At 47.2% G+C, this 71,311-nt stretch overlaps 2 protein-coding genes across 2 annotated transcripts in view; both read right to left on the bottom strand.

Annotated features, from left to right (window-relative positions):
* Positions 1-23,199, bottom strand: part of PLXNB3 (plexin B3) — a 56,383-nt gene extending 33,184 nt beyond the window's left edge. Inside the window, exons 1-8 of the mRNA XM_082204411.1 lie at positions 23,120-23,199; positions 17,330-17,399; positions 13,034-14,131; positions 12,739-12,918; positions 2,602-2,727; positions 1,740-1,840; positions 1,508-1,640; positions 650-806 (exon numbers count right to left, since the gene is read on the bottom strand). Of these exons, the coding sequence (XP_082060537.1) occupies positions 650-806; positions 1,508-1,640; positions 1,740-1,840; positions 2,602-2,727; positions 12,739-12,918; positions 13,034-14,131; positions 17,330-17,365 (1,831 nt within the window). The 5' untranslated portion in view covers positions 17,366-17,399; positions 23,120-23,199. The remainder of the gene's footprint in view (positions 1-649; positions 807-1,507; positions 1,641-1,739; positions 1,841-2,601; positions 2,728-12,738; positions 12,919-13,033; positions 14,132-17,329; positions 17,400-23,119) is intronic.
* A 17,919-nt stretch (positions 23,200-41,118) lies between these two features.
* Positions 41,119-68,076, bottom strand: ABCD1 (ATP binding cassette subfamily D member 1). Its single transcript, XM_082205631.1, has 10 exons — positions 66,914-68,076; positions 60,964-61,144; positions 58,188-58,330; positions 55,058-55,226; positions 50,918-51,012; positions 49,066-49,211; positions 48,361-48,506; positions 48,055-48,139; positions 47,144-47,269; positions 41,119-45,582 (listed from the first exon to the last, which is right to left on the bottom strand). The coding sequence occupies exons 1-10, from the start codon at positions 67,850-67,852 to the stop codon at positions 45,360-45,362; spliced, it is 2,253 nt and encodes a 750-aa protein (XP_082061757.1). The 5' UTR covers positions 67,853-68,076; the 3' UTR covers positions 41,119-45,359.
* Positions 68,077-71,311: the final 3,235 nt, after the last annotated feature.

Genomic DNA, 71,311 nt, shown 5'->3' with positions numbered 1-71,311 from the left:
ATTGCCAACTTTTCAAGTGGGGGCTACTGCTGTGTTTTTAAGAGGAACTTGATCAGCAGACATTCAGCAAGTTTATCTACATACTTCAAAAAGCTGCACCTGCTAGTTGCTGAAGATCAAGCTACTGTTTTACAGGCACAGAAGCAGAGATTGCTTGAAATGTTGACAACCCAAGTTCTCTGGAGAAATCAGGGACAAGCTACATATTGGGTCAATTTTATTTTCAAAGGAAGAATAGCCACACTGATCAAGGGCATGCTCCTTATCTGTATCGTGGTATTATGATTATTCATTAAATTTATATACCGCCCTTCATCCGAAGATGCTGTCCCACTGAAAACCATCCCTCTTCTGGGGGAAATAATAGCTGTAAAGGGTACAATACAGTGGTACCTCGGGTTACAAACATCTTGGGTTACAAACATTTTGGGTTACTGACTCCGCTAACCAGGAAGTAGTACCTCGGGTTAAGAACTTTTACCTCAGGATGAGAACAGAAATCGCGCGCTGGCGTGCAGCAGCAGCGGGAGGCCCCATTAGCTAAAGTGGTACCTCAGTTTAAGAACAGACCTCCGGAATGAATTAAGTACGTAACCAGAGGCACCACTGTATTGCAAGGTTAGAAGTCAGGCATACTTTCCTGGCTCACCTTTGCCCTCTTGGGTGGGTGGCACCTGCTGCGGAACAGGTGAGAGGCAGCGAACCCAGGAGTCTTGCAGGTGTGCTTGGCTGTCTTGGCTCCCGAAGGCACAGTGGTATTGCTCTCCCTCTGCCAGTGCAGGGAGACGTGGGACCAACATGGAGACCTGGGCAGAGCAGGAGACACATCGTTTTATAGGTGTTAAGTTGTGGGTAGACATAGCAGACGACACAGCGATTTCTCCAATGCAGCTCTTTATTTGTAAGCTGGAACAGAACTGAACAGCAAACAGCTCAGCCGGCCTGCTTTTATAGGCAGCCAGCTGTCAAGATTGTAGCAACAACAACCCAGGGCTTCCCGCCTAAAGTAACTGACGTGGACCTGAGTGAAAATTACATACACAATACTCCTTTGGGCCAGGGTGAGAACTTCAGTACATAACAATAGGAATGTAGCTTATCTGGCTGTGCCACTTTTTGTGGCTTAATTTTTTATGGTCTTAATATTATTTTTCCATAAGTTACTTTTAGGAGAACTGTATGGGCAGCATTGAAAATAAAAGCAGAGCACTGATCTTAAGTAAATTAATGTTTGGTGAGTCAATGTTTGGTATCCCTCTCAGGCACGGGGCGAGTGCGGTAGCAGCTAGGGATCAGTCTTTGCCAGAACTTGATGAAGACAAGGAAAGGAATCTCTAGGCATCAATGTCGATATACATGCTATGAGCAATGTGCATTTGAGGAAAACCTAGGTGACACTGAGATGCTTCATTCCACACACATGCTAATTAAGAGAGTAACATGTGAATAACCACCTGATCCAAATCACAATCAACCCAGGTTTCAACCTTTGACTCTCCACATTCACCTCTGTTTGTTCTTCTCGGCTCTGATTGGCTGGTGACATCTGTTCCACTCTCAAACATTGGCTCTCAGCTCCATAGCTCCAAAGCCAGTGATTGGCCATCTCATGGCGCTCACACTCCAACTTCCGGGTACACCTGCCAATCAGCCAATTATATATTAGAGACAGAGAAAAAGAAGGCGTGTCTTCTAATTTGAAATAAAGCACACACTGCTAGTTCTCATCTGTGACCCACCTACTCTGCAGAACACACCAACCACAGAAGGGGTCTTGGGCGCGCAGGCAGGAGGCACAGTCCTGGAAGTGAGGGCATTCAGAGACCGGGACCTTGGAGACCTGGGTTGGAAAAAGGCAAGTCATACACTATATACTCAAAAACCACCACCATCAGTAGAATCTAGGCTACTTTGCATCCGTTTTTGCATCGGCCTCTACTAATTTCAGATATATTCAGAAGGGAATAGTTTTAGGCCAAGGGCAAGGGGGTGGTAGAGAAAAGGTATCGATAAGGAAAAGGATGGTTAAAACAGGAGTGGAGTTTGAGGGGGCAGGAAGTTTGGCACTAAAGGTCAACCTTATTGTCTTATCCTACTACTCCAGACAACACCAATGAACTAAGCTAAATATGATACAGGAAAAGAAATATCTTGTAAGTTAAAATTTCTTTCAGAGTAGCACTCAACCTTGTACCATACGATCTGAAGAGAAACCAGAGTATGTCACCATAGGTCCTAAAAGCCATTTTCGCACCTCACAATGTCTGGATAGTTTTATCCTAATGTATCTCCTACTATGTTTCGTTAACTGTGTTGTGCACTTTTTCTATGCCAATAAAGGAGATTGATTGTTATAAACTCTCATAATCTAGTAACAGGGCTTAGATTACCTCTGAGCGCATAACGAGGTTTTTTTGCACAAGGCAGCACAGCAATGCTGCAAGTTTTCAACATGAAAATAACTTGGGGGGGGTGTCCTATGAAAACTCAACAAAAGCAGATACAACGCAGAACTTTCCTGCATCCAAACTGAGGATGACAAACAGCAGTGCTGTAGAAGTAAAGGGAGAAGGGGATTGTGCCCCATGACTACTCACACACCTGGGAGGCCGTCATCACATACAGGTGGGCCCCACTGCCATCCAGGAGCAGGTCTGGATTGACTGGGGAACGCTGGCCAGTGGGAACGGTGCTGTAGACTTCTGCCACGGTGCCATTCAGGTAAACCTAGACAAATGAGTAAGGGCTATCAGTGCCTATTAAAAAGTTGTCTAGGAAGCACATGACAGCGAGGAGGTCTCTGAGGCTAAGCACTTCTGGAAATAGTCTACATAGGTTAACACCCTATGTAGGTCCTTGTACAGTGGTACCTCGGGTTACATACACTTCAGGTTACATACACTTCAGGTTACAGACTCCGCTAACCCAGAAATAGTGCTTCAGGTTAAGAACTTTGCTTCAGGATGAGAACAGAAATCGTGCTCCAGTGGCGTGGCAGCAGCAGGAGGCCCCATTAGCTAAAGTGTTGTTTCAGGTTAAGAACAGTTTCAGGTTAAGAACGGACCTCCCGAACGAATTAAGTGCTTAACCCGAGGTACCACTGTACTTACATATTCTTCCTCTTCAAATTCCACCGCTGACCAGTGTCAGTAAAAAAGGATCCTGTTTTGGATCAACCCTGTTCACACTTTGGGGTGTCCTCCAGGACACCACCCCGACTATTAGGCAATTAGGGAATTGGGAGTCCAGCAACACCTGGAGGGTCAGGGGTTCCCCAAAGCAGCATGTTATAAGCAACATGGGGTTACCACTGAAAACAGAAGCCCCAGATAGAGGCTCTGGGCCTTTTATGGCTGGAGAAGAGGGGAAGGGCAGCACCATGTTGCTTATCCTACGTAGCTCTGCCTTGGGTTCTGTGTGGCTTTGCTTTTTTTCTTCTACAGTGGTACCTTGGGATACAGACACTTCAGGTTACAGACTCGGCTAACCCAGAAATAGTACCTCGGGTTAAGAACTTTGCTTCAGGATGAGAACAGAAATCACATGGTGGCGGCACAGCAGCAGCGGGAGGCCCCATTAGCTAAAGTGGTACCTCAGGTTAAGAACAGTTTCAGGTTAAGAACGGACCTCCAGAACAAATTAAGTTCTTAACCAGAGGTACCACTGTATTGGTCCCGATTCCATATGTCAAGTTAAGGGCATTTTGATAAGTATGGTTAACTAGAAGAAGAGATTTTCTCCTTTTCTCTGGGACTGAGATGCTCTGAGGAAATGGGACAATAAGCCTTTAAAATAAAAGCCATTTAAGGCAAAAATGTCCCAATGCCTATCCAAAAAGTTACCGTACTTATGCAAATCTATTTATGCTCTTTTGCATTCATTGACTTGGTTTTCAAGGCTTGTTTTGCAGCCAGTACCTGCCTCTGTGTTTGTGTGTGTGTACATAACTTAGATGTTGTAGGGAAATGGTAGAAGGGCACCTTAGAAATGAACTGGTAGGCAGATATGAACAAAATAAAAATCCAGCTGCTGCCCCTGCCCTGTCCCATGGTAACAACACCTATAAACTAAATAAAAGTTTGCTTCCCTTTAATGGCACCCCAACATCTAATGCCCGAGGCAGCTGCCTCACCCCAGCTTAGTGGGAAGACCAGCCCTTCTGGTAGCATGAGAAAGACAAAAAGCTCCACCACCACCCAGAAAGAAAGGAAGAAAGAAAGAAAGAAAGAAAACATGTTGTCTCTGCCTGCAAGCTTTTAAAGAGAAAGGTAAAAGTGATACCTAGAATCCAATACTCTTAACAGAAAAAGAGGGAGCACTTGCTGGATAACGTCTAATAACCAACAAAAGGCTGTAATCTTAAATACACTTACCTAGAAATAATGCCCATTGAACACAGTTGACTTACTTCTGTGTAAACTTGCATAGGATTGACCACTAAACAAATACTAGATAGGAACACCATGGAAAAGTCATTTATTTATTTAAAACACTTTTCACTCTTCAGCTGAAAAGGCTCCCAGAGTTGTTTACATAAGACTGCTAACAAAAGAGACCCTGCCCTCTGACTCACAATCTAAGAGACACGACACAAAAGAAAAGGGGAGGAGGAGGGAGGAGGAAAAAGCATATTCAGGCACTAGTTCTTCCTACAAAAACAGCAATTATTATCCATCTTTTGAGTGGAAACTCATTTCCACTGGAAGTGGCTTTCTAAGTCCTTCAGTCCAGGATCCTTTTAACTGGTGACAGCAAGGGCCGAACATAGAAACTTAAGCATACAAGTGATTTCTATGCATAAATCCCTGGGTTCAGCTCTACTATGGAGCTACAGCCCTTCACACATTCTCTGTTTTCATCTGGCTGCAGCCTTGCTATGGTGTAGGAATGGGGAACCTGTGGGCCCTCCAGATGTTGTTGTCCAACCCCATCACTCAGCCAGTGTGACTCTTGATCAGGGATTATGGACCTTGCATTAGTACAGCAACAATGTGAAGGAACACAGGTTCCCCAATTCTGAAGTTAGTCTGACAAATTTAGATTTACCTGCTGCCGAGTTATAGGGCTAATCTTCCAAGATTCTGATCTACAGACACTGCAAGATACAGGGGACAAGCCTATGGTGGCCATAAATACAGGCTGAAGCTGCATTGGTAGGCGAATGTTGGCTATTACCCAGCTCTGGGTGCCCACACACATTCCTGACCATAGATTTCCAGGTTGTTAAGCATGGTAGGTGTTTCCCTTTGATTGCAAAAGAATGCTAAAAAGGTGTGTAGCAAGAGATACAATTGCGGAGTAATGGCTGATTTCACAGAGGTTGCAATAGTTTCTGAAAGCACTGATACTCCCTGTTAATGCAGTTCTTTGAAGGAAGTGTCCTTCTGGGGTGTGAAATGGCGAATGTTGACTACTATCTTCTCCTCCCACTCAGCTTCCAAGTGATAGTAATCTTACCCGAAGAGGGTTTTTTTTGCAGAAGGCAAACAGATTAGCAGAGATGTGGGCCATGGTTATGCAAGACAGCCATTGTGTAGAAAACTACGCAGGCAAGAGCTCAGGAATGCCTACGGAGCCACAAATGTAGGCACCCCAAGTCAAGTCATATCCAGTATTGATATTTTAAAGACTAACATACCAAGAGATCCCAGCAAAAATTATAGTTTTTTAAATAAATACCATGTGGGACATTAATCTTTATGTGATAGCTAACTAAGCACAGTGTGATGGCTACAAAGTTAGACTCTGGGCTCCAGTTCCCAATGAAGATCATGGTGTCCCTTCAGGTCAGCCTTTTACCACCTAACGGACTTCACAGGGTCGTTATGGGATAGCTCCTTGGCGGGCAGGTGGAATAAAAATGCAATAAAATAATTTTAAGACACTTTAGAGTAATTTAGCAAAATGAAGGGCGACTTGGGTTAGATTCCACACAAGCCTGATTCAGGCTACAGCAGAATTATGCATATTCTTGTACTAAAAAGATAAAATAACCTCCAAGCTTGGCACTAAGAAACATTAGTCAGGTACTGGAATAAATCTTTACTGAATTATTATTTCTTTACTTTGCGAAACCTGTCCTACTCCTTTCAGTTATGGGGAATAATGTATTTATTTAAATAAAAGGATTTCTATACTAGTCTCTCACAAAACATCAGCAACATAAAAAATACAATATAATCGTTGCCTGGCTACTCGAGATAGATTTTAAACAATTGCATTGGCCTGCTGGCATAAAATAATAATGCTGTGTTTATGGTGATAATCATAGACAGTAGGCACTGTAGAATAATGAAGGTTAAGAGAACAAAGCCAGGCCCCTGGGCTTACAATCTCAAACCAAACACAGAAACAGAACTATAAAGAAAGGAACACCAAAGAAGATTGAGAAGAGGCAGAGACCAGAGGTTAAAGCTGGGCTGCATTTAAGCAGTAGCTGGTAGCATTGGTGACAAGGAACTGCATGCAGATGAGCACATGGAATGCTATGCAGCTGAGTGAGCAGGCTGGCAGAGGAGGCGATGGAGAGCTCCTTCTCTCCTCTGCACATTGCAGCAATAAGGGGGCTGCCCTTCCCAGCACACCAAGCCTAGAAATGCAGCAAGCTGCTGAAGAGAACAGAGTTCTCCATCCCTCATCTGCCAGCCCCTCGGCAGGCTAGTAATTTTTATGGGCTTATTTGCAAGGCTGGATTAAAGGCTCAGCCGAGGAGATCAGTTTTCAGACACTTGCAAGGAGGGGGGCACAGGGAGTTCCAGAAAAAAGGGGCTGGAAAGAGGGAGAAAAGGACACCAGCATGAAGTAAAAACAAGTAGCCCAGATCTGTAGAGCAAAGACAATTAAGGGACAAATAAGGAGAGGGAAGGTAGATAAGAAAGAGCCAAGCTTTTTTAAAAAAGAAAAAACTGAATGCCACATTCAAACTGATCCACTGAGGAAACAGAAGCCGGTGAAGAGGGGGATGTAAAAAAGGAGAAACAAGGGCAAAACAGATAATGAGAAAGGGTGAGGGGTGGGGAGAAGAAGGGGCGCCAGAACTGAGAATAAGGGGAAGGAAGGGGGGAGAGAGGATGAAACCAGAAAAAGGCAAAACAGAGAGATGAGGATTAGTCATCAAGCCAAGAAAGTGTAAGAGAACAGACAAATGTGGTTGTTGTGGGCAGAGGGAGAGAAAACAAAGGGTAGCACTATTAAGAAGCACAAGTCCAGACTTTGGAGAAACTTGGGTAGCCATCCAAACACTCTGCCTGCCAGAAACCTCTCTCTGCCCCCAAGTGGGAGAGATCTTGTCTGGGAGGGTCTTGGCTGACATCATGCTACCCTGGACAGCCAGTGTGGTGTAGTGAGTGATGGGGAGACCTGGGTTCAAATTCCCTGTCAGCTATGAAGTTCACTGGGTAACCTTGGCTCTGTTACTATGGTCTCTCAGCTAACTGTACCTCATTGGTTCATTGCAACGAAAAAAAGGAGATCCTTTAAGAAAGAAGAAGAAGAAGAAGAAGAAGAAGAAGAAGAAGAAGAAGATTTAGTAAATTTGTACACCACCCTTCATTCAAATATCCCAGGGTGGTTCACAACAGAAAAAGACTCCGGACACATTTTTAGGGTCCCTTCAGATATTTGGTGGGTCTATTCCTCAACATGCAGAACAGTGCATTAGTGACGGATCGTGTGCAGGTAACAAGCACTGTACTCTGCTTTCACTTACATGATTTCAGTTTTTCACAGGTAGAGGAAAAATAAGTAAATAAATGGAGAGCAGGGTAAGCCCACCATTCCCCACCTTCCATTTATTTGTTTTTCCCCAACTCAGGTTTTCCTTGCTTACCAAACTTTGGGAAGGCAGTGTGAGGGCCCCGGCAGCAGCCTAGATTCCCCTCAAGGGAATCAACCGAAAGCCTGATAACCAAGACTTCTGAGAAGGTCACAGGAGGGCGCTGGCAACTGCCCTTCCCAGAGCCCAGGAAGCAGCCCTCCACCCTGCAGGGGGACAATGGCTCCCTGGCATCCTGCAATTTTACATTTACACATGGACCCCAGAACCCGACCCTCACATAAGATAAAGATACCTGTACTGGACCATCCACATACCATCCTGCTTTATTAGTTGTTCAGTCATGCCCCCTCAGTTTTATCACATTATTGCCATCTAGAAAGGCACTCTTACTCCGCAGCACAATTACATTGGGAGAAAACTCTGAAACATTTGTGGGATGAGTTACAGGATTTCAGCAGGAAGCTGAAACTTTTACCAGCGCAAACAGTATTGACAGCAGGATCATGCATAATTGCCCCGATAGCAGCACAAGCACAAACTGACATGAATGCACTACAAAAAGGACGTCTGGAAGAGCCTTTAGTGCAGAGCTTTCCAAACTGTGTGTTGCGACACGTTAGTGTGTCGGCTGCAGTGTGTAAGGGTGTCACACAAACGTTCCCACACTCCACCCGGGGCTGGAAAGGGGTTAGTTTAACCTCCAGTTTTCTAGCAAAACTGTATTACTGTGTCGTGAAATGATGCATGTCTAAAAAGTGTGTCACTGACATGAAAAGTTTGGAAAGCTCTGCTTTAGCACCTGAGAACCATGGAACAACCGTAGCAACAATCCCTTGCCACTACCTTCTCCTGCAGCTCAAGCTTCCGAGAGGGATACTGATGAGAAAGTTTCTCATCAAAGTATTTGCAGTGGCTCCAACAAAAGAAGAAAAAAGTGAAAAGAGTGGGGAGGAGAACCTGTGCCCCCCGCCCAATGTTGCTGGACAGCCTTCCAATGGTCCAAGATGGTGGGAGTTGTAGCGCAGCAATATCTGGAGGGCCCCAGGTTCCCTACTCCCAAGTTAAAGCACAGAAGCACTACCCAGAGTAAATAAAAAAGGAAAAAACTACAGCACAACCCCTGAGCTTCAAGCAATTAATTTTAACAAAATTAGAAAACACACAGTGACAAATAGCAACAAGATAATCAGAGAGGCTGAAACCCAACAAAAGGCAGAGATAGACACCTCTGCTTTTCATCTTCTGAGCTAACAGGCAAAAGAGAAAGAGATAAAGAGAAGAGGGCCCAGCCACGAGCCTTGGGGATCTCTTCTGGAAAGAAGGCAACCTGCGCTGTATCCGTGCTTGGTAGTCAAGCAGAGTGCCTGGGGCAGATGTCCTGGGAGCCTACATAGCAGGTAGCAGAGAGTAGGAGAGGGTCTCTACTCAAAGACAGAGACCACCCTTGCACATATCCCTTTCCCTCCCACACACTTCAACTTCAACCCTAAACTACTCCAGAAAAACTTATATGGGAGAACAAAGGGGTGACAGAGGAGCAAGAACTACATGGGACCATGAAATAGCGTGAATGAAAGCTGGAGGAACAAATGGGACAGCAGGAAATATTGGGGTGGAGGAAGCACCCAGTACCCCTTGGCATCATCCTCACCCCAAACTGGCAGCAGGCTGCTCATGTGTGGGACCCTCATGTTCCTGGAGAATATGCCCAGCAATAGTGAAAGTTGTGTGGGTGCTACGCCCCAGACCAGCTAGGGCAGGGTGGTGGAGAGTAGCCAATGGCTGACTCTTTACTGGGGAAATGGATATGGCGAACACACCCACCCCGGACCCTTGGTACGACAAGAAGGACTGCTCCCTTGCTGCTTAGCACACAGGCCAACTCTCTTCTCCCAGCCATGAGTTTTCACAGGACCCAACCTTTGTACAGAAAAAGAACAGTGTGAAACCACTCCACAGGGCAGGGCAGGGAGGGCAAAGCATGACTGACAGGATTCTGGAAATCCTACTCGGCGCCAGGCTGGCTTTGGAGACCTTCACCAGATAAATTTGTAACGATGTGGATGGCTACTTCCACAGCTGAACACATGCTGCTGCTGTCTTATTTATTGGTCCATCTAGTAGTGGCTATTCTAACGGTCAGGGCCTCAGGTCAGAAGACTTTCCTAGCATTTGCCACCCAAGTGCGACAGAGGATTGAGCCCCCAAAATGCAGGGAGGTCTGCCCCTAAGATACAGGTCTGCTCCACCCTAGAAACCTGCTTTAACAAATGAAAGTTGAGGTTTTCAGGATACTCAATTCTGCCAAAGTCTGTCCCTGGGCAGTGCAAAGTTATGCACGCTAGCCTAAACCTGAATAAACTGCAGTGCAAGGCTGCAGCTCCTGAGGAACTATGTGGGAAAACTAACCCATGTTACTGATGCAGTTTCTCACCTGGATGGAAAACACTAACCCACTGGGCACCACTGATTCTAGGTTGAAGGCACATGTGTGTGCGTGTGTTGAGATACGCAGAGAGGTTCTACTAGAGAGGAAGAGGTTGGGAACCTTGGACTACAAGCCTCAACTGGTATGAAGAATGGATCAATCACTGCCCTAGGCCCTTATAGTGAGCAGAATTAGTAACCACAGTTAATTAATTAGTTAAATCAGCAATATTAGAACAACGGGGCTGAGAGTAAAGCATGCTCATGTTTTTAGGTTATGCTGGTCCTGGACTGTTACTGAAAGGGTTTGTCCTCACTTCTTCTTCAGTGTTCAATCAGAACAAACAGCAATGTGGGTTTCCTCCAGAATCTGGACTGACATTTGTTCTGATTTAGAGCTAACAGTGGGTTTTCCCTGAGAAAAGAGCAGAGCAAGGAGGAATAAATGGCTGCCTTTGTTTACTAAAGTGTAATGTTCTGTCTAACATTCCCTTCATTATGCTGCCCCCCAATACGCTTATACTGGGGGGGAGGGCCTACAAACTTAGGTAATAGTTGAAATCAGAAAATTGGTTAAAAGGCAGATCAGTCAACTAAACATTATTTAGTAAGTGGCCAGTCCAAAGGGGAAACCACATGACAGAATACAGTATGGCAAAGCCATAGACAGCAAAAACTCTAAAAGGCCGACAAGCCTTCTTAAGTCTCCAGATTCTCCTCAACTCAGTTCCAGGAATCAAGAGCAATTTTTCCAGAGCTGAAAGAGTTGCAGTAAGTACTTTATGCTACAAAAGGATCTCCTATCACTTTCCTTCTTAGTGAGAGGAGAATTTTTATGGGGCTTCCTGCTCTGTGACGCATTTGGAAAAACTGCTTATTATACACTTAGTTTAATTTTTAAAAATCCTCCACACTTAGCTCTTCCTTGTCATATGGCAAAAGAGAAGCAGCAATCATCCCGATGCAAGAAAATTTACAATATGCTTCCAGCATAAGCACCACAACAGCCTTCACTCTGTGCAGTGTAGTAGGTCTCAGGTATAGACTAAGAGGGAGGGAGGGACAGCCTGCTTGGCAGCAGGTGCTGGCGATGCACACATGAAACATGCAATTTTAAATGGCTTGAAACATGCAATTAAAAATCAAAATCAAACCCAGTCCTACCCCTAGAGGCAGGATGTGCCAAATCAGCCCTCTCTGTAGAATACTCTTTTGGTCTTTAATTTGTGGGAAAATGGAATCTCAGACTCAGGAGGAGAAGGAAATATGCCAGACACACCTTGCATTTTTTAAAAGCTAAATTTCTGCTCCAGGGTGAACTAATTCTGCACTCCAAACAGATATACTCCATAATCTGAAAGGAATTATAAAACTTAAGCCGATCTGCATGCGCTTCATTTGCCTGTACAGGTTTACAATTTGCTTCTATTACTCATGGGGAAGAGCAGTGACCAATCCTTACACTAGTTTTGTCTCCTCTCTGGTTTCAGAAGCATCACTAGGCATCAACCACCTACTTAAACAATTATTTCTGCACCAATATAGCTAGAGACCTGCTCTGAAGAGAGGGAGAGAGGAGGAGATTCTCAGGATGTTGAATTAGTGACCAATACCAAATTTTACGGCTTGCAAACAGGACGAGAAGTTCCACTTTTTATCTCACACATGTAGCAGGTATCTCCCAAGCCTACGCAAATAAATTATACTGCGGGACTAAGACACATAGATGCTAACTTATTCAGAGTCTCAAACTCGGAGCGCTTTGGAGCAAAAGCGGTTCAGACCTTGTAGAAATTATACCAAGCTCTGCACACACGTGGATCACATGCATAATTAGAGGTCTGAAAACTCCAAACTGCGGAAATGTATCTACTTCTGGTATGGAGTTGCCTTCCCCCTATACCTCCCCCTTATAGGATATTGAAGAAGGTAAAGTAAGATCAAAAGTCACACATGGTTTTGGGTCTAACTCTTGATTCGCTTACAGACTTAGGGACATAAGTCAGTAGTACAGCAACTGCTTTGCATGCAGATTCAATCCTCAGCATCTCCAGCTGGGGCTGGGAGACAACCTTGCCTGAACTCCTCAAGATCAAGGCCAGTCAATGTAGAGAACATGGATCCAGACAGACCAAAGGGCCGATTGCATAAGGCCTACATTGAAGTGAGTGACCAATAAGTCAAACATGAATGAAAACATGTGAACACAAGCACACAAGTTCCCTTTTTAATTTTCCTTGAAAAACAGCTTTGGGAAGCAGTGATCTGGAGCACAGAAGCAGCTGCAGGCACTCTTGCTCCCCACTGCTGCTGCTTCTCCACTCCAAATCATCCTACGGATCCTGCCACACACAGGATGAACCCAAAATAAAAACAAAACCACCTATGCAGAAATATGGGCTAAATAAATTTAAACAAATATATAAGGGGGGGAACAGTAACACAAACACCCATTTAGCAGGTGCACACCTGGGTGGAAGCACAGCAGGAATACAGCACACAGCTCGGATTATTGTCACTGCGTTGCCCATTACCTTATGCAGCTGCCCAACACCATCTCCAAGGAAGGCGATGGTATGACCTGCTTCTATCATGGCCGCCACGGCTGTCAGTCTTGGCATGGTAGTTAGAAGAGCCTCGGCCACCAGTGGCTTCCGGCTAGCAATGGGACTAGGTGTGTGCTCATCCCCACAAGGGTAAGACTCTGGCGACTCCTGGAAATCAACAGAAAGGTTGGAATGCAGCCCCCTCTGGATTAGGGAAGCCTTTCCACTGCCCCTGCCTCTCCCCCTATGGAGAGAAGGCAATCACTTCCATCCTCTCTCTCACCTTAGGCAAATAATTGCAGCGTGAGGTCACCCCATATTCAATGGTGGCCTCCTGCTCATTTGTGGCACCCATTCCAGCCGAAGTGTAACACAGCCGCCGTGTCTGCTCCATGGCTGCGTTCACTTCGCCCAAGCTGTAGGAGCACAAAGCTGTCTGCGCTGTCGGGGAGGAAGTGGAGCCCTGCCCAGCGGCTGAAACGACAAAGAGGGTTGCCTCGTCCCCAGGGAAGCCGGATGCCAAGTGCCCAGCCTGAGCCAGATTGTAAACATGCCCTTTTGCGTCCCGGCACTCGAGGGGCAGCTCGACGTAGGAGTAGAGGTTAGTGTCGTCCACGCAGCTCCGCGATAGGTAGGGGCGATACTCCATTTGTGCCTTTGCTCCACGCCGAGAGAACAGGAAGTAGATGTAGCCCCCAGAGGCAAAGGCTGCCACGTAGCTGTTGTTGTAGTCCGAGAAGTCCCCCACCACCAGCTTGCCCATCCCTTCGTTGGAGAATGCCTGGGGTCCTTCCAGCTGCCGGATCGTGAATGGTGGGATGCCCCCGGAGAGCTTTGCGGTTAGCCCACGACCCACAAAGAGCAGGTCACGGCCATCGTGTTGCCCCACCAAGCCCACGGTCGAAACCCGCGGCTCATTAGCTGCCACAAACTGGTTGTCACCGGGATCCTCAGGACGGTATAGCACTTTGTTGATGTCCGCTAGGGCTCTCTTCTCGCACACTCCCTGGAAGAGCTGCCCACAGACCACCAGCTCCCCGGCCCGCTCATTGGCCAACAGCAGCTTGTTGGAGTTGTCCGTCAGCCGGGCCTGGGGGCAGTCGCGTGCGTCGCGGAAAGGAAGACACTCGGGGCTGTCTTGCGCGGGCCCCGTTCTCACACGCCCTGCCAGCCTCAGCTCGGGGCTCAGCTGGTACAAGGCATTGACAGCACCCACATACAGTGCCCCTGTGTCCCGGGCTCGGGCCAGGTGGTTGAAAGTCGTATTGGGGACCAAGAAGGATGGGTAGGAAGGGGGCCGAGCAGCTGGGTAGGACGGCAGGAGGAGTGTCAGGGCAACCACCGAGGGCAGCAGCAAGTGGCCTAGGAACATGGCCAAATCCTGGACAGAAGGAGAAAGAGAAGGCATGATTAGCACTCAGAGACACAGCAGGCAGCCTCTTTCGTGTGGAAACTCCAGGCTCAAAAGAGACATTTAATTAACTTATTCAAATAAGTCTCGTGACTTATTAGCCGCTCTCATGCAGCACAGAACTGTGGCATAGCATGTCATGTGGGAATCACCATGCTGGAGACATAGTCTGGTTTCTGCACCAGATCTTTTCCCCTGGATAGGATCTGTACCACATTCCAAGAGGAGCTGCTGATCAAGGCTCCGCTGCTGGATTTTGACACTGAGAAGTGAAATGCACCATCAACATTCGGCAAAAAGTCTGGGCAGACACTCTCTCCTCACTGTTCCCCAGGGCTAGTAAAACCAGACTAACTTGTGCAAAACAGAGAGATGCAATGCCAATTTGATGATGTTTTGTCTGGTTTCTCTTGTCAGGGTGGGTTAATGAGGAGGCAAAAGAAGATCTCTTTCCACTCCACCAATTATACACTTACAAGCGAAGTTGGAATCCTGATCACCATTTGTGAATACAAGATAGGGACTGTCTAGACTGGTCTGTAGTAAAGAGGTGCAATCTTGCGTCCTCTGTGCACCACACTTTTAAGGTAGCACCAAGAACCCAGGAGCAGAGGCGTAGGAAGGTCAGGTGGTACCTGGTGCAGAAATTTCTTGTCACTCACTCCCCCCTCCCCACATTGATTCTTCTTCTTCTTCTTTTTTTGCCTGCAAAAATGCTTTTACGTTATTTCATATTTTCTTACAAAGGAATGTGGATTCTGAGCCTCTGATAACAAGTAGGCGACTATGGACAGATGCTTAAATCTACAGGATGGACTGTGTTTTGGCTTGTGTTATTTTATTTATATTTATTGTTTATTTATTTAATAAAATTTATTTTTTAAAACCTGCAAAGTGGTTTACCGAAACAAAAAACACCACAGCAGTAAAATCAAGAAAAATTAACAATCCTACTTTAAAACATACAAAAGCTAAAATATTAAGGTTAAAATTACTTCAACTTCCTAAGCATCTAGTTATGCTTGCCTAAAGAAGAATGCTTTTAGTAGATGCCCAAAAAGAATCTAGCAAAGGCATGTGCTTTGTTGAAATTTCAGCCTTCATGACATAGGAAACGGCCAAGTAAACAGATGTTTTCGTGGTATGCATGAAATTTCATATGTAGCTATATAATCCCTAGTGTAGTAGGATCAGACGTCTGCAGCAGGCATTTTTTAAAAAAAGTTTTTTTATGAACCACCCTGGTAGGGCAGTAATTGTTCCTTGATAAGTTGTCACTCCCCACCCCCATGATGGCACCTGGGGCGGCCCGCCCCCCACCCCACCCCCTTTCCTACGCCCCTGCCCAGGAGTCCTGGCACACGTCTTCTACCTCCCTGACTTAGGATGCTTCTCAACGTCCAGTTTCAGTGCCCCTTTTCCGTATCTGGTGCTCAGTTCCACACATCAGTCCTCTCCCCCGCTCTGCCCACCACAATGGATGCTGCAGAATGGGGACTCCAGTTCCTCCTTCCCACAGTGAGCCCAGGATCCCACACTTTGCCCTTTCAGACCCAAAACATTTTGCTGCCTGAAGCAGCCCGAATTCTCCCTCCCCTCCCGAAGGCCAATACTTTAAAGAGTTGAGCGCATCATTCAGAGACCAAGTCCTGCCTTCATTTGTCTCCCCACGTGGTGCTGCAAGAAGCCGCTCAAATTACCCCCAAGAGGAAGTGGAAGGAGTGGGGGGGGGATCCAGTCCGCTTTCACCTTGGAAATGAGTGTCCTCCTCCTCCTTTCCAACACCAACTAGGATTTAGCAGCCCAGGGAAGGCGATTAAGCCACATCCCATCGGAATTAATCCCCTCCCTCAAGCGAGGTCACAGCTCAGACAGCAACACAGGCGGGAGACAGTGGCCAATGGGGGCATGAACAGCGCAAGGATGCTCTCGGCTTCAACACTGCCCAGCCCTCACTCTGGCCTTTGCTTGTATTTGCCATTCTTTAAATGGCCTGCAAAGGCAATGCCTACAAAAACATTCAAGACACTCAAGGCACAATGCATGCTCACAAGTGCAGGAAGAGGAGAGAGAGAAATGGGACTACTTTTTAATTAATAGGTTGTTGTTGTGGTTTGTTTGTTTGTTTGTTTGTTTGTTTTTTAAAAAGCAATAATGCACTGATGGGGAGACGAGTGGAATATTCTACAGGTTTAGCAATCTCAGTTTGGAGCCAAGGCAGGAAAAAGAGAGCGCCAGTGAAGAAGAGTGTGAACTGGCAAGCCAATCTGCATGTTAGCACAGGAAGCAAACGAGTGTGCAAAGAATGTAATTCAAAACAAGGAAACTGCATAGCCTCCTCTTCACACCCACACCCCCTCGCAGGCCCCAGACAGATGCCATCAGGAAGATGGCACCTAAGGGGGGGTTGGACCTCTCCCCCTTCTGCTCTGCTCCAATTCCCCTGACCCAGCTGTTGCCTAAACACACAGATGTGAAGGTGCTTTGTCCCAATCTCTCCTCTCCAGTGGAATTCCCAACCCAGCAAAGCACACACAAACACCACCCTTCCATATTATCTCATTGCCCAGCACATGGGCCCATCTGCCTGCTGGAGGAGGGGAGGGTGCAGAACCTAGATATTCAACATCCTGGCTGGAAACCAAACCTTCTGTCTCATCCCTCCATCTCCCCCTACGCCCAGTCTCAGGTGGGGGTGGGCAGGCAGGAAGCACAGAGACGAGAGCTTACAGTAACCCCCACCCCTTCCCTCCTGGCAACAGCTGGAAGGGAGCAGAGGCAGCGCATGTAGCAACACCACCACCAACACACACACAAAATCCCTGGGGAAGGTGAGAGAGAGACACACAGGCAGACAATGGCACAGGGGTGGGGCTGCAAAGGAGACAAAAGGAACCACACACACACACACTTTCAGGAATCCTGGTCCACGTTTCTTAGCACGGAATAGCAACCCAAGTCTGTCATCAAAGCATATCACAGGGTAGTATCAGAAATGTGTCACACACCAAACTAAGGTTTTCCAGCACTTGCTTCAGCTCATGACATGCGCACACATGCACATCCACTCTGCCCAGGAACTATGATACTCCAGCACAGTTGTGCCTCCCCTGTTAAATCCCATTTTCCTCCTCTGCAATTTCCCCTTCCTACACTTCCAAGGCTTACCGTTTGGCTGCGCTGGGGGCATTTCAGCTCCCACATGGTGGCGTCGAGCAGGAGGACTCAGCAGGCATCCCTATGGGTAGAAGAATGAGATAAGACAGCGGGTGAGTTGACATGGGTGCTGGGGGACGGAGAGGGGGAGAGGTTAGATGGCAATTCAAGGCTGCATCAATGGCTGCTGTGATAACCTTCCCCAATCAAAGCCCCCACTGTTCCCATCTCGGCTGTGCCATCACAGAGCCACACGGGGGCTAAAGGGGCCCATTATCCCATAGAAACAGAGCTCTCACAACTTATACACATAGCACTGGCACCCCAGAGAGAATGAAACAGGGCGGAGGGGAGAGGGGCTGTGGGTGCAAAATGAAGGGCATTGCCAGAGACAGGAGAAGGCAGCTATTGCAGGCTGGGGGGGGTGGTCCTGAGATTGCAAGAGACGGACAGGTCGGGCTTGTGTCTGGCCCTTGGGTGGGGAACAGAGGAATCCCTTGTGATTTGTTTGCATGGAGTTATTGATTAATTGGAAGGGGAAGGGAGAGGGGGATGGCTGTGCCTGGTTTGCTGGGACCTGAGGGGGCTCTTTTTAATTTTGGGGTGGGGACAGGTCATAAAGCAGCACAAGGCTGACCCAAACCATTTAAACAAAAAGCTTAAGAAAGGCAAAACCAGTCAAGGAATATTGTCTGATAAACTCATTCCCAAACCTTTCTGATCATTTTGCTACAGGGCTTCCTAATACCTGAGGAAGGAGGTGGGAGAAGAAGTCAGTTAACACCCCCTTATTAACATGGGGGGCCTAATCAACTGGGAAGGTCTCCTGCACACAAGACTGACCAAAGTTGTTCATTTCAGCAGAGCTGGTGCAAAACTTCTCAAGGGGGATTGAGTCCCACAGATCAGGACTTTGCCTGTCTCCCATTCTCCTGCCCAAAATCTGCTGCTGGAGGCAGCTGCCACCATGAGGCACCTGGCAGAAGCCTTAATGTGTAGTTTTGGTGCTATGAGCTTAGAATCCAGCTCAGTCAGGTCCAGCCCATTTCAGCCTCAATCTCTCAAAGCAGCACCCCTCCCCTGGCTTTCCCAAGCAATTATTGTGCCCCCACCATGCTATAGCATAATAGCAATTCCATTAGAGCCTCATTGAATCATCGATCGATCCCCCTTTGCCGGCTCCAGCTGGAGCTGCAGAATCGGGGACATTTGGCCTGAGCGGGGAGGGGCAGGACATTCCCCACTAGGGAGTGGATGCAAGATTAAGGTTACGGCCAGCAGGGGGTGGGTGGGGAGAAGCAGCAGAAGGGGAAGGACAGGGAACAAGAGAGAGAGAGAAAAAGTGTACACAAAGTACAAACAGCCAAGGTGTCAGGAGTGTGTTGCTTCCACTAGGCCTTCCCCAGGTACCTAGGCCCTGTCACAATGGGTCCTGGTTATTCCGTTCCCCTGCAGAGTTTGGTTTGGGGCAACACAACACACTCTTGCTCTGGGCTCAGGCCCGCCCCACCCTTGGTGCTTTTGCCACTCCCCACAATGCCACCTCCTGTGGCGCCCTGGAGTCAGCAGAGGCCTCGGCTGAGAAGGTGTCGGGGTCAGCAAGAAGCTGCAGTTCCCTGGCGAGCGCCCAGCGCAGCCGCCCCCACAGCGGGAAGCAGGCGTGGGGAGAGCCATGCCAGTCCAGGGGCTGCTGAATGCCCCCTTTGTCTGGCTCGGGGTAGGGGGGCAGGAACAGAGCCACCCCTGATAACAGTCCAGGGAATAATGAGAGACTCTGGCGCAGGGAGTTCAGAACCAGCGTGTTTAACCCTACAAGTGCCAAAGCCCACCAGAAAAGTGGGGAAAGGAGGGGGAAATTGCAGGTACAATAACCTGACATCTCTCCCTCTGTGCCAACCCCCCCCCCACCGCCTGCATGCACACCGTGCATTTAAAGCACATCCTACCTGAGCAATCCTGGGAGGTGTAACTTGCCCATCTCAGAACTACAATTCCTAGTATCCTTAACAAACTACAGTTCCCAGGATTATCTGGGGGAGGTGTGTGCTTTAAATGCATGGTGTATAACCAGCCACACACTTATGCGCAGGCATGGCGGGCAAGACTCCTATGGACACAGACAGTGGCGTGGGAGGAAATCAATGGGGCTTTTGAGTGCCTCCCAGGGTAACAAGCTCTGGGGCAGCAAAGCGCGCGGAAGGCTGAAAGAGGGCGTCAAAGCAAGTCAGAGCGTGAAGGGGAAAAAGACAAGAGGAGAAAATGTGGGGCAGACGTGAATGGACCACAGCCAAGGGGGGGGGCTGGGACCTCGTCATGAACCTCTCTTCGTTTCCTCAACGCTGAGGCTTCAGATGCACACCCGTCTCACTAGCATTGCCCTACCAAGCACGGCAGCACATCATGTCCCCTCAGACAGACCTCAGCATATCTATGCACTTGTTATTTTCCAGCAACAGGCACCTTCACACACACAAACACACCACTCACAATCGACCACCACCCTGCCCAGGGCCATCGGAGGTACCGTCCCCTGTGGATTTCTTCCTTACGCGGCCTCAGGCTCCCTGCGCACACCTGTTCCAGCGGGAAAGCAGGTTCTTCCTCCTCCTGGGAAGTGCCTGGCACTGCTGCCTTTCGCACAGGTTCCTACGCTGGGCAACACGCATTGCTGGTGCTGGTGCCCACAAGAGCAAACCGTGGGCGGCCTCAGTAATCCCTCACGCAGCAGCAGCAGCAGCAGCAGCAAGTGGGGCTGGGAACCACAGCAGCCCCCCTCCGCTGGAGAAAAGGATCTAAAAACCACCACAGCCAAAGTGCCTGTGCAGCAAGTGTCAGCATGTGTGGCAGGTATATGGGTGAGGACCGAGAAGCGTCTACACACCCACACACCCACACCCCGGCCGGTGGGGTGGGTGGGGAGAGAGGGGCCCGTAGCTGGGGTCTAGGAGGGGATCCCAGACTTGACCACAGCCATCCCAGTTCCCCCCACATTCCCAAGTATTACACATTATAAAGGAGAAGGAAAACAAGGGGAGGATAATCACTATGTTTGTTATATAATCCAGGCAAACATTAAGCACTATTTGCCAGTCTATGGTAAACCGTCCCATTAAAGGAAGACCGGCACTAATCCTTCCCCCACCCCCTGCTGTGCGAGGGGAGGAGGGGGAAGAGACAGACAACGACAGGATTAGAATCATGTGATGCTGAGTTCTTGGCAAATCCATTCCTCTCCCCAACCCAACCCACGGGCCACTGCTTAACTGTGCACTGGCTGAAGTCTCTGGGGAGGAAGGTGGTCTTTCCCCACCTTCTGCCTCACCCCGATAAATACACGCCACTTTAGAAAGATGAGACAAACCAAGAAACACCCATTGTGAGTTTAATAACTGTGTGACTGGCAGCAGTCAGGGCTGCTGGGACTTGCCCTGCAGTCGACAGCAAAGGGGGGAGGCAGGAGAGAGACAGACTCCCACCCTCACCTACACGTGGCAGCTTGCCCTGCAAACCTTCCCCTGAAGACTAACACCTTCACATCTGGTTTCTTTAAGCATTCCTCCCCTCACTCCTTTGTAACCCCAGCGTCAGAAAAAAAGAGAGTTTCACATTTAACATATCCATTTGGCTGTCCTAGCTTCAAATCACAAGGAGGAGACAGAATCCCACCTCTGTGTGAGGGGAGAAAACAAGTCAGCATGGGACTGCTAGCAAGCCTGCTCCATAAATTCAGCAAATGGTGGGGGGCGTGGTCCTTTTTCCCAGTTTGCTGATAGCTAGCCTACCACTTGCCTTTCCTTGTTCTATATCCTTAGGAGTATTCTTTTAGGTTTTTGAGGGGTGAGGTGGAGTTGGTGGCAAACACACTCAGAAATTATAACTTAAAATACTAATAATTATACATAGATACATATCGTTTGTGTGCCTTTCCTTGCTATGGATCATTATTAGTATTTTGAGTTATAATTTCTGTATGCAAATATCTGCTTAATTTAATAAAAAGGAATTTAGTGGGTTCAAAGAGAAATCAGCTTTCAGCACAGGTGGGATCACGTTAAGGTGGAAGGCTGGGGGACCCATTTATTTTGGGGTGAAGGCATCATTCCAACTAGTTTAATTTTACTTTACTGTACTTGCAAACCATGCAACCGTATTGCCTCTTTGTGCAAAATGAGAACACTTGGCCCCCCCACCACCACTGAAGCTCAGCTGCCTTATCCCAAGTCAGACCATTGATCCATCAAGCTCAGTACTGTCTACACCAGGGGTGGGGGTCTTGTGGGACTCCAGGTCTTGTGGGACTCCATTTCCCATCAGCCCCAGTCAGCACAACCAATGGTCTGGTTTCCAGTCTCTGGTCCCCCTGATGGGGAGCAGCTTTGCTCAGTTCCTGAGAGGAGTCTTTTGCAGCCCTACCTGGAGAAGATGAGAATTGAATCTGGGGCCTTTGACAGGCCAGTATGTGCTCTGCCACTGAGCTACTGCCCACCCCCAAGGCACACCAACTCATCTCAGGCTGCATGTTACTTTCCAAGCTGCAATCATTCTTTCTTAATCTATCCTGAAATCATGGTGTTAAGTGACCCAACTCTTGGCCAGCTCAGCTGCAGAACTTTTAAATGGGGGAAACTGAAAGAAAATCCATCATATCTATCTGTGATGTGGACATGTGAAAAAGGAGCAGCGCTTGTTGCCTATTAAAAATACAACATGCAACATGGTGACAAAACGCAAGTCTGCCTGGAAACACCAATCTCTGATCTGCCAGCCCTTCCTCCTAATTCCCAATGTGTGCGGTGTCTCTGCGGTTGCCCAGTGGTACGGAAAACGCGCTCTGCACCTTCTCAGGGCCTGGCAATCTTCTTTTACTTTAAATATTTTGGCACTGAAAAGAGGTCAGAGCTGAGCTCTGGCACAAATCGAGCAGCCTTTTTGCAAATGAATGGGGCGTGCTCGCAGGGACGGGGAAACAGCCCCTGCTAACTCTGGCATTTAGGGAGAGGCGAACGATGCCCTTCCCACCTGTCACCTCTTTGAAGCTACCGGAGAAGGTGTGATGCAAGCAGAAACAAACTATGGAAATCCACCCAGGCACGGAAAACAAGCCGCCTTTCCGATTGCACATCTCCGCCAAAAACGCGCCACGCTGAACCAAAGCTGGTTCTCCGAAAGGCGAGCGGCTCCCCATCTCCGGGCTGCTGCCCCATGCAAGCCCCACATGGCCTCACCCACGCCTCCCACTCCTTGCGCGCGCCCAGACCCTCCGCCGACTCCCAAAGAGTCCCGGCCCAAAGCACCTGTTTCGCCGCCCGGCCTGGGAATCTCCCAGCGCGACAATTCGGGCAGAAGAACCAGGGGCCGGCGGGCGGGCAGGGAGGCGGGCAAGGCAGGCAGGCACACAAAGCAGCCCGCTTGCGCAAGGGGCGCCGCTGGAGAAAGGGCTTTGCAGCCCACCCAGCCGCCCGAAACCCCCGGCAACTCCCAGCCGCCGCTTCCCTCTTCCCAGCTGCGCCTCCGCTCGCAGAAGGGGCGGGGATCGGGACCCCGATGGGACAGGAATGGGAAAGTGCGGGGAGAAAGGGAGGGAGCGACGGAGAGGCAAGTTTCGCCCCGGCGCTGCGGGGAGGAGGAGGGTCCCCGCCCGGAGCGGCATCCCGGAGGGGCGAAGGGGAGCCGGAGAAAGGCGCCCGGAGAGGGGCGCCGGGCCAGGCAACGAGCCGCAACTGGGAGCAGGGAAAGGGGCTGTCGCGCAGCCTCGGAGCCCGGCGGAGAGACTCTGCCGAGCGCGCCGCCCGTGCGCCTTACCTGGCCAGCCCGCGCCGAGAAGAACTTGCAGGCGGTCGCCGCTGCCACCCAGAGCCGCTCCCGGCAGCGGCGGCGGCGGCAGGGCTTGTCCCGGCGGCGGCGGCCACTCCCCACAATGCACCGCTGCCAACTCCGGAGCGGCTCCCTTTCTCCGAGCCGCTCGCGGCGCCCAGCCTGCCCGCCCCTTCCCAAAGCCCCGCGGCGGGCCAGCGCCGAGGCCCGCAGGCGCCCCCTGCTGTCCCGAGGCGGCCCCGCTGGAGAAGCCGGGCGCGCCTCCTGCCTTCCTGCCTCTCTTCCTTCCTTCCCCGCGCGCAGGAGTGGCTCTGGGGAGCAAGGCGAGCCTGCCAGCAAGCGGAGAGAGAGGGGCCAAGCGGGGCCCGGCGCCCACCAGGCGGACAGGGCAGCTGCCTCAGGCGGCAGACGCCAAGGGGCGGCTCCCACTTTGCTCCCCCCAGAGAAGAGGTTTCTGGCTTCCTGCGAGGTCTCTCTTAAGAGTCCTACAAGACATAGGAGCCAACTCCGAGGGGCTGAGGGGTCTTTGGGCCCCCAATAAAACATTTAGGGGGCCGGGCCCTCCACAGTTGATGAGCATTGCCATTCAAAGAGTGTGTGTGCACAACGCGTCATGTGATCAGTTATGGAGACAGGACTTCCCTGGGCCCCTCCAATTTTTAATTTATTAATTTAATTTATGCTTTTGCAGTAAATTGGTACATCCATTTCACAATATTCTTCATTATCCTTCTACGTGGTTTGGCTTCCCCACACCTCCCGCCATGGGTTCCTTTTTACTCTTGGTTGTGCTACATATCTTTCTACATGGCCCCTCCAATATTTTATTCACGTTGGCACCCCTCCTGTAAGAGCCCCACAAAATTGCATGGAGGCCCCTGGGAGATCTTGTGGGGTTTTCTCCAGACTCTGCAACTGCACAACTCTGAGAAGCAAGGCTTTGGTGATGGCGGCCACAAGTGTGGGGTGGCACATGGCACCTCCCTGCTTTGCCTCAGGCAGTGAAATGGGACAGAGTGCCCCAGTGCCAAAGGCAGGATCCTAGGAGACAGGGTTGCCCCCAGCCAGTGATTTGTACTGGATGGAAATGGCAGTGGACGGGGAGGCGAGTGCTTAAATAGTGGCATCTTGACACGGGATGGGGTTGGCACTGTGCAAAGGCAGCCAAATGCTCCCATCATATCGCCAAGAACACCCATCTTCATGTCTGAACCAAATAAATGCATTTGAGGCAGTACTGCAGTTCAGAATTCTGTCCTGACACCTTATTTCAGTGACACGGTAAATTAAGATATATCTACACCAGGCATACCTTTGGTTCCCCAGCAATCACTTCATTTTTAAAACTTGGGGCAAGCAAGAGATGTGCCGGGTGTAGGGATGAATTTTCAGTGCAGGGTAAAGGAAGGTTAATCCCCTGTGTTGTGAGGTCACAGGGCAGATCAAGTGCCCCAGCCCCATCGCTAATTTTTGAAAAATGAAGACATGTGGTCAGCACTAAGCATAGGGTTTGATAACACGCTTGAAGTCCTGCCTACTCTGATCACAAGGAGCAGGGACAGCAAGGTTCAAAACAAAAGTGGTGTTTCTCACACAAAAAAGAGAAATTGAGACAATATCAGCATTTTACCCACAACAGAAAACGTTTACTAACCATTTTGCCTATGTGTCAGCTTTACTGACATCTATCCAATATGCTGTACTCAGCACCTAAATTATGGAAACTCCCCTGTATCTGTTAAAGAAAGTTCCCTGCTTTCAGTGATAGGCTGGGGGGGGGGGTGAGACACATGTGATGCAGAAGATCACCTGACTGGTTATAACTTTAAAACAGTTGCAGAAAGAATTCTGAATGTGGAATTTCCCCCAATTAAATTGTGTGTTGCTTGATAATCAGACCTGGACACACACACACACAGTTGGACAGCCATGTGAAAGCAAAAGGGCACATGTCATCAAAATCATCCAGCTGATTGTGCTTGATCTGCCCCAGCTACTTTTTCATCCCTTGCCACATGCAGACACCCTCCATAGGGATTAAACAACCTGGTTACAAAGCAGAGAGACAGTGAAGTATGCAAGAAAAGGTTGAAAATTGGACTGACTTATGGCTAACCTGATCCAAAACACCCACCCACCTCACTCACACACGAAAACAAAGATCACCACAGCCAATCGTAAACAAACAATCACACCCTAGGCCAACTCCAACCTCTCTCACCACCAAAGGAACACAAGTGAACAACACAAGCAACGCTGACACCAAACTCTACATACATTAAGCATAATAGAAACATTGCCACCCGACCCCACCCCCACCCATCTTCCCAACCCTCCACCCCCTTTCTTTTTTCTTTTCTTCTCCCCCTAATGCCTCAACAAATGAAACAGATTTGTAAAAATGTTACATGGGGGGAAAAAACACACGAGGCATTACACTTACTTCTGTAAAACAAGAAAATCCTTAATAAAATATTTTTTAAAAAATTGGATTGACTGAGAAGGTGAAGTCCCTCCCTGCATTACAATTTACTGTTCAGTTCACTGGACTGTGCTTAGTAAAAAAATGCCTGAAATGTTGTTTTCAAGCATTAAACTAATCTCCAGACACCAGAGAAAGGACCACTAGAGAAGAGGAATGCACACATCACCACATCCTTATCAAGCCTTGAGGAAAACCGATCTATTGGGATTGGCAAATACTTGGTCAAGAGCCTTGTGGACATTTTCCTGCTGGCTCAGCCTGAGGAAAGCACAAACCATTTTATTTCTTTGGTAAATAAAACAAAAATAATAGTTGACACTGCTGGGTCAAATGTCAGGTCCCTCATACGGGTTAGCACCCCTCTGCATTTCTGTCATTGGCCACTTCTCCTTTGGTTGGATTTGAAAACAACCATGTGACTGACTAGAAGCCACTCTCAACATACCATCTAGTGCTTAATGCACTTCTAACAAGTCTAGTCTAGTCTGGTGAGGAGGACAACACTGAGAACGAGTCAAGCATAGTGCTTGATTAGTGTGCACAGCGGTATTTTACGCCCTGCTATAACATAAAGGCCTTTGATCAGCTTTTATAATGGCGCAGGTGCATCTTGGGAATATCCTCTCATGGGTGTTATTGTACTACTCGCAGGACCAGCCCACCCATGAGGCAGACTGAGGCAGTTGCCTCAGGTGGCAGAATCCCAAGGGACGGCACCCCATGTGCCGATGGAGACTTCCAGTTAGATTTTGCTGTTGCCACTGCTTCTCCCGTGGTGGGTGGGTGGGTGCCCTCCCCGCTGCCCACCATCACTGCTGCTAGAGATGCATCTGTGGCTTCCAGGTTCTGGCAATATCTGATGGGACCTCATGCAATATCTCACCAGACCCCAGAAGTCGTAGCTGTGCGACCCGATAAATGAGGTTTCAGCAATGGAGTGGTGGCACAATTCCGTCTCACCTTAGGGAGCGAAACAGGCTTGGCCGCTCTTGACTACTTGTGCCGTGGGGACTTCCCTTTCTACCCTTCTCCTGTGTGCTCCCCAAAATCTGCACCAGAGCATCCACTGACCCTCTGGAGCAGATTTGGAGGGTGTGAGAGGTGCTACGGAGGAGGAGGGAGTTCTGTTACACAAGGGGAAACCTGCTGCATGAGCAGGCCTAAACTATTGGCCTAAATCCATAGTTGCTCTCCAGGTGTTATTGGACCAGAGCTCCCATCATCCCTGACTATAGGCTGGGGCTAATGGCAAGTGGAGTTCCATTACAACATCTGGAGGACGACGGGCTTCCCTTTCTCAGCCTAAACCCGACTCAGACTACCAAACAAGCTCAAGCATGCCCATTGATAGACCCAGCTCTATGATGGATTTAGGCCCTTGATTCTTACACAGGAGAACCTCTTGGTGGACTGTAGTGTTATTTGACAAACAGTTGTCCATGTTTATGACTGATGTCAGTTTTAAGGCCACAATCTTTTAACAATTTAAAACATGCCCTGTTGAGTATAAATGATTAAGCCCTGAATGTGACTATTCATAGGAGACAATGACGGAGATTTTCAAATCAATAAGGCTAGAGCACTTGGTTATGAAACAGTTTGGGCTACATCCAAGCACTCCAACTGAACTAGTTTATGGATTAGGTGGAGACACCATTTACCCCATGCTCACTTGTTTTTCATAAACAAACAAACAAACAAAAACAGATTAATTGTGTGTCAATGCAACTGCAAGCCATGGAATCTATGAACGTCCTACACCAGATCAAAGACAGGGTCCTGAAGAATTGCACTTAAAATAAGCAAATACCAGCATGTTCTCACTCACCCTGGGGAAGAAGGTTAGGAAGAATCCTTCTGGATTTTCAGGTAACGGTGGATCTGCAATGTAATCAGAAATGAAGCAACAGGAAAAATCAGCAAGTTCAATAGGAATTAATGCTTATTGCATGCAGATATGTACATGCATTATAGCTATCAAAACATAATGCATAAATATATAAATGTGAAACAAAGCAGTTTATGTGCATTCTAATTATAGATGATGGGATCGGGGGGGGGGGGAATCCAGCAGACAAGTTGGCACTGAGGTAGCAGCCTTGTTTACCTGCTATGTTGCTGACCAGGGAATTCTTAAGCAAGATCTTTGCGTGTTGCTTCCTGCTAGTGCTGGGCATGTCTTCTGGCACATGCTGCTGAACTCTGGGCTTGTCCTATCCATTCCCAGGACCAGCCCTACCATTAGGCAGAGTGATGCAGCCACAAAGGGTTGGAGGACAGATCTGCCCAGCCTGCTGCAAATCAGTCTCTTAAGCTTAAGCCAAGAAAGGGTATTCTGTATAAGACTGAATATCAATATACGTATCAAGACTTTGAGATTAGACCACTGAAGAAGCCTGGAAAACTATCTTGGGAGTGTGCTACCTGCAAGCCCCAGTTAAAGGGCCCCATCGGGGGCAAACAGGTGCAAAACACTAACACCCTGTTGTTTACAACTTCACCGTCTACAACTTTATTAACATCTATCTACAACTCTACTAGCATCTCTCAGTATTGTGAACATCACCAAACTTACCTTTTGTTGGTATCTTCATGAACTTACTTAAAAGACTGAGTTAAGCGGACTTCCGGTGTGAGCGCGGCTCCCGTTGCAGGCGAGGGTTTTTTCCGGTGAGAAAGCCCTAGCTATTTCGGCCGAAAAGGGGGGTTCTTAGGGCGCAGAAACCCCCCAAAAAACCTCTGGAGGGTGTCTAGAGGTCCAGGTTCCCGGCGGTGTCAAAAAGCCGCTCGTCCGGTCGCCAGGTAACCCCTGAAAGGAGGTGAAGAGAGCGTCGGAACGAGCAGCGGACAATCGGGCAGCCATTGCAGCGGCTAATTAGCGAAGCCCCGAGCCGGCAGGGAATAGCGCTCCACTCTCGATACAAAGAAAGCCGGGTTTGCTACTAAGAACTTTGAGAATTGATGATTTAAAATAATAAGAAAGCTCCCGGTTAAAAAAGAGAAGAATCCGAGTTCAGCGGTTCTTCTGACATCACGGAAAAAGACGCAGCGCGGCTTGCAGAGCCAAAAATGAAAGTAAGTTGCCGCTAGCGGTTACTGTTTCTGTTTCCCCCGCGACTTTTTGGACTTGGGCTAACTAAGGTAAAAAGTAACTTTTTGCAAAGAAAGAGGAGAAAGGAAGAAATTAAAAGGGGGAACAGAGAAGCTGTGTGAGTTAGAGAGACCCAGCAGTAACAGCAAACGAGGCTACAGGAGAACAGAGAGGGCTATTGGTTAATACTTCCGTGAAGAAGCTATCAAGCTAAGAAGAAACTCCGGCACCATATTAACTTGAGGATAAGAAGGACCTCCGACTCCATTCCAAGCCATTTTAAATATCTCTAAATAAAAAGGAAAATTACTTGGAGGCCCCCCGGGTTGGTTTTTTTTCCTCAACACTTGCTCTTTTTTTTCTTTCTTCTAATTCTACTAAGGAACTTTTCAGATAGTGTGAACTAAATTTAAAAACTAAACTAAAACGAACAGCTGGAAACAGGCAGTGTGGAAGTCTATCTAAAGACTTTCTCCGCCTAAGTTGGAAGAACCACTCTCCCAGTAATTTAAGTTGGCAGAACTACTCTCCCAGTGGTTTAAGCTAAACATTAATTTGGAAAGTTAGGCGGAGGTAATTTAGGTCTGGTGAAACACCTAGGGGACAATTGTGTTAGAGAGACATTTCCTCCACCACTGAGCTACATTCTGGGGACTATTCAGTATTAATATAAAAAACCTGGACTATAATTGGAAGTTGTGAGCCGATTAATTCCTCAATCTGGACACCACCTCGCGGAATACTCAGATATATAAACTACAGCTCGGCCTGTCTAACGCTTTGGTTGGATTAGCCCGAATAGGGGCAAGAAGATCATTTCGACCAGCCTGAACTGGATTAGCCCAAATAGGGGCAAGAAGAACACGGACAAATAACCACCCCTCCCAAATTGGTAGGGGGAGGGATAACATTTAAGACACTGAGAGGAAAGCTTAAGGAAGCTGTGTTTTGTAATTTGTTCTTTTTCTTGCTTTACCCTTTCCCCCCCCCTTATATAGGTGATATTTCCTGTTTTTGGGTAGTCAGTTTAACAGTGCTCGATAGTACCTAATAGTGACGTAAATACAAAAGTCACACAGTGTATATACTTGATATTGGGATATAGAGGAATATGTCGCACACACAGAAAAAAGGGGCAGAGGGGGGGACCCCAACAGATAGGAGAGCCTCAAAGCAGGAAACAGAATTTAGAACAGAAATATTGAAGATGTTTGCAGAAATAAAACAAAGTGAAAAGAACTTGGAGACAAAGTTAGAACAGGTAGACAACAAAATAGGGAAAATGGACAAAAAGATTGAGGAGACAGTCAGTGAACTGAAGGGACAGATTAAGGAAGTTTCAAGGAGAGTGGATGAGGGATTTAAGAAGACAAAACAGGAAATGAAAGAGATGAAGCGAGAAGAGGAGAAGATGAGAAATGAGATTGCAGATTTAAATAAAATGCAAGAGGAAATAAAGGACTCTATCGCAATGAACGAACTGAAACAAAGAGAAGTTAATTTAAGGTTGAGGCAAGTACCGGAAATTCAAAATGAGAATATAAGAGAAAGATTAATAAAGGAAATAGCACAGTGGATGGAGCTACCTGAAGAAAAATTGGTAAAGACAATACACAATGCATATAGAATTAAAATTAAATCAAGTAGGGTAAAGAAATTCCCAGGTGACTGTCTAATTACCTTTAAGGACAGAGAGATGAGAAATTTGATTCTGCAAAGGAACAGAGAGAAGAGACTTTACATTGATGGGAATTATATAATTATATTTAAAGATATTCCAATAAGGCTGTTGAAACGAAGAGAAGCTTACAAACCACTGGTGCAATTACTTAAGAAAAATAAGATTGACTTTAGATGGGAATTTCCGGAAGGCGTCTAATTTTTTTATAAAGGAGTAAAAAGAAGATTGCTAAGTCCTGAGGAAATAGGAAAATTTACAAGAAGATATAAAGAACTACAACAAGGAGAGGAAGAGAGTAAAGGAGCAGAAGGAGGACTAAGAAGAAGGGAGGAATTTGAACTAGGTGAAGAAGAACAGACTGAAAGAGAGTCGGAAGAAGAGGAAGAAGAAGAAGAAGGAGTAGAGACAGAAAGATTCCAAGTTTAAATTTCTAAATCTAGATAGTGGTAAGGAGAATGACGCTAAAATTATGGAATTGGAACATTAATGGAATGAACGATAAGAAGAAACGGAATGGAATTGAACACATTCTAAAGAAGAAGAATTTGTTTAACTCCTACGACATGTAAAGATAAACGAAAATAACTGCAGAAGATTTATGTAGAACACTTAATCCAAAGCTGAGGTTAATGGAAGTCAAAGTGTGTAAGGGTGTGATTGGAATTTTTTTCTTTGTTGTTTTTTTTTTCCTTTAGATGTATGTGTTTTAGCTTGTTGTTTGTTTCGTGTGTTTTTTTTTATTGTATAAATTTCTTCTTTGTATGTGTAAGTCTATGTGTTTGTAATAAAGTTTAATAATTTTTTAAAAAAATCGAGTCTCATCAACTATTTAAGGATGAAGAAGGAAGAATAATAGCGGCCCAAATTAAATGGCAAGGAGAAGAACTGATAATTATCGGAATTTATGCACCAAATGGGAATAAGACAGAATTTTTTAGACTTTTGGAAGAAAGATTATTTGAATACATAGATAAAAAAATTATAATAATGGGAGATATGAACGGTATGGTATCAACAGAAATGGACAGATTAAGGAAAGCAAAGAACAAAGAAGGGAAGCTACCCAAGACTTTTTTCACGATGATCAAGAACTGTAATCTAATTGACATCTGGAGATTTAGGCATCCTTTAGGAAAACAATTTACGTTTCACTCGGAACCAAATCAGTCAATGTCAAGAATAGACCAAATATGGGTGTCGAGTGAACTTGTACCAAGAATCCAAAAAATTGAAATACAGGCTAAAGTTATTTCAGACCACAACCCGATCAAGATGGAGCTAAAAGGATTTGAAGAGCGAACTTTTAGATGGAGATTGAATGATAACCTATGGGACGACCAAAAATTCGTTGGAAAAATACAGAAAAAATTGGCAGAATACTTTCAGGATAACCTAGATAAAGGGACAAAAACGAGTGTTGTATGGGATGCAAGCAAGGCAGTGATGAGGGGCCTATGTATCCAACAAAATGTATGGAAAAGAAACAATAAAGAAAAAAAGACAAGAGAGATCATGAGACAGATTACGGACAATGAACAAAAACTGATCAAAAAACCCAATAACGAGAGGATAAAGCAGGAAATAAAGGTTCTACAAACCCAATTTGCAACATTAATAAACAAAGAGGTCGAATGGAATATAAAAATGCTAAGACAAAAAAATTTTAAGTTCGCAAATAAATCCGGAAAATGGCTCGCCTGGCAGGTAAAAAGAAGGAAAGAACAAAAATTAATTAATAAAATTGAACTAAATGGAGAAGAAATTACAGACCCGAAAGAAATCAGGAAAGGGTTTGTGGACTACTATAAACAACTATACAGGAATAACGAAAGGAATAATAAAGAAAAAATAGAAAGATATTTGGAAGAAAAGATGTTGAGGAAGATCCCGATAGATCAAAAAGAACAACTAAATGCCCTAATATGCAGAGAAGAGGTAGAAGAAGTCATAAAAGAACTAAAAAGAGGAAAGGCACCGGGCCCAGATGGGTTTACATCAAGTTATTACAAAGAAATGAAAGACACGTTGATAGTCCCGCTGATGGAAGTAATGAATAACATCTTAAAAGAAAGGGATATTCCAGATACATGGAAAGAGGCATTTATTACAATAATCCCAAAACAAGATTCGGACCCAACTCAAATTAAGAACTACAGACCTATTTCTTTACTAAACACGGACTACAAGATCTTCGCCGGTGTTTTAGCTAAAAGAATAAAAAAGATATTATCAAAAATCATACATAAAGACCAAGCTGGTTTTTTGCCGGGAAGACAAATAAGTGATAACACAAGAAACATAGTCAACATCATCGAATTCTTATCCGATAGGTGCGACAACCAGCATGTCTAATTTTTGTAGACGCGGAGAAAGCGTTCGACAATGTGGTCTGGGATTTTATGATGAAAAACCTGGAGGTTATGGAAGTGGGCCATGAATTTTTGAATGGTATAAGGGCAATCTACACAGAACAGAAAGCAAGATTGATAGTCAACAATGTTATCTCTGATGATATCAAAATAGCTAAGGGAACAAGACAGGGGTGCCCGCTTTCGCCACTGCTATTTATAGTGATTCTGGAAACCCTACTAAATGCAATAAGACAAAACAAACAAATTAAAGGGGTGACATTAGGTGCCAATGAGTATAAAGTCAAAGCCTACGCAGATGATGTGGTTCTGACTGTGGAAGAGCCGATAGAAAGTACAAAGGAGATTTTGGACGAGATGGGGGAATTTGGAAATATAGCAGGATTTAAATTGAACAAAGGGAAAACAAAAATGATAGTCAAAAATTTGGATCAGGATAAGATTGAACTATTACAACAAAGAACAGGGATTGAGGTAGTTAAAAAGGTTAAGTACTTGGGAATATGGCTTTCTGAAAAGAACATTGATTTATACCAAAATAACTACACCCTAGTTTGGAATAGAATAAAAAGAGATTTGGAGACCTGGGCCAGAATGAAACTATCATTCTGGGGACGAATATCAATGGTCAAAATGATGGTGCTCCCTAAGTTGTTATTTTTGTTCCAAACTATACCCATAATAAAAGGCACAAAAGATTTCAAATATTGGCAAAAGGTGATTTCAAGATATGTCTGGGAAGGGAAGAAGCCCAGAATCAAATTTAAATTATTGACAGACACAAAAGAAAGAGGTGGCTTCTCCCTACCAGACATGAGACTGTACTATGAAGCAGCATGTCTGTGCTGGTTAAAAGAGTGGGTAAAGCTGGAAAATAAAGAACTTCTAGATTTGGAAGGATTTAACAACAAATTTGGGTGGCACGCGTACCTATGGTGCGATAAAAAGAGGGTCCACAAGGGGTTTGGTAACCATGTTTTCAGAGGTGCATTAATAGAGGTTTGGGACAGATATAAAAACATACTAGAACCAAAAACTCCCCACTGGTTATCTCCGCTAGAGATAATGGGGGTAAAGAAAATTAATATGAGAGGAAAGTGGGGAAAGTACGAAGAAATGGTTACCAATGAAGGAGGAAAGTGGAAAATAAAATCATATGACCAAGTCAAAGTTTTTACATACGATTGGCTGCACTATTTTCAGATCAATGAAATGTTTAAAAAAGAGGTGAAGGAAAGGGGTTATGAGGAAAAAGAAACTAGATACCAAAAAGAGATAATAAATAACGAATACAAAATTCTGTCGAAAATGTATAAAATACTGCTGGAATGGAATACGAAGGATGAAGAAGTGAAATCAGTGATGGTTCAGTGGGCAAGGGACTTCGGATACAATATCCAATTGGAAGACTGGGAAAGGTTATGGAAGGTGAACATAAAATTTACAGCCTGTACCCTATTGAAAGAAAACATGATGAAGATGCTTTACAGGTGGTATATGACACCAGTGAAGCTGGCAAGGATGTATAAGGTAGACAATAAATGTTGGAAATGCAGACAGAAAGAGGAGACCTTTTATCATCAATGGTGGGAATGCAAAAAAATTAAAAGTTTTTGGGAGGAGATTTACAATGAAATGAAAAAGATGCTGAGATACACCTTTGCCAAAAAGCCAGAAACCTTCCTATTGGGTATTGTAGGAAAGGATATTGAAAGAAAGGACCGTAAGCTTTTCCAGTATGCGGTAACGGCTGCTAGAATTGTGTTAGCTCAGAGATGGAAGCAGGAGGAAACCCCAACGGTAGAAGAGTGGAGAGAAAAATTGACAGAATATGTAGAATTGGATAAATTAACAGGGAAAATCAGATACACTAAAGATCAAAAGTTTATTCAAGACTGGGGGAAATTTGTGGGCTATCTGGAAAATAACTGTGATGTAAATACAACGCTAGTGGGTTTTAAAGAGGCACTGTAAAGATTCAATAAGTATTGTCTATTAGAAATAAGGAAGAAAGGGAGAAAAAAATGGCAATATGTAAGAATGGAATGCGTATGAAAGGATAACTACGAATGATTGTCAGTAACGTTGAAGGAAGTCAAAAGTGGATAAGAATGTTGTAATATGGATAAATATGTATAACTGGTTGGAAACCAATAAAATTTTAAAATGCAAAAAAAAAGAAAAAGAAAAAAAGACTGAGTTAAGCATTTGAAAAATCTATTGAAACCAGACATTATAAGTTCATTTTAGGCTGGGTAGTTCGCAAGTCTTTGTGGCTTTGTTTAATGTTATTTTTCTCAGAAGGTTGATAAAGTATGTATAATTATTGCTCAGTGTATATTAATCGCCAACGTGTTGCATGAGTCGCACTACTACCCAGCCTGCTGCCCTCAGCTGCACTGGAGGGAGGATTCTGTTAGTTGCCAGTCCCATCAGCTTCGGTACATGGAATGGTGTGGGTTACTATCTCAGAATGAAACGGGAGGGTGGGGAGTCAGTCCTGACCATCCTGAGCATTAGAGGGAGCTCATGAAGCCCCACGGTCATGAGTGGTTCTATGAGCAGGACTAGGGTGGCTGCTTATGTGCTACTAAAAATGCATCACCAACGAGAAGACGACAAACTAAGTCCTTGATCTGCATAATATTCACATCTGCTACTATATATGTAGGGTGCCTGGGTTGCCATACGTCCTCTTTTTCCAGGATGCACCTTCTTTTTCAGGGGGAAATGTGAGACAAATTGCATTCATTTGCTCTGAATGGCCTTCATAGTGTCCTTTTTTGCTCTTCAAAATATGGCAACCCTAAGAGTGGCCATGTATCCTATTTTGCAGAGGATGTACTCTATTCTGGAGGGCGGTTGACAGAGGACAGTCCTCTCTTTGAAGGTGTCCTCTCTTCTGAGGGCTGCCCAAGCCAAGTCAGCTGTAAATATAAGGAGCCAGAAGGGGCCTTGGAGCTGCCCATCAGCAACTGTGGCACCTGGTCAGCAGCGTGAGCAGGTGCACAAGCCCCCTGCTGTCTTCCTCACTATGGCAGGATGTGCTGTGTTTCTATCTAAGTTATAGTAGCTATGTCTAAGTTTGGACTTAACTATAAATTACAATATGCCCATTTTGTGCAAATTGGTGCCTTCTTTTCTTTTAGTGCATAACACACCACACTAACATATAGATGTGCATTTCAAAATAATTTCTGAAATCTAAATCCCATGAAGGGGATGACTCTAATGAGGTGACCTGTATACCTGCTTAGGCTGCTATCCAGGTAGTGTTGACAGGCAGCTTCAGGGTCCCCCTTTGCTCCCCCTTCCTAGGGTTCCTTACCATTAATCTGGACTTCACCCAGACAGACCTTTGAGGGGAGGTCGCTTTCAAACAAAGGACTGTCCTCTCTAATGTAAGACACACAACCACCCTAAGCAGAACTCAAAAGAAAGAAAACTGGTGGTGGGGGTGGTCTAGGGCATGGTGGGGAACCTCAGCTTGGGGCCCAAATGTGGCCCTCCAAGCTTCTCTGGCTCTCAGAACATTCCTGAGCCACACGTCCCACCAGCCCTACTTAGCGCCAGCTATTTTTGCCCAGCTGGGAAGTGCCATTTAATTCTGGTAATGCTCTCATGGTCTGGATGGAGGGGTGTACATAGAAACTGGCCGACTGTACAACAATAATATTTACATTTGCTGCCCCACCCATTTTTGCCCCGGCCCCTGCCCACCTCTGGCATGGAAGTTTGCTCCAAACGGAATACAACTTGTGGGCTGATACAGATTCCCTGCCTTTGGCTTAGTCACAGCGGTTCTCAAACTGTGGGTACCCAGATGTTGTTGGACTACAACTTGAGTGGTGGTTAGGCATTGGTATTGTTCTGTAGATGGAAGAGGGGAGGTAGTCCAATAAAGAATTCCTGGGGGGGGGACCCTGTCCGAAGCCTAGGGAGGTGAGGGCCTAAGGCACACCCCCTATTGGTGATGTTGTTGGACTACAACTTGAGTGGTGGTTAGGCATTGGTATTGTTCTGTAGATGGAAGAGGGGAGGTAGTCCAATAAAGAATTCCTGGGGGGGGGACCCTGTCCGAAGCCTAGGGAGGTGAGGGCCTAAGGCACACCCCCTATTGGTGACCCTGGGAGAGTTCCTAGTTGATGTGCATTCGCAGGACTCACCCAATGGTGGGTAACCCTTCCTGGACTTCAAGCAAGCAGGCTGAAGTCAGATATAGTCGGTTAGGACCAATGCCTAAGCCAATACCGCTCATCACCTGTAACCAATAAAGTTGTGGCCTTATTTAGCCCATTAGCCTTAATAATTGCATCATGTGTCATTATTTCCACTGCGGGGAGCGGAAACTCACCACGCAACTCCCATCATCCCTGAGCTCTGGCCTTGCTAGCTAGGGGTGATGGGAGTTGTAGTTCAACAACATCTGGGGACCCACAGGTTGAGAAAGGCTGGCTTAGAACAAATTTTGAAGCTGAGCTTTTAGGCGGGGGGCATTAAGAAACCATAGTGAAGCACTTTGCACTTCACACAAAGGGAGGAAAGAGGAAGCACACAGCGCCACACTCACATAGCTTCTGCGGCAGGAGGTCTGCATAAAGAGCACCCAGTCCTCCCTGAGAGAAGGGCTCAAGAAGCGTCTGTTGCTGGGACTCTACTTCCCACCCAGGCAGGCGGGGCACTACTAAGAGTGCAAGGGCAGCTGTCCTGTTGCATGTGTCTGGGCTGTGATCCTGTAAAGAAAAAGTCCTCATGAGTGTCTGGCCAGCAGCGGTCTGAGTGCAGTGCTTAGCCTTTGCTGATAAAATAGAGCTTACAGTATGTGGGGGCAAGTGTTTTCTCTGTATGGGAGACGCCGCTCTTCACTGCTGTGAGTGGCAGACAATGTTACAGCGAGAGTCGCAATCATCACATATTGCAAGGAGGGGGAGGCAGTTGTGCTTCGCAGGATGACTCCCACTTCCCTTACTTCCTTGGGTAGAGTGCTCTGCCCTTGTGCATTTGTGTCTAGAGCAGGGACAGGTAAGGAATGCACTTCAGTTTGCCTTTAAAGGCAAACCCATGTAATTCACATATTCTAAAACAAGATGCAAACCTAAACACAGCCACCTGTCAAAATTCATCCTTCTCTGAATTTTGCAATGCAGTTCTCCAGCCAAGTAATATGTAATAAAAATGCATATATTGAGGTTAAGTGTGCATAAAAACACATTATATTAGTGAATTCAAAAAAGCATTATATGAGGGGAAACTGCTTTGTTGAAAAGTGTATATTAGTTGAAATTGTGACAAAAATGAATATTTTAAGAGAAATGTTTGTTAAAACGCTGATGAATTTTCATGTAAACTGATGTGGAAATGTGGAGAACTTAATTTAAGCCTGGGAAAATGAGAATCCGAGAGAAGCCAAGATTGATATATTCACCTACCCCTAGTCTAGAATCCCCAGGTAAGTTACCTGTTTGGGTTCTAGGAAGGGACATGTTAGCATGTACCCAAAGTGTTCTGGAAGGAGATTAGCTACCCTGTGTATTAGGCTCCCTCTGTTCTGCAAAGTGCCTTTGTTCCATAGTTTCCATTGCCAGAGTTCTCCCTTGTGTGCTCTAAGTGTGCACAACATCCAGCCAGAGAGAGAGAACCATGTTTCACACCATATAATCCAAGTTATGGCACTTACACATAGATGCTGGTGTGCTGTGATTGGCTAAGCCTTCAGGGATAGGGAAGCAGTGGCCCTCCAGGTGTTGCTGGAATACATCTTCCACCCTCCTTACCAGCTGGGGCTGATAAGATTTGCCATCCCTACTGTACTTTTATGACATAGGCAGGGAGTCCAGGAGGGATGAGTTCAGTGGGAGGGAAATGCTTTGCACTGGTTCTGTTATCATTATAAAATTGTGCTATTGATAGAGGTAGTCTGGGGGAGCATAGGAGCTGAATAAAGTGCTGCTTCTTCGTGTTGCCCATGTCTCTGCTTCACCTTGGCTGTTCCTCTAGTGGTGTGTTCAGCTGGTGTATCTGAGCAGATGTGCTCGTGAATCTCTCTTGTTTGCCTATGCCAGCTTCTGCTGTATCCTATACAGCACATATTTAGTATAGGACTGTGCCCGACAGATTTCTGATTTACAGTGATGTAAGCACAGTGATAAATAAACTGCATACTAGTAACATAAAAATAAATAAATAATTTATTACATTGATTTGGGTCTCATGTAGATTTAAGATAAATGTATAGATTGGAACATCAGCACTTGTCTATGTTCAGCCTCTTGTGAACTTTCTGCTGTTGGGAGTCTTTCTCTGAAACTTCAGAAGGAAGCATAAAAAAGAGAGAAACCTGAACAAAATCCCTTCCAAACTTCAATCAGCAATGACTGAACTATCAGATTAGCATACGATTAAATGTCTACCAAATGCATTTTATTAATACTCTCTTTAGACAAGGTGTAATGAGAACAGCAGTCACTTCCATTACATTAAGCATTTGGCACGTGAAGAAGGAACTAATAAGTTCAGCGTAGTTAACAGATGCTTGCTTGCTGATTCCAGTGCAACCTCATGATTTATTGCAAAATGTGTAAACATACAATATTTAGCTGCAGTCAGCTTTCAGAGAGATGTGGCATTGCAACTCTGAAGAATCCAACTCCCTGAAGCTATGTATCTCCAAGATTTATAGAAAACAATGTAGTCAGGTCCTTTGCATGCTGACTCAGAAGGCATTCCCACAGAGTTCAGTGGAGCTTTCCTCTAAGTAAGGGTGCATAGGTTTGCAGGTGGCAAAGGAGGCGCTCTTGAACGCAGCAGTGTTTACTTAGGAACAAGGGGAGTTGCCTTATACTGAGTCAGACCACCGGCTCATCTACCTCTGTACTGTCTAGATTGAATGCCAACTGGCAGTGGCTCTACAGGCTTTCAGACAGATGTCTCTACCTGGAGATTTCATCCAAATATTGTCTTCCAACAGCAAACTGCAGTACTTCTCTTAGGTGGTTTACAGTATCAGACTGCACATTGTTTTGCACTTGCAATGTGAACCTTGAACTTCAAGTCCCATTGAACTTAATGGCATATTCTTTTGAGTAAACATACTGTACAAGGCACCATGTTGCCAGATTGTGAATCTGTTTAGGGACATTGACATGGGAGTCTTGATAGCTAAACACTGGGGGTGAGTTGAGATGGTTTGTGGCTGGTGCCAGAGCCAGCTACTACCAGCAGGTTTCAGACTGCAATCCCATGATTAGGGATGATGGAAGCTGAAGTCAGACAGCATACACTGAATCCCAGACAGGCAGTTCTTTATGGCTGTGTTTGTACAGAGATTCAGTTGTGAAGCAAGCACTTTTCTATGCTCACTCAAATTTGGGACATCCAAGTAGAAAATGAGTTCTCTGAAAACAGCTTCACCCATTACCTCCTGCTCCTCATTATGCCTACTAGAACTCCCCCCTCACCAGAGCAAGGCTGGCCAGCGATGGTATTAGGCAGAGTGAGGTGGGTGCCTCAGAAGGCAGGTTCTTGGGAGTGGGGCCAGGGAGAAGTGTGGAGAGATGCAGTCCCTGAGCTAGCGCATTGCCCTCAGGTGTGGCAGAAGACATTGCCCCATTGACACGGCTGAAGGAAGATCTGATTGCCAGTCAGACCACCTTCAGTGTTCCAAGTTAAACGAAAAGGACAGTCACTACTTACTTCTTCTCTGTGTTTTTGTTTTAAATGCAAATTGCATTATTTCCCCAACTTGCTCATCAAGAAGTCAACCTGCTCCTGTCTGCCTAGCTAATGAACACAAAAAAATCACCAGGCTGAGTTGACCAGTACTCGGGCACTTTTCCAACGTGATGTACTAAATTTCATGTAAACAATGTCCTTTAAAAAAATAAAAATAAAAATGTAATTAAAACATCACACTATTAGTTAAGGTTGTTTAAACTCAGTAACAAAAACATTACTTTTATATCCCTTTGACTCACAATGAGCCCCTACCATTGGTTTTCCCCATTCAACGTTTCTATTTGAATTTCTAGTTGAATCAAAAGGGTCTCCCTCAAATTAAATAATTAAAAATAAATAAATGACAAGGTGCAGAGACCTGTGGATAGGGTTGAGGGAGAAATTTATTTTAGTTCATATTTAAAGGTGATAGAGGGGCCTGGGACAGAGCAGTTGATGAATACTAGAGGAAAGGAGGCTATGTCAAAAGTATCCTCTGGCACAATGCCTTCTACCACCCCTTGGACCCCACTGAGGACCCCCACCTCAGTGCTGGGGCTGGCTCTCCCTCTCCCAATTCCAATTGCTACCATTCCTGGCAGGGGCCACGCAGAATCCCATCCCAGAATCCAGAATCACACAGTCAGATGTTTGTGATCTATAATATTTTTATTATCAGCATCTGAATAAACCTGGCTTCTGCCAGCATAAAAGGCACTGTGAGGGTAGGAGAAAGGGGGAGTGGGATGGCAGTTTTGCACGTACATAACAGCAGAGAAAGAAAGTCTTTGTTGCATAGTTTTGTAAAATTCTGACATCAGAGCCAGCAGATGGGAACAGCCTCATTCCACTGAGAATTTTGACACATGCTCAGCCCTCCATGGCACACACTCTGGCTCTCCCCCCCCCTTGCCAGGCAATAGTATCATTGTTTACTTGTGGGGCTTTCATACTGGGAAGGGCATGAAGTGGATGGCAGGCTAAAAAAAAAAAAAAAAAAGATGGTCTGAAGACAATTCAGAAATAAGTTTTTAAAACATCTTACAAAACACACAGGCATACTACAATTAAATAAATCAGCAGTTTATACAATCAAGTAGAGGAGAGGAAGAAAAAGTTGAAACTCCTCACTCCAAACACCTGGGACCCACTTGGGAGGTCCCATCTCTCCGCATGTATTTATAGGGTTTCAGAGCTGTTCCAGAATGAAAAATGCAGAGATTTTATTTTCCCTCCAATAGGATTGTGGTGTTGCTATGCACACACTTGCAAATGGCTTGCCTTAAAATTTGGCTGGAATAGCTAAGCCAGGCAGGTCTGTGATCAGGAACGAAAGAAGAACCTGTGTTGCTGCTGCTCCCCTAGGCAATGGCGGCCGAAACAAGGAGCTGCTCATGAGAGCGAGAGACAGAGAGAAAACACAACAGCCCTGAACTTCCAGGCTCTCTTTTCAAGGCTTGCAGGAAGCTGCAGCAATGATGAGACTTGCAAACACAGAGAGCAAATCAGAAGCAGATACAGGAGAAACCAATGGCAACATACACACATGCGGAAGAATGTGGCAGAGTGGGCTGTACTACTTCTAACTTCTGGTGGGGGCACTCTCTTTTGATGGTCACATGCACACAAGCTCCCAGCAAGTATAAAACTAACACAACATGGAGCAAGTTTCTTTCAGCTTTCTCTTTGCTCTGCTGTTTGCTTAAAAAAAAAATCACAGGAAAGCATATATGTGTTAATATATTTAAGGAGATGACTGCCAGCAAACTAAAGGAGTGCACTTTTACTCTGTCAGGTTGTTACCATCTCTTTCCTTAACAGGTGCAGATCCATTTGTTTTTGTGATGCTGGTATCTTATGGGGTTTGATGCATTTTTGTGGACTTGGTTTTCTGGTTTGTATATTTGATTGTTGTAAGCAACTTGGAATTTACTTTTGTAAAAAAGCAGAATACAGATTTTTTTAAAAAAATATTAAATAAGAATCCCAGTGTGGCACTTAAAAGATGCTGGGTATGGTGGTGATGTGTGGGGCATGAAATGACCTCCCCAGGGCCCAAATTGGCTGGCGATACGGGCCTTGTGCTTTGTAAAATGTCAGCAATTGCCCTTGAGGAAAGGAAAACTCATTGTACTAGTTGACTGAAATTATATTAAGAATTTATCTGGTTCTCTGAAGATGTGAGCACACTCTGACTAAGGTGGCCTCTCTGTGAACATGGCTGGACTAGGCAGCAGAGCCTGCAAAACACTGTATGAACTTGCTTCCCTTGTTAGCATCTCAAGATGATCCTCCCTTCATAATGACGTCAAAATTTGGAAGTGGTGATTTCATGGGGCACAGGGAGCCTCAGGAGGGTTGTATGAATCCTGCAGGTTGTGGGCTGCCAAGCTGTGGTTTTACTCCTCCAGAAGCAACATGCCATTTGAGAGCAATGTGTCTATTCCAATCAGGGATGGCTCCCCCATAGGGCAAGCAGGGTTCCAGGTGCCAGTCCTAGGGGGCGTGGGGTGCCAGAGGGTCAGTTGCCAGGTGTCCCTGGGCACAGAGCTGCGGAATCAGGCCTGCCACCCAGCTTAATGCAGCCTACCAGCCTCATTGTCATATAAAGCCTCCTGCTCTGTTTTTTTGCAAGAACAGAGATGTAGTCAATGCGGGTTGCAGGGCTGGTACAACTCTGATCCCCCCCCCCCGGAAGAACCCCCTCCCCTCTGGCTAAGGCCTTATGTGTCAGCAGCCGCTGGGCCTGAGTTGCTGCATGCCATGCAAAGTGCTGCTAAGTCAGGCACTCTGGAGCACTGTGGGAAAGTTAACACAGTGGGTGGTTTGCCAGACTCTGCTGCCGCCAGTTAAGTCCAAGGGCCAAGCATGGTAGGCCACATGACTGCAGGCCAGCGCAAGATGTTTCACGAAGGGAGAGCCGAGGGTTCATTTCCTCTAAGCAACCATGCATCTTCTTCGCTTTCTTAGGAAGATGAGGTGTGCTTGGAAGCAACAGGATTGGGAAAGGGAGGCAAGCGGGGAGAGGAGGAAATACCCGTGCAAAAGGGCAGAGGGGAGAGAGCCTAGTACATGAGGCAAACCCTGATGTCCCACCATCAAAGCCAATGGATGAAATATTTAAAACAAATAACTGTGTGGTGGCTGTAGCTAAATGTGCATTTAAAGGACATGGGAGCACACATCATTAATAGCTTGCTGGTCTGTTATTTCACGTGGAAAACACAACTGGCAGTGAGTCTTCTAACAACAACAACAACAACAGTAACAACAACAGCAGCAATCACCTTCATGACTAATTAAAAGGCGGCTCAGTTTTTAAGAATAGACACATCTGTGCAGACTAACACTGGCATAAGTGAAATAAGGGACAACCAGCAATCCTAGTTCCTTTGCCACACGCTCCCTCTCTCCATCGCATCACGCACATGGCAAGACCCAAATTGCTGCACTCCTCCTAATGTGGATATATGCTGTGCAGTTGAACTAATGCAGCTTCACTGGCTGAGGCCTTGTTGTCTGTATACGAAAACATCTCTTTCTCTTTCTCTACCTCCACCTCCACCCTGCTTTAGAAAACGGGGGGAAATGACCCCAGGAGAATTCCTGCTATTTCAAGGAGAACAAGTCCTGAAGGACAGCTGTATGGAAAGCAAGTCTCAGCAAGTTCTCATAGAAAGTGCCCTAAGCAAATGGCACGGGGCCTTCTGCTGGCCTTCACAGGGAAGACCAGTCCCTCAAAATTAAGGGACTAAAGTATTAGAAGCCACAAGGACAAAGCCTCAGGAAGGGCTTTATGTTCTACAGAGTTGCATAAGGGGGTCTCGAGACAGCCCAGGACTGTGGCTTTCAAGGCTTCCCACCTCAGGGGACTCCATATTGGCTTATCTGCTGAGGACCCAATTTGTGTCTGGGATCCCTGCAGTGTGAGAGGCATCTTAGGCCACACACTCCGTTTGTAAGGGCATGAGGCAGACCTAAACTGTTGCCCCAGAAGAATGAACCAACCCCACATTCTGAAACAGTTGTGGAAGGTCAGTCAAAGAGGTCGTGATGAGGTTTTTTGACCGCTTGCCCTGCATAACTTACCCATCTTCTCACTGGGGAGCTCTCTGTAAGTTCTGAAGAACGGCAAGGTTTCAGAAAGAACTGTTGAAAATTACTGATCTAGAGCAACGCGGATTTCCTAACTTGCTCCCTTGGCTGCCATGTCACCCACATGGTGTCCAGGTAAGGAGGAAGGCCTTCCTCAAGCGGAGCTCAGGGGGCGAAGGCTGGAGGGGAGGGGGGTTTGGTGCTGCCCTATGCAACCAGCTTCTACAGCCCAGTTGTGGCAAAAAGGAGGCCACCAGGGAGAAAGGTGCAAGAGCTACATTCATGGCTTGGATTCGTATCAAATGTTGTGCGGCTGTTTTGTGTGGACAAAGGCGGAGACCGGTCCCGCTGAACCTCCCAGGCCTCTGAGGTGTGGCTGATGCTGGAAGCTCACTCCAAAACATCCACAGATGCAGAGGGCAGAGAATGGCAGTGGGGCAACAAAACCCACGCTTTGGCGTTACTATCTTGGGATATTCAGGCACTGTGTGTGTGAGGTGTGTGTGTGTGTGAGAGAGAGAGAAAACGTCGGAGTCACTTGTCAGGACGGGGTGACCCATTCCCTCCCTCCAGTCCTAGAACGAGGCAGGCTAGTGAGAGAAGGTGATGAAGGGCACGGTCAACAGGTGCCAGAAATAAGCGATGCCCCAGCAGAGAAAACGTGACTCTTCCTTCAGCAGCCAGGGCAACAGCCGGCCTTCTTCTGCAGCTCCCAGGAGGAAAGGAAAGCAGCCGGGATCCTCTTACTGAGCACTCAGCCGCATGGGCCGGGGCAGGAATGGTGAGGGGGTGTTTCAGGGTGCCTGGCTCTCTTGGATGTGTCCCGCTGGAGAGGCCGTATCTTCACCCAAGATTTGGCAAAGTTCACTGAGACGCTGCTGCATTTCGGGGACTCCGGCCAGCTGCTGCTGCAGGCGCTGCTTCTCCTCTCGCAGGGAGAGACGGGCTGCGGGGTCCAGCTTCTCAAAACGCCAGCCCCCCTCCCCGTCAAACTGCAGGAGGTGGGTGTGGTACTTCCTGAAAGGGAAGAGGGAAAGGCTGCTTGAGATGCTGGCCTGCGCTACGCTTTGCTCTGGGCCTCCCAGCAATCTCCCCACACCCCACACCCCCCTGCGCTTGGCCTGGAGCTCTCGCTGCTGCCCCTCATTCCTCGGAGTCCAGCGAGCGCCCTGTGCGTGGGTGGGGTTGGCATCCCTGCCTGCTCCTGGGGAGGGATCTTTCCGCTGAGCTGTCTCTGGGGGAGTCAGGAACAAAGCGGCTCTCAGTCTCCAGGGATGAGACTCTGATGCCCCCCTCCGCCCACACGGCTTCCTGCTGGGGACGTGACTCCCTGCTTGGGAGACAGCCAGGGACTGGAGGGGCGGCGGAAACAGGGAGAGATGTGGGGAGGATAGGAAGTCTTCTGGGGGCAGGAAAGGACAAGGTGGGCAGGCCCAGGCGCAGCCAGACTCTATGCAAAAACAGTCTCCTGTCCCTTTCACAATGTGTGCAGAAAGGAATATTTTAGCAGGTGCATCCTCTGCTGTCATAAAGCTTCAGTTATTAAAGACACAGGACTTTTGGAGTCGGTGGGTTATTCTAGGTCCTCCTCCAAAACCCCTCTTTCCCTGTCCCAGGTCAAGCAAAGGGGCACCAGACAGGTGATCCACTCTATGGCAGCCTCTACTGGTCACAGAGGAAATGACAGGTCCTGCCTCCAGGCTCACTAATGACACAACCCTTTCCTACCCTGTCTGGGTGGCAGTGCCAAGTGTGATGAGGTGGGAACCAGAGGCGGAAGGGGGTTCATGCAGTGGCAACTGAGGTTTGGTAGTATGATGAGAGCTGGGATGGGGAGATACTGACTCTGATACTGGGGGGTGGTCTGGCATTCCAGCTTCTTGGGGAGAAAGGGGGGAGGATATAAAAGCATGCACAATCACAGGAATAGGTAGAAGCAGAGTAAATGGATGCAGAAGTGAGGACAGACTCCTGGAGGCATTATAAGCTTGCCAGTCCACTTCTCATCTAATGCTCAGATGGTTCCCCATCCTCCTCCTCCTCCTCCTCCTCCTCCAATAATTCCCTGTCCCCTGTATGAGAAAGAGAGAGAGAGAATAAGGGGTGGCCCACAGGGACTCCTGCCTGGTAAATCAGGTATGTGGAGAAACTGCTCCATTCATGGCAGAGGTGTACCACCATGGAGACTGAGTGCCTGAGGAGGCACACTGCTGCAGGGATCTCCCCAGCCTTCCCTGCTCTCTCAAAAGCCCCACTCATGGGCCAGTGTGTGGCACAGCTGACTCCACAAGTAGATGATGGGCAAGAAGGGAGAAAACGTGTGTCCAAATGACTCCAACTAACCAACTAGCCTGGATGTCCTGGTCTTGTAGACAGGAAGCTCCCTGAGCAGGACAGGAGAGTGAGCCAAGAGCACCCAGTACTGTAGAATCATTAAAGGGAAGTGGGAAGACCATTGGGAGCCCCATGGAAGAGTGAAATAGATGTATATAAAGTCCTTAGATCAAGGGGCTCCAAAGGAAGAAAGGCCTAAAGAAACATACCAGGCAGAAGACTGTGGGTAGAGCACAAAACATACCAGAGTGAAGGTCGGTGGGTGATCGAGAGCAATGCTATCCCAGCATCCTTTGCAGCTTGAAAGATCTTGCCTTCTACATCAATGCTGACGGCACTGGTGCATTCATCCAGGAGAGCGTACTTTGGCCTAGGGAGGAAGAGCAGCAGACCAAATGAGAGACCCCAAAGTGGCTCTTTGGCCAAGCCAGTCTGTACACAGCCACTCCTACACTGCAGTCCTCCACCTTCCCCTCCGCACCTCCCTCCACAATTCCTGATCCAATCTGTGCCTCTTTCACCTTTCAGCTAGGATCCTGGCAGTATTTCCCAACCTCATCCTTTTGGGCTGCCCCTGGTGTGACTTTTGCTGGTCTCAGCTTTGGTTCTGCTGCCTTTCTACTGACGGAAGGACACACTGCATTCCCATCCTCAGCCGGCAGCAGGATGAGCAAAAATGCAAGAGGGACCGCGAGAAAAGGGGACTACAAACACCATCTTCCCCGATCATTGGCCATGCTGGCTAGAACTGATGGAAGTCGTAGTACACAATGTCTGGAAAGCACAACACTGTGGCTAGTCCTCTGCTAGAGGGATTATGGTTGATTCCAGAGAACCTGCCTTATTTCTTTGCACAAAGTTTGTGGGAAGGTTATGCAATATCTGCTGCTTAAATAGCACTCACCCCAATTTATTTGCCAAGAGGTTATACAAACATTGCGTCAAGAGATTCTTCTCTCCTGCTTCCCAATGCTTTTTCCTGTCACTTTCCTTACTGAAAAAGCCCCCCTTTTGAAGAAGTAGGTTTGTTGCACAAGACTGCCAAAGCCACTTTAATTACTCTATGTGAATTTGCTGGAATGCAACTAAATCCCATGCACAGAACAGTAGCAGCGGCCAATAATCAGGCCTCTCACTGCAGTTGTAGGCACTAACCTGTGGTAGAACATGCGGGCCATCCCCATGCGCTGCTTCTCGCCACCAGATAGCACATCCTTCCAGTCGCTGAATGCTTCCCAGCCTGGCCCCGCCCATGGATGGAAAGGAAAGAGATTTCATTGGTCACTCAATCCAGATGGTGCAGCAGACCCTCCAAAGCATCCTGCTCCACACAGCCAGAGGCAAAGGAAGCAGAAATGACAATTTCCCTCCCCATTTGTCTCCCATGAATTAAAGGTTCATGCGTTCTCTCTCTCTCTCTCTCTCTCTCATGCTCACCCCACCTCTCCTGGTTGCACCCACCTCCCTCACGCTGCACAATGTAGTTCAAGTTGACAATGCCCAGGATCCGCTCCAAATCAGCGTCTGTCTTCCCTTTCCGTCCCATGTCCTCTGCAGTGTCTGGGTAGATCACCTGGTCTCGGAGGGTTCCCACAGACATGTATGGCCTACCATGAGATACCAAGCAGACAAGACATAACATTCCTTGGTGTGCAAATATATTAATATGACAACAACAACCATTTATATCCCACCATTCCTTCCAAGGAAGCCAGGACGTCAAACACGCAAATGCTAAAACAACGTGGAAGATGGAGCAAGCTTGTTTTCTCCTGCTCTGGAGGGCAGGACTCAAACCCATGGCTTCAAGTTACAAGAAAGGAGATTCAAACTAAACATCAGAAAAAAAACTTTCTGAAGGCAAGAGCTATTCAACAGTGGAAGGCTCTCCCTCGGGAGGTTGTGGACTCTTCCTTGGAGGTTTTAAAGCAGAGGCTGGATGGTCATCTGTCATGGATGCTTCAGTTGAGATTCCTGCATTGCAGGGGGTGGACTAGATGACCCTTGGGTCCCTTCCAGCTCTACAATTCTATGATTCTATTTCCTAATTTTAACACATTCAGCCCCATGAAGAGCAACCAGGAGTCTTAGGTTCTCTCTTTTTTGTTCCATTGTATCACCCGCCTTTCCCTTCCCTGCAGACATCTGAATACTGGTCCTTTGTACCTCTGTGGAATGTAGAACATACGATGTGGGGGTGGCTTGTAGAGGATGCCTTCATAGGTCGGCCAGAGTCCCCCCAGGATCCGGAACAGTGAGCTCTTCCCGCAGCCATTTGGGCCAGTGATCAGCAGGTGCATGCCCTCGTCCACCTGCAAGAAGACATCAGAGAGTAGTATGTCTGATTATTATTATTATTTTATTATTTATCACCCACCTTTTTTCCTGACAGGGACTCAAGGTGCCTTACAGATAAAAAAGAACAGCTAAAAACAGAGAGAGGTAAAAATCACTGAAAAACAATTAAACATTAACAGAATTAAAACTATATGTATATATGTATATTTTAAAAAAATACAGACAATCACATCAAAACAAAAACAGCCCTGGGAACAGCAGTCAGTTCCCCAAAACTCAGTGGAACAAGAACGTCTTCACTACAGCGGAAAGACAGCAGGGAAGCAGCCAGTCTAGCTTCTCTAGGGAGGGAGTTCCAACGTTGCCTGGGAGCAGCCACTAAGAAGGCCCTCCCTGCACCTCCTCCAAGTATGCCTTTGAGGGTGCCAGGACCGAGAGAAGGGCCTCCCCAGAAGATCTCAGAGCCCAGGCAGGTTTGTAGGAAGGAATACACTAGTAGTTTGGACCTATAAAACAGCTCAGGACCTCAATAGCTCAAGGACCACCTCTCCTCATATGAACTGAATTGAACCCTGTGATCATGATGGGAGGCCCTTCTTCGTGTGCCTCCTGCATGAGAGGTCTGGAAGGCGGCAACATGAGAAGAGGCCTTTTCTGTGGTGGCTCCCGGTTTGTGGAATGCTCTCCCCAGGGAGGCTCGTCTGGCACCATCATTATATATCTTTAAGTGCTAGGCAAAAACTTTCCTCTATAGCCAGGCCTTTGGCCTTTCACTATCTGTGGCCTTTTAGAAGTTTTAATGTATCTATGTTTTTGTTGTTGTTAGTTTGGTTGGTTGGTTGGCTGTAAGTCACTTTTGGTTGCCTTGTGCCTGTAAAGGCCAGACTCCCCTGCCCCATCTCTCCTTGGCCTTTGGAGGACAGATTCAACTCCCCTGCCTTGGGAACCTGGCCCCACTCCCACCCCAAATGGCCCAGAACGTAAGAAATCTGTGATCTGCCAGCCGCTTTAGGCCACCTGCCAAGTGACATTACCCCTATGGTGCCCTGACAACTATCTCTGAGCCACGTCAGCCTTGCTCTCTCTTGCCCCACTCCTGTACTCTGGCCGATTTTCCAGCTCTTTCTGTGCTCTTGCAAAATATAATAAAGAGAAGGCAGTGATCAAGGTCTTATCAGCCCCCCCCCCAACACCACACCCCCTGCTCCTCCTACCTGACCTTGCAAAGTCAGCAGCACTGGCAGGGACTCTCCGTCCCACCCACCCCCTTCCCTCAACTTTGCTGCTTCATATCTCCTACCGACAAAAAAAGCTTGCAATCTCAGCCCAGCCTTCTCTCCATCTCTCTTTTAACAACCCTGCTGAATCTGAAGAAGGTTCTTCCAGACCTTCAGCATTAGAATCCTCTCAATGTTAGAACTCTGCCCTAGGATGTATCTTTCAAGCAACAATGCAGAACAGAATTTCAAGCAATAATACACAACAGGCTTAGCAACCAGTAGCAAAAAAGGAAATGGGGTCTGCTCTGCTCCTGTGCCTTCATGAGCAAGTTGATCTGCAGAAATCTGCAAATGAAACTTCTCATGGCATTGGAATACAGGGATCAATGTTATCACATGCAAATTCCTGGATATCAGGCAACTGTTAAAGGCACAGCCAACTCAGCCAAAGTCTCCCGGCTCCTGCTCCCCGCTTTCAAACTTTGTTTTTTACTACTTACCCGAATATTGAGGCTGGTGACCACGACGTCTCCAGTGGGGGTGATGATGGGGATGTTTTCACAGACAATTCCATTGTCAACATCAACCACACGTCCTGTAAGCAAAATGGGGTGGGGTGGGATGGGATGGGATGTGGGGGGAAGGAAGGAAGAGACTGGATATCAAATCCACAATGAAAGACAGTGTTCCAACCCTTGCGAGAGTGAACACAGGCTCAGCCAGAAGGGGGCAGCACAGCCTCTCACAATCCTCCTCCTGCCTCCTCTCTTGCTCAAGCCCAAATTTAGACTTTGCCTGGGAATGGAGAAAGAATGCAAGGTGGGGCCCCTATATCTGCTAAACTTTGTCCATCTCAGTCCTCAGGATGGCTGGCGACAGGCCACTCTCTGACACTGGATCTGCAGGGAATGGCTATGGCTCGCTGGTTAGATTAAGGCAGTCTGCACATGCTCATGTGCACTCCTCCATTTGATATTAACATGCACATGACTTTATATGTTTCTGGGAACAAAGCATGGCTTTCAGAAGAGGCTCCAGGACCCAAAGCCCTGCTGGTCTAATCCAGGCAGGCCAGGGAGAATGATGGGATGGAAAGGAGGGCTGCTGTAATATTGCAAACCAAATAGGAGACATAATTTTGACAGGTGCCACTTGTCATACAAAGTGAGGAACACCGTACCTGCCAAAACTCCTCCTCAGCCTTCAAGGAACAGGAGACAAATAGTTATCCTTCCACTGCGGTCATGTTATCTGACCCAACCGGAAGTCACCTTGTGGTCAGGTCAGAGGAGGTTTAGCTGGTATTTGTTTATGGGATGAAGCCAGGATAACAGGCGAGGAAGTGTATTGGGATGAGCCATTAGCTGGTAGGGCTGCCAGAGCTGTCCCGACTTAGAGGATCCAAGGATAACCAATGGACATACAAACAGCCCTGACGGATCAGACCAAAGGTCTAGTCCACCATCCCATTTCCCCAGTGACCAGTCAGATGCCACTGAGAGGCCCACAAAGAGGACATGAGGGAAATGGCCTACTCTCAGCAACTGGCATGGAGAGAGATGCTGACCCTGGAGGTAACATACAGGCATCATGCCTTGCAGCCAGCAGCAGCCTAATCCTCCCTTATCCACCTTTAAAGAAGGTGGCTGTCCACACATCCTGAGCAAGTGAATTTCACTGCTTATGTGCTTGGGGAAGAAGCACTTCTGTCCTGAATGTCCTGCCAACTAGCTTCACAGGATGACTCCAAGTTCTAGAGTTGTGATGAAGGGAGGAAAATGTGTCTTTCTCCATGTCACGCAGCATTTTGTGAACCTTAGTCATGTCCTACCTTGTTCCCCTTTTTTCCTGAACTGAAAATCCCCCAGAGCTGTAACGTTTCCTCCTGGGCAAGTTGCTCCACCCACTGATCACTTTGGATGCCCTTTTCTGCACCTTTTCCCGAACTAACAATGCCATTGAGGCAACAGTTTTGTAGTGCAGGAGTGGGGAGTCTTTTTGGCCCAGTGGGCTAAGATCTTTATTTCCCCAACCCCACGAGCCAGCTTTGACAGGTGTGTGGGGCCACCCATCTGCCAATCATCAGGTGCAAGGTGGGTGGAGGAGTCTGCAGGACCCAGCAGGACTGACGTCTCCATTCTCCAGCTGAAGAGTGGAGGGTTCAACACTGCTCTCTGCAGGGGGCTCCTTTGCCAGCATATCCCACCCCCCATGACTAACAGAATCAGGACCTATTGTGCAATGTTGTCCATAGATTATGCAAAACATATCAGGGAAATATACTTAACTTGCATAATTTATCCAGGGTACTGAATTAAGCTCAATTTAAGCAGGTCTTTTTTTTAAAAAAAATGAACAGAATACCCACAGCCCTAGCCTTGTCGACTTGCAAATTTCAACTCTGTAAGTCACTTGAGCCATTTCTTTTGATAGAAAGGCAAGATAAAAAGCTAATGAACACGCACAAAACAGAATTACTAGCACAGACTCTGGCCTAGAACTGTACATTTTAATAATAGCCAGGGAAGCTGTTGTCAACAGAGAGCAAGGAGCAGGTACAATGCCTGCTCCCATGATGTGATGGGCTGCAGGGTGAAGAGATGGAGAGAGAGGTGTAAAATGTGAGGGCAAAGACAAGAGGAGGTGAACTTGCTTTGGGACAGATGGAGATGATGCTGGAGAAAGAGAAGGGTTTGGTGGAAGAGAGAGAACAAGAAAAGAAGCAGGACACCAAAAAAAGAAGTAAGAGCAGACACAGAGCAGCAGAGAAACAAAACTTACAGGCACAGACTCTGGATTCACAGACTGCCCACTCCCCAACTAGAGATGGGCAACTGACACAGCCATCAACTCATCAAAAGTAGTTTGGGGTTGTGTTTCCTTTGTGTTTCCTATAAACGCATGCTATAAACGCATAGGTTGTCCATAGCACAAAGCAGGTGTGGGGAACCCTTGGTCCTCCAGATATTGCTGAGCTAACCCTCCTACTGTCCCTGGCAATTGGTCATGCCAGCTGAGGCAGATGGCAGTGGCATGGGGGGCAAAGGTTCCCCATACCTTGGACCTGGAACAAAATGTTGCAGTGCAGTGCTCCCTATTCAGGATTCCCGCCACTCCATCTTTCCATTTTTACCTCCCAAGAGACAGCGTTAGGCACCTACTGAGCATGCTCAGTGTTTTCGCATGTCTTTCTCTAAAGGTTCTTTTGTAGTTCAAATGGCAGTGTTCCCCCAAGTCTGCTGACGCCTCCCTCTTGTGCACGGGTAATACTATATTGGCTACATAAGGACTGGCACTCCGAGAATTGAAATCACTATTTGTCTGTACAGGATGTTGCTCAAGCATCTATTGTGCTATAGAGCAATTGCCAATCTGCCTCTCCTTAGCAGTTACCAAGGGCTATGTGCATTACTCGGGAAAGGAGGGGAAATAAAGTAGATGCACAGTCAAGCAGGCAGGAGACAATCCTGACTTGCTGGCAGAAAGGTCTAGTTCTCACCGAGGTGGTACAACATGCATCCGGAATGTACCACTTTAGATTGTTGGTGCAAGAGCTCCCTTGAAAAGTCCCCTCCATAAGAAACATGTTTTTTAAACCTCCACACAACCCTCCCCCTCCCTGCTATCTGGGGGAAGCCTCCTGACATGCTGCCTTTCTTTATTTTGGACTGTACAAAAAAAAAAAAAAGTGCCATATTTTTCGCTCTATAAGACGCACCAGATCACAAGACGCACCTAGTTTTTGGAGGAGGAAAACAAGAAAAAAATATTCTGAATCTCAGAAGCCAGAACAGCAAGAGGGATCGCTGCGCAGTGAAAGCAGCAATCCCTCTTGCTGTTCTGGCTTCTGGGATAGCTGCGCAGCCTGCATTCGCTCCATAAGACAAACACACATTTCCCCTTACTTTTTAGGAGGGAAAAAGTGAGTCTTATAGAGCAAAAAATACAGTAACTAAAATACAGTGGCGCCCTGCAAGACGAATGCCTCGCAAGACGAAAAACTCGCTAGATGAAAGGGTTTTTCGGTTTTGCATTGCTTCGCTAGACAAATTTCCCTATGGGCTTGCTTCGCAAGACGAAAACGTCTTGTGCTTTTTTAAAAAAAGCCGCTTGAAGAGGCGCAGTTGCGACGGACCGTGCTTCGCAAGACGAAAAGACTCGCGGAACGAATTCTTTTCGTCTTGCGAGGCACCACTGTAAAGCACTCGCAAGTAACTCCCCTGCAGGTTGTAGTAAGAAAAGGCAGGAACACAGCTGAGAGAACCCCTGGCAAGGTGGCTCCTACGTGGTTTGTTCTGTAATGAAGTGCCTTCAGTCATGGGAGCCCCTACCTGCAATTCGAAGTGCTATAGCCCAGGCCCAGGTTTACCAGCTCACCGAGAACTAGATCTGACGGAAGCTGTGCAGCTGTCTCTGGGTTCCTGTACCCTGATACCTGTGCATGTTTACTTGGCCGAAAGTCCCATTGGGTTTTATGGGACTTCTGAGTAATTGTAAATAAGATAACCATCTTGGTTTGATCCTTGCCACCACATGAACATCATCTCTTGATCTAGCAAGATGCATCTCGCAGTTACCAGGCCAGCAGCAGTGCAGGTGTGCCATGTCAGCCCAATACAGTCTGGAGCTGAAGGCCTTACCTTGGATTTTGAGCGGCCCTTCTACCCGTACGCCATGCTTCATCACTCTCCCAGCATGAGCCTGACCCTCCTCAAGTTCTCCAGGGCGCCGGAAGTTGCAGGCTTTCACCTCTTCAAACACTTGGAACATCTCATGTACGCGAGCAGTGTACCCGGCCAGCTCAGTCACCTGAATTAGGAAGCAGCAAGTAACATACCTTAGCCCAGAAGGGAAACACGAAGCTTTTAGGGATGGAGTTGGGATGTTCTTGGTAATAGCCAACCTTAGTCTCATTGAGACTAATGTTGGCATCACCTTGCCAACAAAGGTCCGTATAGTTAAAGCTATGGTTTTCCCAGTAGTGATTATGGAAATGAGAGCTGGACCATAAAGAAGGCTGATCACCGAAGAATTGATGCTTTTGAATTATGGTGCTGGAGGAGACTCTTGAGAGTCCCATGGACTGCAAGAAGATCAAAACTATCCATTCTTAAAGTAATCAGCACTGAGTGCTCACTGGAAGGACAGATCCTGAAGCAGAGGCTCCAATACTTTGGCCACCTCATGAGAAGAGAAGACTCCCTGGAAAAGACCCTGATGTTGGGAAAGATGGAGGGCACAAGGAGAAGGGGCCGACAGAGGATGAGATGGTTGGACAGTGTTCTCGAAGCTACCAGCATGAGTTTGACCAAACTGCGGGAGGCAGTGAAAGACAGGAGTCTGGTCCAGGGGGTCACGAAGAGTCGGACACGAATAAATGACTAAACAACAACAGTCTCACTGAGAGTAGATCCCATTAAGTCCACTGATATCCATTAACTCATAAAGTAAACCCATTGATGTCAATGAGTGTTACCCAGAGTATCCAGCATTGGGAAATCACTCCAAGCATACAGGCAAAAACAACAACCCCACAACAATCACTAATATTACAGACCTTCTGGCTTCGCTCCAGACTCCTGAAACCAGCTCAGTCTGTCAAGTTTTATTATGCCTAATTACTCAGAATTCCCATATAGCTCAATGCTCCTTTCTCCCAAGCACACACAGAACTGCATCCCACTAATGGATAGAGAGAGCTGCCACATACCAGGTCAGAATCTTGGTATCATATATGTAGCCCATTATTGTTGGGCTTGCAGCTCTGCAAGAGTCTTAAATCTCAGCCTTTCCCATCATCGGATCCTTTTAACTGGCAATGCCAGGAATGGAACCTGAAACCTTCTGCATGCAAAGCATCTGATTGACCACTGAGCCAAGGTCCTTTCCCAAGGTTGCAGGGGTTCCTTCAGCAAGCTTCCCAGAAGAAAATGTATCCAAAGGCAGAGTTCCCTAGGAAGTTCCTGTGAGTAACCACTGGCAGTTTCTCTCTACCTGGGGCACATAGTTGGCATTGTTAGGAGGATGCCATTAGATGGCAGGGCGGGGTGTGTGTGTGTGTGTGTGATGAAACACATTTAAATAAGTTTCAAATCTCTTTAACTGAGGGTCCCAGATGTCTAACCAGGAATTTCATTGGCCCGTTTCAATCAAAGCTTATGCATACACTATACCTTTAAAACACATTCTTTCTCTCAAAAAATTCTGGGCACTCTAGTCTGTTAAGGGTTGCTGGGAAATGTAACTCTGTGAGGGATAAACTACAGTGCCCAGGATTTTTGGGAGGAGAATAAGTTCCTAATGTTCTTTAAAGGCATAGCGTGTAAAGAACCAGAGTTCCAATCAGGTTTAAAGACCAGTCATGTGGAGATTCCCTTAGAGTGTGTGATGAAATAAAGGAAATACAGTATGTTCTGGTCCAGGAAAGGGCAGATTTGTGGAATATACATTGCATTTCCCTAGAACCCTCAAGCTCCACCAAATGGAGCCTGGTTTGGAATACATGTGCTAAGCATTAAAGAACATGGTGCCTTTGAGCAGCTACTGAACCCAGGGGATTGTGTTGAGTTATCAGAACTGAACTGAGTTCACAGTTCTTCCATGTAAAAAATCTACTCCTCGCTTCTTCATTTTAGAAGTCTGGTTGGGAAGCAAGATATGTCATTTTGTTGCTGCAATTATTAAACAATTGGGAGTCACAATCCCTGCACAAATACCACACTAGTTCCAGATCCACCTTATGCTCATTCCTATTCTAGACCAGGGGTCAGCAAACTTTTTAGGAGGGGGCCAGTTCACTGCCCCTCAGACCTTGTGGTGGGCCAGACTGCGCATGCGCATGCACACACACACGCAACAGGGGGTATTCTCTCTCCCCCCCTCCCCCAGCCCCTCCCCTCCTCTTGCTTTCCTACCTCCTCCACCGCTCTGTCTGCGGTTGGGCGTCACCACTGGCGCTGCCTCTCCTTTCCGGGCCAGCTTTCCCAGGTGCCAGGTGGCGGGGCAAGCAGGCACGCCAAGCTTCAGTCAAAGCCCCGTGACACACCCGTCATGATGCCCACAGCGCAGCCATGGACGGAGAGGTGGGTGGCGAGGCTTTGGATGGCTGGCATCAATCAAAGCACAGCTCCTGTCCTCCACAGGGCGGGGAGAAGCCAGGAGGAGGTGCCACCATTGTGTATTTGGGGGGAGGGAGGCAGAAATGGCGCCCGAAAAAATTGCAAAAAAAGGAGCAGTCCAAACGATCACACTGATCCAAGTGGTAATTCCAGGATTGTCCGCAGGCCGGATCCAGAGGGCAATTGGGCCTGATCCAGCCTACGGCCCTTAGTTTGCCGACCCATGTTCTAGACAGATCCTATGCATAAGTCTCACCAAGTTCAAAGGGAATTATTCCCAAGAGTGTGTACATAGGAGGGCAAAATTAGATGTTTGCTTTGAACCATTTGGTCTGTTACAGATCGAAACCAATCCCACGAAGTATTAGAGCACTGCACTGGGTCACAGATCATGCATGTGGGTGTTGGAAAACATGATCGTGTAAGGCAGAATCTAGGACGCTGATGTGCAACTGGGAACTGATGCCAGGACATTGTGCTCCCAGGTCTCCCAACCTTCTGGGTGTGGGCTGTGCCTTGCAGAGATATGCAATTTTAGGATTTCCCCTCAGAGGAAAACAGAAACGACGTGGCTTATTCCCTTCCTTCAATTGATAATCAAACCAACCCAGTTCCTTCTGGGTCAACCCAAGCAGCCAAGCTGCATCCGTACCTCTTTGTAAGAAGAGATGACTCTCTCTGTCGCATCAGCTGCTGCATTCAGCAGACTCCGTGCTGTGGTGAAGGCTTCGGTTCTCAGGCTCACCAGCTCATTCTCCTCCATGTCCAGCGCAGCTTGCTTCACTGCCTCAGGGTCTGGCATAGGAGGGGAAACCGACATGGTCAGCAGAAACTCCAAGGACAACATCTCTACCCTCCATTTTCTAGCTCCACAGCTGTTTTTAGGACCCGAGTTTGCCTGGAAATCACATGCTCTCACCTGGAATCCTTTCCCTCTGGCCAGGAACACTTGCCTACGGATTACTTCCTGCATGAACGAAAACATAAGCAGGGGACTCTGAAACTCCCTCCTGCCAGCATCCCTGGCCTTGGTGAAACCTCTCCCGTAGGCATTTGAGGCATTCGCTTCTAGGCACAGGAAAAGGCTCTTTAATTCTCTCTTGCACCCTTGTGGTTAGCAAAGATGTTCTAACAGAGTTCTTCCCTTAAATATTTCCTTTGTTTGCCAGATTTATTTATTTGGAATACTTATTACCTGCCCTTCACCATATGTCCCAGGGCAAGGTGCATTCCAAAATCAATAAAACAAATTAGAGCAGCACATTAAGCTAAAACTCCAGTTAAAACCATACTTGAAAACCATAGCATTAACTTAACAATGGCAAAACAGCCGCAGCAAAACAGCATGGGGAAAACGGTTATTCCATCTTTAACCTCCAAAGGCCTGCAAACAGGTGTGTCTGCTGGAGGGTATGCAATGTTGGGGCCAGACACATGTCGGAGGGGAGGATGTTGCAACACCTCTCTTGTTCTGCCACCTCTTGAGTTTTGCAGGGCAGTGGTGCTGCAAACAGGGCCTAATGTCAGGAGCATATGGTGACAGAGCCTTCCGTGTTGTAGATGTGGGTGCTGGAGGAAGGAGTAGCTTAAGTAGCCATTGGCCTGTCTCTTGGCTAACATGGGAGAAAGCAGCTAAGACAATATCTAGGTAGCGGAGAGGCCCTTGGTAGCAGATGCTACAGCTGCAACCAGATTAGGAAATCCCTGAACGGCCTGCACTGGATCACTGGACCTTCAGTTCCTACTCTAACTGGGCAGGTCCCAGAGACTAAGCTAACAAATATCCTCTTCAGACTTAAAGGAGGAGGAGGAGGCGTTGGCGAGGGCAGGGACAGCTCAGACACCCACAGCGAAAACAAAGAAAGCAACAAATCTTCCTGGGATGATCAGCCTTTCGGTTTCTGTAATACCTTTACATTTAATCATCAAATATCTGTATAATTAGATTTAAACTCAGGAAGAGCAACCTGATCACCTACTGCTGATTCTGATGGGTCATTTCACCAGAACTTTGAGCAACAGGAGAGAAAAATGCCTTCCAGAAAGAAAATTGTTGCATAAGGCAGCAGGGCTCTAGCCTAGGCTTAGGCCGAGACATTATAAGATTATCAGTTTGACAACACCCTTCATGTCATTCTAGGTATCATTACTCAAGAAGATATACGGAACAGCTGAGCTGCCGACCTGCCCAGCAAGTTATCATTGACGAAATCAGGATCACACACACAGGGTGAATTTATAATAATAATAATAATTTTTTATTTATATCCCACCCTCCCCAGCCGAAGCCGGGCTCAGGGCAGCTAACAACAATAAAATAATACAACATTCTAAAATCTTCTAAACATCCTAAACATTCTAAATACTCCATCCCATGTAAAGTTTCACTGTGAGCTGTCTGTATAATCTGCTACCACTCCTCTCACTTCCACCATAAGTGGAGCTCTTGCAATTAACACGAGGACACCTGTTGCCTATAAAACTAAGGAGGAAAAACAGGGTCTCCTCTTCACATCTCCCCAGCTGCAGCTGTTTTTCAAAACCAACATCTGTGTTCAATGCCATAGCTATTTTCATGTGCAGTGAAGGTTTCCAGTTCTGTACACACAAAAACAACTTTTCCTCAGGGAGAGTGAAGAATGGTTGTGGGCCTTTAAAAGCAAAGACCAAGGACTAGGAATGCAAGTATCTTCCAAAGAGGTGCAAAACAGCAAGCAAAGGGTGCAGCTCCAAACTAAAGCAGTGGATGTGCAGGGCTTAACCCTTTCCTTACCTGCTACTTTCAACCTTCAATCACCTTGTTATCATCTCCTGCCCCAGTTCAATCTAAGATTCTGCACATTCATTTACTGTGCTATTCAGGAAAACAGCTTAAATTTTCTTCCCCTACCCTAAGCTTCTTCTCTAAATCACACAGTCTTCCTGTCACTTTGAAGCTGTTTTGAATGTCCTGACCCCAGACTCTGCCAAATGTGTAATTCAACCCAAAGATTACAGCCACTTCCACATCTTCACTGCTCAGACAATCTGTTCCTGCAAGGGTGGCAGGACTGGAAATATGTGGCTGAGACAGGGGCTGCCATGTCACATCTATCCTGTTTTCTTCCCCCTCTGCAATTCTGTGGTTATATGTACTTCACTGTGGCAAAACTGGCAAGCAGAGAGAGAGAGGGCCAAGGCCCAAGGAGAATCTGCAGCAATCACTAGTCTGATGCCCTGCCTAAGCCTGTTAAGCAAGCTGGTATCGGGCACTTCATCCGGCATCTTGAAAGCATTCTTAAGTATCCCCTGCCAACAAACAATTATTTACTTTATTACTATGTCAATAAGTGACGCCCAACATGCTCCCGTCACCCTGTTTACAAAACCTAATTTTGTAATTTGTAAACCCTGTTTACAACCTAATTACAAAAACTGCCTCCACTCACCTGTCTCAGAATAGCCAGTGGCGGTGATGATTGGCACAGCTACCATGACCAGCCCGGCGGCACTCCACACGTACTTCATGAGGAACTGCTCCAGCATGACATACCAGAGCCTTTCCAGGAGCAGCACATTGATCTGGGAGGCCAGCTCATGATAAGAGCGCCGCAGAAGGGACAACTCCACCTGAAGGGGAGGCCAGGAGACATTATGGCATTCGGCAGGGAGATGAGATGTTTATTATTTATCATTTGTATACAGGTGTATCCCCTATGAGGTTCCCAGGTCTCCCATCCAGACTGCGACCAGAATCAGACCTGCTTAGCTTCAGTCAGGCAGCTGAAATCCCACACCCTTAGACTTTGCCTTAATGCAGCTGCTGAGATGGAGGGCATTTCCATGTGGCTCTAATTTCAGAAGCACTGCTGCTTTACTTCCAATGCCTGGAGTTTAATTAAGAACCAAAGAAGAATCCTGCTGGATCAGGCCAAAGGCCCACCTAGTCCCACATCCTCACAGCGGCCAGCCAGATGCCTGCAGGCTGGACATGAGCGCAACAGAACCTGAAATTCCCAGCAGCTGGTATTCAGAAGCAGTACTGCCTCCCATTGTGAAGGCACAGCAGAGCCTGATCGCTAGTAGCCATGGATAGCCCTCTCCTCCATGAATTTGTTTAACCCTCTTTGAAAGCCATCTACGCTGGTGGCCAGCTCTGCTTCCTGTGGGAGCAGGTACTACAGTTTAACTAAGAGCTCTGTGAATGAGTAATTTCTTTTATCTGTTCTGAATCTTCCGACATTCAGCCTCATTGGATGTCCATGACCTCTTGTCATCTAGGCAGCCCAGGACCCCCAGACATGCTGCCCAGGCTTGTGCCGGCCCAGGGAGGTCACTTTGGTGGTGCTAACATACTGGTTTGATTTCACCCCCAGAGGCACACTCCATTGTCTCAAGACAGACGGAGGTTCACAACAGCTCCACTTTTCTCATGATATACATACCGTGGTGCCTCGCAAGATGAAAAGAATCCGTTCTGTGATTCTCTTCATCTAGCGGTTTTTTTGTCTTGCGAAGCAAGCCCATTGAAAGATTAGCGCTATTAGCAGCTTTTAGCAGCTTATCTGCTGATCGGATCAGCTGATAAGCAGCTTAGCGCTATTAGCGCTATTAGCTGCTTTTAGCTGCTTTTAGCGGCTTATCTGCTGATCGGATCGGCTGATAAGCGGCTTATCGGCTTAAAAAAAGGGGGGAGGGGAAAAAACCAGCAGGAACTCGCAAGACATTGTCATCTTGCGAAGCAAGCTCATAGGAGATTCGTTTTGTGAAGCACCTCCAAAACGGAAAACTCTTTCGTCTAGCGAGTTTTCCGTCTTGCGAGGCACCACTGTAATTTTATAAACTTCTATCATACCACCACTTAAAAAGGGACGTGGATGGCGCTGTGGGTTAAACCACAGAGCCTAGGACTTGCTGATCAGAAGGTTGGCGGTTCGAATCCCCATGATGGGGTGAGCTCCCATTCCTCGGTCCCTGCTCCTGCCAACCTAGCAGTTTGAAAGCACGTCAAAGTGCAAGTAGATAAATAGGTAACGCTCCCTTGGCCAGTAAAGCGAGATGAGCGCCGTAACCCCAGAGTCGTCCGCGACTGGACCTAATGGTCAGAGGTCCCTTTACCTTTACCACCTCTTAGTCATCTTTAAAAAAGATAAAGGGACCCCTGACCATTAGGTCCAGTCGCGGATGACTCTGGGGTTGCGGCGCTCATCTTGCTCTATAAGCTGAGGGAGCCAGGGTTTCTCCACAGACAGCTTCCAGGTCATGTGGCCAGCATGACTAAGCCGCTTCTGTCGAACCAGAGCAGCGCTCGGAAACACCATTTACCTTCCTGCTGAAGCGGTACCTATTTATCTACTTGCACTTTGACGTGCTTTTGAACTGCTAGAAACTAAGTTTCAAATGCTACAGACTTTCTTTGTCTACTCCCTGGAGGCCAGAGGTAGCATTACCTCTTTGTTAGAGAATCTGCTTCATCTGTGCGCATGTGATGAAAAGGTTCAATGGTTCAAAAGCAGCCACTCCCACCAGGTTCAGTGCTTTTAGCAGCAGACTGACCTGCATAAATAAGGCAGGTGATGCTTTGCTCATTCCTTTATCTCCATGTCAGGAAAAGTTTCCTTCTTTACAGACCACCAGCCAGCTCTTAAAAGGCACTTGAGCAATTTCCACAAGAAAAAGGCAGAACGACAGTTTGGTTCATTACACGTGTGTCTTTTTTCAGGACTAAAGAATTAAGGGACGACTGACATATGTGAATGAGCCATTGCAATTCTCTGCTGTCATAGACAGAACTCTTAGAGAGTTTAACTCTAAGATTTTAACCAGCCCTGTCCTTAACAGCAGCTACGGCAGCAATCTCCACCCCCATGACAAGAGAAGCCTCATCTACATATATTTGCCCAGTCAATGTGCTGTTAAAGACACAGCAGCAAGGGCAAAAAGAAAAAAAAAGTTGGGTCACTGGTAATTGTCAAGTGATAAGTACTCAAGTGATGTACCTGAATATGTGAACTGACCCTAAGATTGTCCCTCCCTTTTTGAAAGGGAGGAGAAAAGAGGTGTAAAGTAATCCCAAGGATAAAAAGTAGGGGGAAGATTTCTAAAATTCAGTTGTTCTAATAGCACAATCCTATGCATATTTACTCAGAAGTAAGCTCCAGTGGTTGCAATGGGACTTGCTTCCCAGTAAGTGTGGCTTCCACTATCTGTGTGACTACAGAAATAGGAAAAATACTATAGCAACACACAGCCTGAACCTTGGGTTACAAACTGAAAAGCCACATTTTGAATAAGGAGTCCCAGTTCCAAAACCAGCCTTTACTAGCACTTCACTGGTGCTAAATGGTTTGTCAGGGTTTTCATCACATAGATGCAGGGATGCAGCAATACAACACAGTATTTGCATTCATAGAGTAATGGCCAGTGGCAGTGGGGAGCCAGGGAGGCTATGGTTCTGGGCACAAAATTCTGAGGGGGTGGCCTCCATACAGCCACCAGCTTCTGCAGGGATCCCTATCCTGGCAAAGGCAGCAAAGCAGCCTGTCAGGGGGTTGCGCCACTGCCACCCAGGCACATCCTGGAAGGCCCTGTCCCAGGCTCCCTGTCCTTGCCTGCCTGCCTGCCTGCCACCTGGGATTTCTGGACCCTGGAGCCCAACCTGGCCTTGCCACCATGTCCCTGGCAGAGACTGGCAACTGAAGAGGCTCCGTCCACCTTCCTCACATTCCTGAGGCCATGCCACCCTTCATTCTCCAGGCCATGCCATGCCAAGGCCTCACTGAATGGCTGCCCGGCCAGTGCTTGCTCATTGTGCCACGCTCCTTGGATGGCAGCAAGAATAGCCCAGGTCCACAGTGAGTGGATGCAGATGGAGGGAGGGTGACCCCAGGGCAGCCTGACCCAGCGCTCCTCTCTGCAGGCATTGAGGGGTTTTGCCCACCAAGGGTCATGTAAGCTAGCTGGGCTCCCTCCTGTGCAGGCAGGCAGGTGGCACAGCACAGCCCCGCTTGGTTCCAGTGGCATTGGTGGCTTGCCTGCCCCAGGCACCAGCAACCCAGGCTACACCACTGGCCAATGGCAGCTTTTAATTAACTACTGGAAGGTCAGGCTGTGGTGCTAATACAGTGGTGCCTTGCAAGACGAAAAAAATCCGTTCTGTGATTCTCTTCGTCTAGCGGTTTTTTCGTCTTGCTAAGCAAGCCCATTGACGGATTAGCGCTATTAGCGGCTTTTAGCGGCTTATTAGATCAGCTGATAAGCAGCTTAGCGGCTTAGAAAAAGGGGGGGAGGGAAAAAACCCCGCAGGAACTCGCAAGACATTTTCATCTTGCGAAGCAAGCCCATAGGAGATTCGTTTTGCGAAGCACATCCAAAACGGAAAACCCTTTCGTCTAGCGAGTTTTCCGTCTTGCGAGGCATTCGTCTTGCAGGGTACCACTGTACCTAGTCTTCTCCTTAGTTCTCTGCAGTTGAAATTGGGAAATTGCTCTGTCCCTTCATCTCTGTGGTACAAACCCTGTTAGCCTCACAACAGCAATTCACCTGGTGTTAAATCTGACTACAGTTCAGCTGCACTGGGACAGGGAGCCTGGATTGCACCAAACCAAATCTACCTGTGACTCCCAAATTATGGAATGCTTTCCCCAGGATGGTTTGCCTGGCACCTCCATTATATACCTTCAGGTGCCAGGTGAAAACATTCCCCTTCAACCAGGCCTTTCGCTGATTGACATCCGATGCTCTTTTAAATGTGTTGTGGGAGGGGGGATTATTGGCTTTTTGCTGTTCTTATTTTTACTATGTATTTTTTGTTTTTTATGTTGTAATTCTGTGTTGTGAACTGCCCTTAGATCTGCAGATGAAGGGCAATATACAAATTTAATAAATAATGGTAATAATAATAAATAACACCCTGAAAAAATACAGGAGGTGCAAAGGGGTATGAGATAATCCTGCACCAATACCACAACTTTAATAGGGAGGGCAAAGTTAATGAGTACCAAGGCAGGAAGGTCAGCATTTCCTGTTCTCCACTTACTAAAGCCATTGAGGTGACAACTAACAGATCTTGTCTCAAAGAGATGGGGAGGGGGATCGCTTCTGTATTTGAGTCACAGTCCTGCTATTCTGACAAGGGCTTTCATATGGGAGTAGTATTTTTGTCCTACACTGTGTCCCCCACCCTTCCAATCTGCTGTGCAAGACTGGTGGGAGGCCACCTTATGCTGAAGAGCCACAGGTAGGTAGACTAGTGGAGGACGGGGGCAGCTGGAGGCACAGCACAAATGCATCCAATAGCCCTAAGAAAACCCTGAACATTCAGAGATAATTGTAAACATCACAAGTGGTGACACAATTCAAATGTCATCATGACTAATACTGGTCATACTCCTTTTTCCTAAAGGGCAACTGCTGCTATAGACTTTTTGTCTGAGGTGTGTGCATGTGTGCACAAATCTGCATGGTTCTAATAAATGTTTAAGCACAAAGGCTGGCCCCATTGCTGTATTTCTGTGTGCGAATGTGACCTACAATTACCCTTAATTTGGGCAGGATGCCAAAGGCAGGAGAGTTTTCGGCCTTGGAATGTTCCTGACACAGCTGGGCTGGAATGGAGAGGGGCGACTACAGTGGACATGTGATGAAAATGACGATTAACTTCAGTCACCATCGCCCTCAGTATAAGAGCATTCCCCCCCCCCCGCCCCCCACCCTCACGATGATTCAGAAAACAGGAAGAGCCCAGATCCCCTGATTCCCAGCTCTCATCTGTTACTGTTATATGTTATCTGATCCATTCCTTTTCCAAATCTGGGGATCAGAAATGGTGTCTGATAAACACACCGCAACTGCCGTCCAATCGCCTCCGCTAGGCAGTGCAGGAATCCTTAAGTGCCACACTTGGAAACGCCTGGGGCTGTTTTGACGGTTGAGGCAGAAGTCAAGCATGAGCAATAGAAACCAAGAAAGGTTTCTATGGAAATTTAGACTGGTGGAGGATTACTGAACATGGACAGATTTGAAGCTGGATAAATTCAGGTCAGGGCCTCAGCCTTGCCCTCGGACAAATTCAAGGAAGAAGACGACAAAGAAAAGGAAGTAAACAAGGGTGCTGGTTTCAGCTCTAGCTTGTCTCTCTATAAAGCCAACTTCACTTCCACCGGCCCAGGGCCTGGCAGGGTCAGCTGCCTCCGTTTCGGAGCTCAGGAGAAGAAGAGAAAGTGGAAATACATATAACAAAAGAGGGTGGGGATAAACTACCCTTCTCTGTTTCTCCAGTTCTACTACACTATAATTCCCTGTCCGGAAACCCAGGAGTCCTGGCTTCCAGTAATCCTCCTATCAGCTGATCCCTGCTTTCCTCCCAAAGAGCCATGGCACGTTGCCCACTTGGTTTACCTTATGGCCCCCATAGAAAGCAATCTCTTCCGAGTTGGCGACCACCCGGGAATGCATGTAGCGCAGCTCCCCTTTCCGACGTGCCTCTTCAGCCACCAGCTGGCCAAACTTTGGCGAACAGGCCCGCAGCACCTTAGCAGTGATGCAGACCACCAGGCCGGCAATGACCGAGGGCCAGGCTGTGTCGGCTCCTTTCGATCTGGCCGAGCTGAGCAGGGTATAGGAAGTGACAATCACATCCAGCACCGGCTTGGTCAGGTTCGAGTAGAGGTGAGCCACGGAGTTGGCGAAGGCCACCAGATCTTCCGTGAGAGACTGGTCCGGGTTGCGCAGGCGCCCGTCCATGTTGCTGACGCGGTAGTAGGTCTGGCCCTCAAAGTAGAGCCGATAGGCATGGTCCGCTAAACGTCCGCGGAAGGCCAGGCTCAGCTGCCCTTCTAGGTATCGAATGGCACTGTTGACAAAGGTGGCAGGCAGGGCAATGAGCAGCCACTGAAGAAGCTGCCACGTAAAGTCATGCGGGTTCTTGCGGACGATGCAGCGGGCCAAGCGCCCGTCCAGCTGGGCCACGTAGACCGAGAGGAAGGTGCGGCTGGCTAGGGCGGCCGAGTGCAAGGCCAGGAGCCCCGTTTCACGGCACAGTGGCCCAGGGAACAGCAACCTCAGCAGGCGCAGCAGGCGGAAGAAAAAGACCCTGTTCACCCCGGGTGGCGATGCTGCCACCTCATCAGCTGCCCCCCACTTGGAGGCTGGCTCTTCAGCACTGTGGTGCCCGGCTGAGTTGGCATTCACTTGGAGGTCAGAGGAAGCCCACTGTCGCCGCAGGACTGGGTACAACTTCTTGGCTCCATACGCCGCCACCAGCAGTGCCACCGCCGCTCTTTTTGCCGTGACCCCCTGGGCCAACCTGGCTGCCACTTTGGCTGTGGCAACTGGCATGGTGTCCCTTAGGGTGGGGTGGGGGCACTGCCCCTTGGTCCTGGCTTCCTCTCTGCCCCCCCACCACTCCTTCTCCTCCTCCTCCTCCTCCAGCTCGGGTGCTCTGCTCTCTGCCTGGCTGTGGCAGGGCTGGCTCTTCAGCCAGAGTCCGCTCTCACCCCACAATGCCCAGCCCTCAGCCTGACTAGGTGGGAGGGGACTGAGCCACGGCCATCCCTTAGAACCATAGAGAAAGCCTCGGGGCACCATAGAGAGGACGGCGACAGACGGGCGCTCCTCAAGGCAGCCGCTAGGGGGCGCCTGGAAGAGTCGCGCGCGGGTTTAGCTCTTTCGCTCGCTCGCTCGCTCGCTTTTGCTCTTCCTTTACATCGCTCGAATTCGGAGCTTTTAGACCCGGCTAGAGTCCACTTCAACTATCGCACCCACCCAGATAGTAAATACAGTATGTATTGTCCAGGCGTTCGTCTTAAATCCAGACGTTTTGGGTTTTTTTAACCCATTATTTTGGGGTTGGTTGATCTGACGCATCCACCATGGCAAGCAATGGCTTCTAAAAAAACAACGGATGATTTATTTTCTAATTAGAAGACGCCGAGGAGGAGCATGTTTACTGCTTGCAACTCCCCGAGAGAACACAGTTACTGCGTGCTTAATTAATAATAAGTACATGAGTGTAGATGGCTTTAAAGGTTTGACAATAAAACCTGACGTAACACAGCCTAAGAAAATATTTTTGCCATCAGGAACCTGTGTTTGGAGGGTAGGGGGTGGGTGAGAAGGGGGTGCTGTTGGATGTCGGTTTTGTTATTTTGAAAAACCAATAACATATATAGAATATATTTTAAAGCAAATTCTGTGTCCTGTTGGGTATGGGTGTGTGTGTGTATGAAAGAGACACGAGCCCTCCTGGTTCAGGACCAATGGCCCATCTAGTCTGGCCTCTTGTTCTCACTGTGGCCGACCAGATGCCTACCGACCAGCAGGATCCGCGCACAAGAGCACTCACTGCTCCTCCAGGTTTCAGCAGTTGGTACTCAGAAGCATTGCGCCTCCAGCATTGAGGCAGAGCACAGTCATCATGGTGTGTGGGAGAATGGAAATTGCATTGCGTAGCGTTGTTAGATCATATCAAAAAGGCTTTTGTTGTGGGTTCCAGATGTTGTTGGACTTTTAATTTCCATCAGCCCCAGCCAGCATGGCCAATGGTAAGAGATATTCAGACTTGTAGTCCAAGACCATCTAGAGTAGGGATGGGCAACCTGTGGCAACCCTCCAGACCACCAGCTCCCATCGTCTGTGGTCATAGGTCAACCAAGTTCCAGTGTTTTGGAGTTGTAGTCTAAAATATATGGAAAGCACCAGTTTGGGCAGATTGTTCTAGGCAGTTATTGGGGTACCATTTCAAGCGCAGGGAGCAGCTTCCAACAAAATGGAATTTCACTTCCTTTCATGCCCTAGAAGATGCTCAGTTATGGGTGCATATTGAGGGGAAATGTTTTGGCAGCATCAATGGTTTCGTGAGCTCAAGAGATAATGGACATGGTGCGTATGCTTGTGTATGAGGAGAGGATTAGATTATTTTGCTAGCTCAGTAATCCACCCCTACTCAAGTTTGAACACACCAATACTTTATGTCTTTGTGAGTTCCTAAACTATACTCTGAGGTGGCACTGTGGTCTAAACCACTGAGCCTAGGGCTTGCTGATCGGAAGGCTGGCAGTTCGAATCCCCGCGACAGGGTGAGCTCCTGTTGCTCGGTCCCACCTCCTGCCAACCTAGCAGTTCAAAAGCACATCAAAGTGCAAGTAGATAAATAGGTACCACTCTGACAGGAAGGTAATCGGCGTTTCTGTGCGCTGCTCCGGTTTTGCCAGAAGCAGTTTAGCTATGCTGGCCACATGACCCGGAAAAACTGTCTGCAGACAAACGTCAGCTCCCTTGACCAGTAAAATGAGATGAATGCCGCAACCCCAGAGTTGTTTGCGACCGGACTTAACTGTCAGAGGTCCTTTACCTTTATCTTTAAACTATACTCTGCTCAGTATGTTAGAGTTTCTATAAGAAATAGACAATCCAAAAGCTTAAAAAACTGCTAGTGTGAGTAGGTGTACAAAGTTCAGAGCTGGCACCATAGAGATAAAAATTAGACTCTGTCCTGATTGTTATCATTGTGGGTTCTTTAATTTACCCCTCAAATGTCTTTTTAATCTGAAGGAGCTAAAGGTCATAGTTCTTTTAGAGGAAGGAGCTGAAGTCCTCAAAACCCCAATGTCAGCAAAGTCCTGAAGTTTTCCCACCAGCTGCATGCAGGGTGCCCATTGATTAAACCCATTGTGATTAAGCCTCAAGATCTTTCAGTTTGCATTCTTCACAAAACAACTGCCTGGGATTTCACAATAACTCAAAGGGTTTCCTTGACTTCATGGCATGTATATATTTCAGAAAGCAATTATTTGTTGATGTCATGCTTACATCGCATCCTTATATAACCAAAGGCTAGGAAGCAAGAATGCTGCTATGAGCAAAGACCCCATGACAAGTCTCACAATAATAGCCACATTAGGATCCAATAAAACATTCCTTTCAGACTTGCTGCTAAACTGAGCTAGCCATGGTGACTGGAGGAGAGCTGGTATGTCCTTGGTGATCAGTCTGCTCCTTTGGCCGTGATGCTTGCAAAGTCTGTTTGACTACATGCATAGTGGCATCACTGCTGCAGAAGCCAGGTCCTCAATGACTGGGTACTCTGCTGTAACTATGGTTAGTATTTGTTCTGATTAAGCCAAGGTGCCGCACACACAGCAAGTGTTCAAGAGCACATATGCAAAGTGGCTGGTTGTTAATATGGCAGAGGTAGAAAAGGGCAGGTATTGTGGCAACGCTCAATTGAGTGCAATGCACCAAGCATGTGCATGCCCCTGCTTCTCTGCCAGAACCCAGTTCCAGCTCCTATTGCAATCCTCCCCATGGCAAGAATTGGAAACCGGTTCTTGGAAAGACAGTAAAGTAAAAAAAGGGCAGAAGTAGAATCTCCTTTTCACAGCAGTGCTTTGACATAAACATGCCTTCCGCCCAGCACAGCAGTGTTTGGCTGGCCTGGAGGAGCCAGAAGATTAAAAAGAACCTGGGGGTGTGGAGTTTGGACTGTTGGCTACTGTATTTCCACGTCTCTTATCTTTGCACGGAAGAGCCTATTGCCTGCAAATGGGAACCTGAAGTCTCGTTAGCCTGGAAATCACTAAGGCCACTACCCTTTGGCATTGCCATGGCAACCGAGGTTTCCTGTAGTGTCATGACAGTTGCTCTATTTGTTTCTACAGAGATAAGAAAATGTAGAGTAACACACCATCTAAACTAGAAGTATGAAATTAAATTGACAGCTGCCAGTGGGTCAGAGGTGAAAATTCCTTTTGGTAATTAAACAGTAGCAGCCAATTCAGTTTAATGAGATGAGTACCA

The sequence above is a fragment of the Podarcis vaucheri genome (genome assembly GCF_965113315.1).
Source record: "Podarcis vaucheri genome assembly, chromosome: 17".
NCBI classification, from domain to species: domain Eukaryota; kingdom Metazoa; phylum Chordata; class Lepidosauria; order Squamata; family Lacertidae; genus Podarcis; species Podarcis vaucheri.
This window is presented reverse-complemented; position numbering and strand designations above follow the sequence as displayed.

Coding starts and splice junctions, on each gene's coding strand:
- ABCD1 (XM_082205631.1), bottom strand. CDS start 67,852: ATGCCAGTTGCCACAGCCAAAGTGGCAGCCAGGTTGGCCCAGGGGGTC. Junction 61,145..66,913: donor CTTTCTATGGGGGCCATAAG/GTAAACCAAGTG, acceptor CCTCCCCTTCAG/GTGGAGTTGTCCCTTCTGCG. Junction 58,331..60,963: donor CACTGGCTATTCTGAGACAG/GTGAGTGGAGGC, acceptor CTCCTATGCCAG/ACCCTGAGGCAGTGAAGCAA.